Below are 53,650 nucleotides of genomic sequence, written 5' to 3' on the forward strand. Positions count from 1 at the left end.
TAGGTGGGAAACAGCTAGCAGCTAGCATGGGGGGGGTGGCCTTCGGGGTGAAGAATGGAAGGGATACGTACCTGGAAGGACAGGGCATGCTGTGCAGCGATGAACAGCAGATGCAAAAAGGGAATGGGAGGGGAGGAGCGGTGTACATGTAGGGAGGTGGGCGGATGCTGGCTTGTTGGGCGTGGTGGCGGTTACTGTATAGGTTAGCCATATATACAGCGTTGGATGCAGTGAGCAGCCAACGCTGACTTTTTTCCTGCCTTGGCTTGCTGTATTTCGAATAAATCGCATTTCCTTTGTGGGTCGTCTCTCGTTCTTGCTGTGAGTATCGTTACCTCGACTTCTACAGGACGGGATTGTGACAAAAAGATTGGATATAATTTGATTAATTAATTAATCTGACTTACTTAATTAAAACCTTACTTTACAGCATTTGCCAAACAAGTAATGCTTGAAAACAATAAATCAGGTTGTTGTTTTTTTTGCTTTTTCTGCATGCTCATAGTTGAAGGCAGGGCTTTTTTTCTCATAGAACGCCCAGAACGGAGTTCCGGCACCTTTTTTGGATGGAACCTTGTAGGGTAGGCAAGGCGGGTTGTATGACATGTGTGAGTTCCGGCACCTTTTTCTTTTACAAAAAAGGCACTGGTTGAAGGTATAAAAAAGAGGGAGAATGGGGGGGGGGCGGAGGGAAACCAAAGATAAATGCCTTAGCTGAGTGCTTTTTAATGAGCCTTGCACATGTAAAAGCAGAACTGGACTTTTCCTAAGTATTGTTTGGAAAAAAAGGAAAACAAAAGTCACCAGAAGTTGTTGTTGATGGTTGTGTTGTTGTTGTTGTTGTCTAATCATTTCCCAAGGGCTAAAGCCTCATGAGAAAGAGGACCAAACCAACCCTGCCCTAACAAATGTACAGATAAATGAGGCACTAACAGACACAGAGACTAGTTGGCCAATTTATATTGCTAAACCGTGTCTACTCTTGCTGTTGTTCAGTCTCTAAGAATAACTGACTCTTTGGGCCAGAGCATGTCATAGCATGCCAGGCCCCCTGTTCTCCAGTGTCTCCCGAAGTTTGTCCAAATTCATGTTCATTGAGTTGATGACACTATCTAGTTTGTCCAAATTCATGTTCATTGAGTTGATGACACTATCTAACCATCTCCTCCTCTGCCGTCCCCTTCTCCTTTGGCCTTCCGGCTTTCAGGCTCTTTTCCAAGGAGTCCTCTCTGCTCATTTGCTGGCCAAAGTATTTGAGCTTCAGCTTCTGAACCTGTCCTTCCAAAGAGCAGTGAGGGCTGCGCTGTTTCTGATTTGATCTCCTTGCAGTGCAAGGGACTTTCGAGACTTTCACCTTTTAATAAATCAGCTAACAAGGCTCTGTGGGAACCTAGCTTGTGTGATGGTGACCAGCTGCTCTGGGACAAGGCAGGTCACTTTTTCTAAGAGTCAGTGGCTTTGACCCAGTTTTTCTATCCCAGAAACATGCTGGGACAGCATGGAAAAAGTCTTCCCTTTGCTAACTCTCACCATTTATCAGACTCCAAATAACTCGTTGTTGCAATGACCGTCTCCAATAAATATCTCTTCAAAGCCAGCCTAAGGGACATAAATCCCTTTGTTCATCTCCACGAGAATTTTGAACAGTCAGTGAATGAATGGTCATTAACTGAGAACTACCTTAATAGATTTGTTTATCTACCTAGACTTGATTCTTTTATCCATTTTGTTTATATATTACATTCTCTCAAAGTATAAAACAATACAACTAAAGGCAAGGGATACAACACAATTAAAGAATGGACTCATTTGGAATTCAGCACGAAACGAATCATAAACTACTCATTCATGTAGATAAATGACACCCTTCTTTAGCCTTTTAAAATATCAAAGTTCTCCAGTAATTTTCGGAAGGTGAATGTTTCATTTGGAAACTTGGAAGGAAAACCAAATGTATCTTTCAAAGAGCTAATGGATTATTCACAGGAAGCTCAGTGCAATTAGGAATTAGGATTCTTCAGCATCAAGTGGAAGGTATTTTCAAACCTCCATAAGATTCTAAGTACTTTTCTCTAATTTCTGGATGAAAGAAAAATTGTGCCTCCTGTATGTGCGTCATGTGTGTGTAATCTATGTGTTCCACTTTGAGAGCGGGCAACTAAATGTCATTTTTGATGGGTGCCATTGTGCCCACAGTAAAAAAATGACAATAAAGTTTATTATCTTATCTTATCTTATCTTATCTTATCTTATCTTATCTTATCTTATCTTATCTTATCTTATCTTATCTTATCTTATCTTATCTTATCTTATCTTATCTTATCTTATCTTATCTGGTGGTGAATGCTCCAACACTGGAGGTTTTTAAGAAGAGACTGGACAGCCATTTGCCTGAAATGGTATAGGGTTTCCTGCCTGAGCAGGGGGTTGGACTAGATGACCTCCAAGGTCCCTTCCAACTTTATATATATATATATATATATATATTATTATCTTATCTTATCTTATCTTATCTTATCTTATCTTATCTTATCTTATCTTATCTTGACAAGTTAACAGAAACACACAAACCCTTTTAGTTCTTTTTGCAGTAGGAAAAATGTTGGCAAATTCACTCTCTGAAGTTTAATATAAAAATGGATAAGAAGCCTTACCTGATCAAGGCCCTTCAGAGGGTCCCTGTTAATGAGGTGAAGCAGATTCCCAAGCAGGGGCAGTCTCCATGGCCCAGGGGGAAAGCCTGTGGGACGTTTCATTTTCCAAAACCAGAAGAACAGGAGTGAAAGAACAAGCAGCCAGCTGAAAACATCCATGCTGATCGCAGGAATATCTCACTCTGTGTTTCGCTCCTGCCAATGTCCCTGGCAAGTGAGCCAAAGATTAAATCTTGGAATTCAGCTTTAAAAAGTATGTGGTGTTCAGGCTTCCAGTTCCTGTTAAGCAGCGAAGCAGTTGAGGGATTCGGAATGCCGAGCCCTTCAGCTGAATTTCTTTCTGTTTGGGGACCCTAAATGGGCCAGGAGCCGCCCCAGAGAGGTGACAATGAAGGAAGGAAGTCTCAGGGACCTAGGAGAGATGGCAGCCTCCCCGAATGGTCCAGGAGAAGCCTTCCAGAAACCAACAGAAGAAAGGTTAGCCTAACTTAGAGTCTAGCCCAAGCTGCAAACAACGGAAGTCAAAAGCTCTAAGCTGATTGTAAACAGTGCATTTGAATCTGGGTAAGAATATTGATTTTCTCTATCCTACCTATTTTCCTGAAGAAGAGAAGTCCCAAAAATAAAAGCCCTCCGAGATAAAAAGAAGGGGTTCCCCCCACACACCTTTTGGCTATTGGAAGCGGCGAATTTTACCCTTTAGGGAGGGAAAAGACTAGAAAGATCTGAAAAATGAACCAACATCTACTGGTGGGTGAGAATTATTTGGGGACAAATTTCTGTCTCTGACCTTCAAAATTCTCAATAAACACAGCTGTGTAGATAAAGTGAGACTAACAAATCTGAGGCAATGAATACTTCACAAGAGGAAATATATGATAAGCGGCAACCATTTCAAAGGACAATGATTTTAAACTACAAAGAAATACAGAACAACTTCAAAAGTATGAATCAACTTATCTCCAATTTAATTTTACTCCAAGAAATCTCTCAGGAAAATATAGCAGAGACGACTGAACATAATTCTGAGGATATAAAAAGTACACGGTGTTCAGAAGTCAGAAGGGAAAGAGTGATCTTCCTGCTGAAAAGACCCATATTCAAAGCAGAGAAGTCTCACTCTGGGTGTTTCTGTGGTTGTGCCATGCCTCCATTGGAGCTTGAATCTGCTGAGGAAAATGAGCTGGAACGGGGAGCCTATGGAGATGGAGGGAGAGGTGTCTGTGGCTTCAGAGGAATGTGGGGAAGAGCAGGCCGAGGCAGGCCAGGGCCTTTCAGGATTGGGACAGGATGAACAGGAGAGACAGAGCTGGGCGATGAGCAAGGGCCACCCCCTCCTGATCCAATAAAAATAGGAACATTTTTGGTCCCCAAGTTTCAGGAACATATAAATCCAATTAAAATAAAGTTGTTCTTTTAAAACTTTAATTCCCCTGGGTAGTCAGTCGGCGCTATTCTCAGAGGGTGGGATAGAAATCCCTCTCTCCTCACAGGGGGAAAGATACCTCAGGCAGCTTTTACAGGAAAAGAAAGTACTTAGGGTAAAGAGAGTTTCACCCAGTTTCATCTGCATTGCTTTCAAAGTGCTTGGTGGTAAGTTTGACTTTGGCTGTCTGCAGCCTAGTGATGGGCCCTATTACTATGGCCGGTCTTTCCTCCGCCGGTTTGGAGGGCTGCCCCGGATCGAGCAGAAGGGCTGCCACCCTCCCACAATCAAGCGGTGGTCCCCTCCTTACTCGTCGCCCCTACAGGGTGACTTTCGATCCTTTCCAGGGTCCCCCAGCGGAGCAAAACCGAACGCGGAAGACGGAGCTCGCCTTCCAGCATCCATGGCATCAGCGATGGCAAACTGGAAGTCCATATTTATTCCTTCTGATTACATAAGCAACCCACCCAGCGAAGCTGACACACATAAGATAAAGATTTCAACCAGTAAGTCTGGCACACTGTAAATAAGAAGGGAGAAAGCCGAAGTAGCTAAAAATGTTCCCTTTTGGGTGTTTCCCTAAAGACATCGCACGTTCCCAGGTGGGTTAGGACACTGGGTGTTTTCCTTGCTATCCTTTCGTGACCGGCATTCATGACTCTGCAAGAGCCCAAAGACTTGGACATATTCACAATTGATACTTCCTATGCTGCCTCCTAATTCTGGGTCATCACCGGCATAATCCAACGAGGATGACACGTCTCCCCTGGAATGTCAGGAAGATGATGCTGTCCCAGGCCTATCTGGCATTGGACGAAGTGGTCAACCAGACAGGGAACTGCCTGCCTTCACAAATGCAGAGGGGATATTTCTAGCCAGGCGTAATCAATACCATTGTTTAACTCCAATGAACTGGAAGGCTTTAAACCTCACCACGCACATAAGGGAGTTTAAGTAAGCATTCCGACTTTAGAAAAGAGTCTTAATTTACAGAATGTGGGACTTTAAGTAGTAATTGTCCCTGGCAAATGAGCCAAAGATTAAATCTTTGAAGTCAAGATAAAAGGTACACAGTGTTCAGAAGTCAAATTTCACAACTTGCATTTTGGCAAGCAGAAAATTAACAACAGGAACTTGTTATCAAAATACAGCATTACCTAAAATGTCAGAAAATATTTCATTCATGAGTCTGGAGAAGATGGCCTTTCAGTTAGCCAATGAAAGGCAACATTATTTTAAAAGGGGGCTGGGGAAATAGGGATAGGCATAGGGATAAGGGATGGGGCATAGCAGAACAAAATAGAATAGAATGGAACAGAACCAAATAGAACAGAACAGAACAGAATATAATATCTTTATTGGCCGAGTGTGATTTGGAATTTGTCTCCGGTGCATAAGCAAGCTCTCAGTATAATATAATCAGGGTACATATAAACATACAAACAACAAGATAATATAATCATAAGATATCACTAGGAGAAGGTAATAGAAAAGATGAAGATAATAATAATACAGCCATACTGGAATTGGTAAATGTCCTAAATGCTGTGGCAATTAGGAGTTATTGCTCCAATATTGTTAGAATTATAATATTCTAATTTTAATATTATTCCTCCAGTGCTGCTGAATACTGAATGCTCCTATGCTACTGAACATGACATCAGATTTAGCCAGATTGCAAATTTTTCCTAGTATGGTTTTTTTGTGATGCAAAAAAAGATTCTCGGGTTATTCTATCATTATATTCTATATTTCATTTTTATTTCTTGTTGTTTAACTTACATATGTACACACTTGTGAATATTGCATACCCGTGTGGCTGTTTGAGTTCATGTGTCCATACACACAAATATGTTTTTTTAGGTTATATATTTTTCTTGGCCCTATGGCTCCAATACGTTTCTTTGATTTGAATTGAAAGCACTGCTATTCGTACATACATGCCAAAGCAGGAATGTCGAGAAAAATTCCTTCAAATAAGAATACACAGAAATATCAGAGAAGGAAAACCACCTGCCCCTATTTTGGCGACATGGAAATTCCAGGTTCTTTTGACCTAGGATTCCTCTCTTTGACTTAAAAAAAACCCAGGATACTTTGCATACAGCAAAAACATAAGAGATCAGTATTTGAGGTCCATAATTCTCTAAAGAAAGGTTGGGAACTCTGGGGCTTTTAATGGTGCAAGAATTGCCACTAAATATGTATGCATGTTTGTGTGTGTGTGTGTGTGTGTGTGTGAGAGAGAGAGAGAGAGAGAGAGACAGACAGACAGACAGACAGACAGACAGACAGACAGACAGACAGACAGACAGAGAGAAGTTCGCTTGCTGAAAACGGCATGAAGGCTTCTGGCTTCACAAACTCTCCCTCTTCATTCAGGAAGTTGGAGGGGTTGAACTCATTGGGGATCTTCCACTGAGATTCATCAAGATGGGCAGACTGGATATTGACAAAAACCATGGTGTCCTGCAGGACTGTTAGGTCCTTGGTGCTCTCTGAGCTTGGTAGTTTACTTGCAGAAATTTCACTACCCAACTAAGTAACATCACGTGTTAACCTAGCACCACCTAGCTCTGATGATGTCACCTAGTTTGGGTAATGAAACATCTGCAAGAAAACAACCAAGCTCAGAGAGCACCAAGGACCCCATAGTTCAATCTTGAGCTACAAATATTGTCCTTTACTGGTAGAACTATGATGCTTATAGACCAGGGCTTTTCAACTGGTCGTACGCATACCACTGGTGGTATGCGAGCACCTGGCTGGCGGTAGGCGGCATCACCTTCCTCCCCCACCCCCAGGAGGGAGGAGCACGAAAAGCAAGCTGAAACCGAGAGAGGGAGATTGCAGGAGAGTGAGATCGGTGTTTCTCAGCACACGCCGATTGACGCTCCTGGCAATCTCCCTCGCTTTGTTTCAGCTTGCTTTCTGCAACAAGCAAGCTCCTGTGCATCCCAATTGCTTGCCTTGCTCGAGGTAAACCAGGACCCCCTTATATAGGTGCTCTCTCAGCACGTCATTAATTAATTGCATAAAGACTGCGGGGGCCCCTTGCAGTCCGAATGGCAATACTTTGAATTGATAGCACCCCATTGGGCAGTTGAATGCAGTCTTCCATTCGTCTCCTTCCTTAATCCTAATACGGTAGTATGCTTCCCTCAGGTCTAGTTTGGTAAAAATCTTTCCTTTCGATAGGTGGGATAGCATATCCTTCATTAGGGGAAGGGGGTACAGATTACATTCACTAATTGTGTTCAAATTTCTATAGTCCACAACCAAGCGAAAAGACCCATCCTTCTTCTCCCTGAACAGAACCGGGGCGGCCACTTTGGGTTTGGCAGGCTCAATAAATCCTCTTTCTAAGTTTTTCTTTATGAATCTTTCCATTTCTGCCATTTCCCTTGGGCTCATGGCGTACATCCTGGGTTTTGGGAGTTTTGCCCCAGGTTTGAATTCTATGGTGCAGTCTGTGGGGCGGTGGGGGGGAAGCTCATCTGCTCTTTCCTCACTGAAAACCTCAGCCAGGTCCCTGTATTCTTCCGGTATCTCTGGTAATCCCTTCTCTTTCCCCACCGCTGCTGTCTCCTCCCTCTGGGTTGGGGGGGGTGCTTTTGGAGTCTAAGTTCTTCTGCCCCCCCTTTGGGAAATTGAGTTCTGCTGTCCTCCAGTTTATCCCAGGGTTCCATTTCTTCAGCCATTCCAGTCCTAGGATCATTGGGCATTCCATGCCTGGGGCCACTATAAACGTTATGTCCTCCTCATGGGGCCCCAGTGATAGGTGGATTGGTAAAGTGGCTAGGGTGGCTGGTCCTCCACCTGCTATTGTCCCTTCTAATTGACTAAAAGAGATTGGTTGTTTTAGCCTCCTCACTGGGATGCTCAATCTCTCCACCAGCGTTGGGCTGATAAGGCAGCGGATGCACCCAGAGTCTATCAGAGCTTTTATTTTGGCTGCTTCAGGCATAGGGGAAGCTAATATAGTCACTGTCTTAAGTATGGGTGGAAGGGGTCCACTTACCAATGGTTCTCCCTCTGAGCTGTCTTCCGAGTTGTCCACCGTCCCTGCGGTGCAGGCCGGAGTCCAATCCCAGTTCCTGGCAGGAATTGTGGACTCTACAGCCTCTGTCCCCTTCATGGAAGATTCTTTTGTGTTTCCTTGGGGCTTCCCCGGCTTCTTGGAGGATGATGCCTCTGGTTTTCGTGGGGGGGCTTTTGAACGACATTCTGCAGCACGGTGGCCTTCTCTCCTGCAGTTGAAGCAACCTGTTGATTTTTTGGCTGTGGCTGGTGGTTTTTCCCCCTCGCTTGTTTGCTCGGGTGGCAGGCGGCCCCATGGTTTTCCTCTGCGGTGTCTCTTCAGTAGGTCTATTTCCACTTCCTCCGCCAGGATGTACCAGTCATCGAGATGGGGTGGGTCTCCTCGAGGCAGGCAAGCATCATACAGGTCGTAGTTTAGACCGTCTTTGAAATGGCTGAGGAGGATGTCTTCTGGCCAGTTCAGCTTGCTGGCAATGGCTCGGAATTCTTGGGTATAATCAGCCACTGCTCGCCTGCCCTGCCTCACCGTTTTGATTCTTTCCCGGGCCTTACGGACAGCCAAAGGATCCTCGAACCGCCGCCTCAAAGATGACATGAATCGGTTGAAGTCGTTGAGTTCTGGGGCGTTGGAGTCTGCAGCCGTCCCGTCCAGGGCAGATTGCACAATTCGGATGCGTGCTTTGTCACTGGGGATGTCCCGTCCGTACTCTTCCATGTAGCTGAGGACTTGGGTTAGGAAAAATCCCAGTCGTGATGGCTCCCCCTTGAATTTGACTTCCAGGGGCGGGTGTCTTTGGCTGGAGCATTGTCTGCGCCGGGGCCGGTATCGCTCCTCATCCTGGTCCCCGTCTGTGGTTCTGGGGTGGGTGGGTACTGCTGAGGCAGCAATTCCTGTTCCATTGGACGGCCCCGGGGGTTCAGGTGTTGGATCCCTTCCGTTACCTTTCCAGTTACGTCCCCAGGCGCTGCCTCGGTTGCGATTTCCAGCTCTCTCCTCCCTCAGTGAGCTCAGGGTTGCTTTCATCAGATCAATGGCCTTTTCCAGGATCTGCTCCTCCTCACTGGCGTGCAGGGAACTCTCCATCTCTTGCCTCCATTCCGGTTGGTGGTTACTCTGCCTCAGGGTCGCTTCTCCCGAAGCCTTTTCCCACTCACTTTTCCTTCCAACGCCCATCGACCATCGGGGTTTTCGGTCGTACTGCTCCACCGCTTCTTCCCCGGGGGAATATGCTGCTTCAGCTTCCCATTGTCTCTGGGATTCCATTTGGGGGGAAGACTCCCCCTCCATGGGGCTTCCCTCCTCTCTTGCTTCGTCGCCAGACATTGTATTGGTTGCAAAGTCCCCCGGTAAGGTTTTCCCTTCCAGGTTGACTCTTAGAGCAGATTCCGTCTACTGTCTGGACCCACCTCAATCCACATCTTAGGAAATAAGAACTCTTGGATGCAAGTTTAGTCCAAAAGGAAAATGTTTACTAGGATGGAATCGATTGTGGCAATACAAGACGGAATCTAACAAGGTTACATTTCAATCCTATATAAAACATTCCCATTTCAGCCCCTCCCCTCATCCATATGGTCAGATGTCAGGCCCTTCCATGGGAAAGGGAACTCTCCTTGGTTTTATGGTTATTGCTTCCTTTTGTGTTCAAATGTTCCCTGTTGTTAAAGATGCCTAAAGTCTGACCTCTCCCCCCCCCTCGGAGAGATGGCAGAATCCCCAGAATAAGCACATTGTTCTACCTATACATTTATGAAATGTGATATAAATGGATTCTGACAGTCTCACTCCGTGTTCCTCTGCTGCTCAGGTGGGCATTTTGGGAGGACAAGGCAGCCTTCCGCCAGGAATCGCTCTTCTTTCCTTAGCTGACTCCCAGCCCTTGCCATTTTCTCCTTTGTGACCTGCCACCGCCGCATGCAGGTGTTCGAAATGCGTTTGAAACACTAACAAAAACGGATCGGTAAGAAAAGAGTTTATTTCTGCAGAAAATAGAAAAAGCAGTTTGCAAAGCGCGGTGGATCTCTTAAGAGATACTTCAACAACAGAGACTACACTCAAATGTTCAAATCCATAGCATTATATACATTCCTATCACGACGCGCCCCCCCCTCCCCTCCCTTTCAGCCCATTTGAAAGGCCTCAAAGGTTATATTCTTGTTTGGGGAGCCTAACCAGAGTACATCCAACCCCCCCCCCCTTTTTTTTAAATTTACATTGGTTTTGCTAAGTACTTCCTAAGAAATAACATCAGTCTCTATCAACGGATGCAACAGTAATAAAAGGTTACACAAATCAAAGAGCAATAAACAAAGTAAACATAGGAAGCAGTACATTTCCCCCCCATATCTCCTCCAGGAAACGTAGGATAGGAATGGGTTTAAAGAATTATTTTATTTTTAAATTTCTGTATTACTAACAAAGGGTTTTTTTTGGGGGGTGGGGGGAAAGATCAATCAATCAATCATCAATTCCAAGTCAGGTAAGGAAAGAAAGAAAGAAAGAAAGAAAGAAAGAAAGAAAGAAAGAAAGAAAGAAAGAAAGAAAGAAAGAAAGAAAGAAAGAAAGAAAGAAAGAAAGAAAGAAAGAAAGGAAGGAAGGAAGGAAGGAAGGAAGGAAGGAAGGAAGGAAGGAAGGAAGGAAGGAAGGAAGGAAGGAAGGAAGGAAGGCAATTCCTGGGGGCAGCCAGAGTTTCTTTCCTTACTTGCCCCACTTGTTCCGAGGCTGCTTTCAGCTGAGCCACGTTGCTCTTGCCAATGGCCTGGCTGCCCACTTCAGCACCCTCCCTCTCCGAGCTTCTGGCACTCCACCTGCCACTTTTGGTTGGCCTGCCAGCCTCCACCTCAGCGTCTAGCCCACCGCTGCCCAGCACGGCCACCCTGGGGCTGCAGGGGCTGGCCTGGCACAGGAAGGGCACGTGTCCCACCCTCCCACCACTGCGCAGGGTAAGGTTAGCTCCCCCGCCCTTTCAGCTGCATTCCGTTTCTCTGTTTGCTTCTCAGCCTTCGCTGAGGTTCATCAGACTTTCCAATGTCTCACGAGCTCTCAAGAAGTTAGAAAGCCTGATGGAACTTTGGGGTTTGTGTGTGTGTGTGTGTGTGTGTCCCACAAACACACAGCAAAGGCTGAGAAGCGAACGGAGAAACGGAATGCAGCTGAAAGGCAGGTTGTAAAAAAATGTTTAGGCAAGGCAGAACTATACGTGGTTTCCCCCCCCCCTCTGAAAAGTGGATGTCATAGTCAAACTATAGCAAAGCTGCCAATGTGGGCACCAGCGGCAGAGATTCAAAGATTTTGTATATTTTTAATATTCTTTAGCTTTGGGGGAAAAAATATTGTTTGTGACCCAAACAATACTTACACTGATCTATGACCGCAATAAAGATTAGATGGATCTCATGGGAGGTTTCGTAAGAAGATACGCTATCTACAGAGTCAGAGTCCAAAGTTTCATATTATTGGTTTTATTCTCTGGCTGTGATTTTTAAGCTGGTTTGGAGTTGGTTGTTTTATGCAGTGAAATCAGCTCAGGAATAGAGCAGTTGAAACAACCACAATTTCCATCCAACTTTGACTGGGCTACACAAAGAGTACAATTGTGTGGAATCCTTTCTTCAGGGTACTTAAATGCTTGGAATCCTTCATTTCGTGCATTTCTTTACAGATTGCTCTTAAACTGCCCGTCTAAAAATGACCTGGATTGAGATCCCATTTACACCCAAAGCACAGCAAGATGTTTAATTCCAAACTCACAAGAAACTTTCATAATGCTAATGCTCAAAGACAAAACTCCCAGCATTACAGTACAGATATGACCAGTGATCGCAAAAGTCAGCTTGGACAGAGTATAAGGATCTACCTTATCCATATATTTGTGGACTAAACAACTGGCAGATGAAAGTTATCTCAGTGCACAGAATGAGGGAGGGGCAGGGCTTTTTTTCTCATAGAACGCTCAGAACGGAATTTATTTATTTATTTATTTATTTATTTATTTATTTATTTATTTATTTATTTTATTGGATTTGTATACCGCCCTATTCCCGTAGGACTCAGGGCGGTTTACAGGGCAGTTAAAACCATGAATACAAAAAATTAAAAACAATTAAAACAATTAAATTAAATTCAAGCCCCAAGAGTAAATCTAAAACCCAGTTAAATTAACAACCCCACAGTCTGGACCAAACAGATCAAAGAGCCAAGTTTTCAGGTCCCCGGCGAAATGAGCGAAGGTCGGGGGCAGTCCTAAGTTCTGTGGGTAGTTCCGGCAACTTTTTTGGATGGAACCTTGTAGGGAGGGCAAGGCGGGTTGTATGACACGTGTGAGTTCCGGCACCTTTTTCTTTTACAAAAAAAGCACTGGGGAGGGGCATGGGAAGAGTTTCAGAAAAGACCCTCCCTATTCTTCTGGAGGGAAAAAAGGAAAAGAGAGGAGAAATATTTTCAGACTTGCAAGATTGTGAAGATAGCGATGGTCCTCCGAGGCATCCTTCTCGTCTGGTCTACCTCACAGGGACAGCATAAAGATTCTTGTATCGTATTTGCATGGCAACCTGTTAGTCCAGACTTAGAAACTGGAAGCATTTCAAAGGAACTTCAAACTGATGGGAAAAACAATGGTTAGAGCTTTCAGTTTCTCTAAAAAGAAGAATTAACTGGGCAGTGCAGGACAAGTAGGTGTTCATACTTAGAGCTTTGTTGTTGTTCTTCTTGTTGTTATTGTTGTTAGCTGCAAAGTCACGTCCGACCCATCGCAACCCCATGGACAACCTTCCTCCAGGCCTTCCTGTCTTCTGGAGTCCATTTTAGCTTAGAGCTTTACAGGGGCAAATTCTCGGAAACAATTGGGAAAAACAAACTATAGTCACATCTGCCTGAACTTAGATCAACTGACAGTGTCAGAGCCCCTCAAATGTATTTGCCTTTAATCCTCTCATTTCTCCCTTTCTTGCTTTGGCCTATGTACTTTCGGGGGGGGGGGTTGCCATACTGTCGGGGGAGACTGCTCGCATGGGGAATATTATTCGCTTAGCTCTGCTCTGTTATGAGATGCTCTTCTTCTGGGCGAGAGGAATGCAACCTGAAAACTTCTGCCTTATCTCCAGACACCAGAGCCCGGGACTGTTGGGCAATGACACCGAGAGAGACCTTGAGAAGGTCACTAAATCTGCAGGGTGGCACCTGTGGATTGGCTGCATTTCAACCAGACTGTTTGGAGGACTTTTGATTTGCCTTTTGATGTCTTGCCATCACTAACTCTCAATAAAAACATTCCATTTGAAAAGATCCTTGTTTCAAGAGTTCTGCTTTCTTGGGACATCCAGGTGAGGCAGGTCCTTAGAGAGAGAATGCCAATCCAACTTTTAGATAGGTGGGGGATGCTGCCTACGGGAAAAAAGGATTCTACTTATCTAGCAATTCTGTGCAGGAATATTTATTTATTTTTTATTTATTTTAATTCCATTTATATCCCGCCCTTCTCCGAAGACTCAGGGCGGCTTACAAGCTTAGCAGTAGCCTTCATTCTATGTATATGCCTGCTTATTAGGGCTTTCACACACACCCCAAGCGGCATTATTACAAAGTCAGCTTAATTGCCCCCAACAATCTGGGTCCTCATTTTACCTACCTGGGAAGGATGGAAGGCTGAGTCAACCTTGAGCCTGGTGGGATGCGAACCTGCACTAATTGCAGGCAGCTGGTGTTACTTAAGGAGGCATTAGCCCACTGCTCCACCAAGGCTCATTATCTCCAAGAATCTCAATATCTGGAGATTCTTGGAGAGCATCAGGTCTCCTCTGGTGCAAGGTAGAAGAGTTTGACTCTGGATTGAGAAGGAAGAGGAGGAGGTGAATGGCGACTTAAGCCTGAAAAAGCAGAAAGTTTGGGAACAAGACTTTGTTGTCCCTCAAAAGAGAGTTTGGAGAGACTTTCAAGAGTCTGTAAATACATCCTCCAAAATAAAGTAGCATCCCTAAAATCCCAGTGGGGTCTGCTTCTTGGCCTGGCCTTGCTTGTGTGGCTGACTGGCAAAGACCCAGGCAGATGGGCCCCCAGAAGCCACCTCCCCTGCATACCTCCCCCACCCTGCACAGGTCCAGATTCTCCTGCCAGGAAGAGCCATCTGATAAAGAAGCTATGAATTCTGCTCTTCTCCATGCTTCCTTTCAGTAACCTTGATGACAGAGAGAAGAGACTGGAAAATGAATTTCATCTCCATCATAAACGAGGCTGATCCTGTTGTGTATGCTGGGGACTGTCAATCACAGCAAGCCACTAGGACCAACAGGTGGCGCCAGTCAAGGCTCGGATTGGCTGGCCAGCATTCGGCGGGAATTCCAGATGTGGGGATTGGTTTTGGGAATGTACCTGGCTAGGTATTTAAGGGGGCTCCGGAGGCTCCATTGCCCCTTTGTTCCTGCCTACCCGCAATAAAGACTGTTGCTGTGAATCCTGTCTGTTACTTCCATGTGGTCCTGATAATATACAACAGATCCTCCACCGGGAAATGTGGCATAAGATAGCACTTTATTTATGTTGTTAAACACAGTTTTGTGGGGAATTTGAAGTAGAGATGGTCTACGGACGTTGGCGAGAATGATGTTGTCTTCACGCAGTTGCCTTTTGTGGATCCTCCCTTACGTCTATTCACTTGGCTGGCGACATTTCATCAAGACCTTAAAGCGGGATGGGGATTGTGTAACTGCAAAGTGGGCTGTGAAATCTGGCGCTTGAGATTTATCTGGCCACAATAACTGGAAGTGTCTGACAATGCTGGTGAAGAAGAGGAAGAGCTCCATCCGAGCCAGGATTTCTCCCAAGCACATTCTTGGACCTGTAATGAAAAAGTCAAGGAGAAAGAGAGAGGGCAGGCAACTTCAGACAGTGGAAAGCTGGCAGCCCGTTGCAATTCCTAGACTGGTCATTCTTTCTCCATCATAGAGAAGGAGAGCACAACAAATGTGTAAGAATTCAGGTAGTCCTCGACTTACAACAGTTCACTTGGTGACCGTCCAAAGTTACAACACTGAAGAAAGTGACTTAGGACCGTTTTTCACAGTTACGACCTTCCAGCATCCCCGTGATCGTGTGATCAAAATTTGGATGCTTGGCAACTGGTTCATGTTTATGACCATTGTATCCTGGGGTCACGGGATCCTATTTTGCGACCTTCTGACAAGCGAAGTCAATGGGGAAGCCGGATTCGCTTTAGAACCGGGTTCCTCACTTATCAACTGCAGTGATTCACTTTTAACGACTGAGGCAAGAAAGAGTAAAATGGGGCAAAATTCACTTAACAAATGTCTCACAATCAAAAAAGAAATGTTGGGCTCAGTTGTGGTCATAAGTCAAGGACTACCTGTATTTAAGTGATTCAATAAAGCTTAGGTTTAGTTTTGTTTGTGGGTTGCAATGATAAAAAAAAAAACTTCCCGGTGCGCAATAGTGAAAATATTCCATTGCTGAAATTCTTTCAGTCCAATCCCTTTTCTTGCAGGCCAGCTAGTCCTCGCTTAGCAACCACAATTGGGACCAGCAACTCAGTGGCTGACCAGGGTGGTTGCTAAATTGAAGTGGCAAGTAGGCTTGTGATCTGATTCCAGCTTTCCTTTTCCTTACAGACGTGTGTCTTCTTTTTCGTTACTGCAAAGTTACTTTTCCATCACTGTTGTAACAGTGAATCTTTACTAAATGAGGCAGTCACTAAATGAGGACTACCTGTAGATACTATTAGCGAAACGTCTCCTGGAGGATCTTACTTTGGAGAATCTATTTCAACTGAGGCAGCTGCTTAAAAGAGACAAGAATTGTCTGAAGGGGTCTCAGGAATTGACCATCTCTTCTGCTTCACCTTGCTGGACCGTCTCCAAAGAGACTTTCATACAGAAAACCTCCCACAAGACTTTCACACACGCAGGAGAGATGATCTCTGTGAATTCTGTGACCACAAGGAAACATTCTTCAGCTGTTCTGAAGTGATAGTTTTCAACATAGTCCCCTGTGGGGTTTTTTTTTCCTTTTCCTATGGACACTAAAGTATAATCAAAGCCCAGGAACTGACTTCCATAAGTCTCTAAAGAAAGGCTGGGCAGTTTGAGTTGCAAGAGTTATCAGTAAAAATGTGCATGACATAGAGAGAAAACAAGACAGAGTGTATGTGTGTGTGTGTGTGTGTGTGTGTGTGTGTGTGTGAGAGAGAGAGAGAGAGAGAGAGAGAGAGAGAGAGAGAGAGAGAGAGAGAGAGAGAGAGAGAGAGAGAGAGAGAGAGAGAGAGAGAGAGAGAGAGACAAAGAGAATGATGGCGATGGAGACAGAGAGAAGAATAATTGACCTGCTGAAAACGGCAAGAAGGCTTCCGGCTTGACAAACTCTCCCTCTTCATTCAGGAAGTTGGAGGGGTTGAACTCATTGGGGAACTTCCACTGAGATTCATCACGATGGGCAGACTGGATATTGACAAAAACCATGGTGTCCTGCACAAGTCAAAACAAATAGGTCATCTTGAAGGAAGCCCTCATTGTCAGACATGGCTCTGGATGATCTTCCAGGTAGACCCCATTGAGATGCGGTTGAAGGACAGCAGATGAGGGTGAGAAGGAGCAGGGGGAAGATCTGGACATTGCTGTACAGTAGTCAGAAAAAGAGGAGTGAGGGACCAAGGCAGGAGATATTGTCACCATCAGTTAATCCCCACCAATCCTAGCTAAGAATGGCTCAGATGTCAGAAGCTGGTCTTGTTGAAAAGTCTTCACGGAAAGACGTCCTTCCCATCCCACTCCTGCATATTATTAAGTGTCTCGTCTTCTTTTCACATCGAATATCAGGATGTCTCTCAATTTCTTACTCTCTCTCTACACACACGCGCACACACACACACACACACACACACACACACAAATAGAGAGAGAGAGAGAGATTACATAGGACCGTGGTGGCGAACCTATGGCACGCATGCCACAGGTGGCACGCAGAGCCCTCTCTGTGGCCATCACCCCAGTCCTAGGCCTTCAGCCGGGTTTTATAAAACCTTTTCGCTTTAGGCCTCCACCGCCGTGTGCAAAAAAAAAGGGTTCAATCAATCAATCAATTTCAACTTCTCGCGGGGAAAAAAAGACCTTGCAAAGTTGGAATTGACGGATTGAACTTTTTAGTCCCACCCAGTCTGCCGTTACCACCACAGCCACGCCCACTGAATGGACCACACCCACCTGGTACCCGATGATACATAAGTGGGTTTTGGGTTGCAGTTTGGGCACTCGGTCTCTAAAAGGTTCGCCATCACTGACATAGGACAACTACAGATTTACCTGTGGAATCACCAACACTACACAGTTCACACTCAAAGGTCTCCGCCTTTACCTTGGGAATTTTGTATCCAAAAAGGTGCACATCATTAATGGATTTACGAGCGACTCCAAGAGGAACTATACTTGATATGCGTTGGATTTCATGAATGACAGCATTTGTATAGGGCAACCGTACTCGATCTTCACATTTCAGTCTCGCTTTGTTTCCCAGAACGGTGTCTATTTCCTTCCAGCATTTCTCTGAGGAACAAGTAGCTCAGTTACCTTCTGGAAAACATTTCATTGACTTTAAGTAGACCATAGTTTGCTTCCCAGCCAAGGGTTGTACAGAGATTTCTGAATCTCCTCCTATGATACCAGTTCCCTCCTTCCCTGTTTTATATGATTGCTGAAAATACTACTATTTCTACTAAAGAGCGCCATTTCACAATTCTTTACCTTGGATCTCTGGAAAGGCCACCAGATAGAGCAATGCCCACTGCAGTGTTCCTGATGTCGTCTCTGTTCCAGCTATGATAAGATCAAACAATAAGACGCGTAGTTGCTCCTCTTCAAAACTTGAACCTTTTCTCTCTGGCTGTTGATAGTTAAAAGAAAGAATGGGTTTTTACCACATACAGTATGTATTCATTGGGAAGGAAGGAAGGAAGGAAGGAAGGAAGGAAGGAAGGAAGGAAGGAAGGAAGGAAGGAAGGAAGGAGGGAAGGAGGGAGGGAGGGAGGGAGGGAGGGAGGGAAGGAAGGAAGGAAGGAAGGAAGGAAGGAAGGAAGGAAGGAAGGAAAGAAGGGAGGGAGGGAGGGAGGGAGGGAAGGAAGGAAGGAAGGAAGGAAGGAAGGAAGGAAGGAAGGAAGGAAGGAAGGAAGGAAGGAGGGAGGGAGGGAGGGAGGGAAGGAAGGAAGGAAGGAAGGAAGGAAGGAAGGAAGGAAGGAAGGAAGGAAGGAAGGAAGCTTTGTCCTGAAGACTTTATTCTGAAAAGTATCACTAGAAAAGAAAAAGGAAGCAGGAAGAGAAGAAGCAAGCAAGCAAAGAGGCAGCAAATCTTCAAAGGCCCAAGTTTCATCAGGGCAAAAACAATTCAGGAATTTAATGAGGAAAAGGTGTTCTTCCCACAGATTCCTTGCTGGAGGGTTCTGGGAGTTGAAGCCCATTGTGTTAAAGTTGCCAAGGTTAAGAAACTCTGCTCTATGAGGACTCTAGACCAGGGGTAGGCAACCTCGGCTCTTTTATGACTCGTGGACTTCAACTCCCAGAATTCCTGAGCCAGCCACGCTGAGGGGAAAGGGAGAGGTTTCCAAGCTGAGCCATGCTGGCTCAGGAATTCTGGGAGTTGAAGTCCACAAGTCACGAAGGGGCCACAGTTGCCCCACGCTGGCTCAGGAATTCTGGGAGTTGAAGTCCACCAGTCACAAAGGGGCCATAGTTCCCCTACGCTGGCTCAGGAATTCTGGGAGTTGAAGTCCACAAGTCACGAAGGGGCCATAGTTCCCCCACGCTGGCTCAGGAATTCTGGGAGTTGAAGTCCACCAGTCACGAAGGGGCCATAGTTCCCCCACGCTGGCTCAGGAATTTCTGGGAGTTGAAGTCCACTAGTCATGAAGGGGCCAAAGTTCCCCCATGCTGGCTCAGGAATTCTGAGAGTTGAAGTCCACAAGTCATGAAGGGGCCATAGTTTCTCCATGCTGGCTCAGGAATTCTGGGAGTTGAAGTCCACAAGTCATGAAGGGGCCATAGTTCCTCCATGCTGGCTCAGGAATTCTGGGAGTTGAAGTCCATGAGTCATAAAAGAGCCGAGGTTGCCTACCCGTGGTCTAGACAGATCTTCATTTAATCAGTCTTGAAGAAATGTCCAAGCACGGAGTCGGATTTCGACTTACTGTTACGCCTTTCAGACCAGGACTCAAAAATCTCCTCCTAAATTGTCCAGTTTGCACTAGCATCTATATAGTGCATCTCAACATTAACTGAATTTGCATACTTATCTCACTTTTTACAATATTTTTAATTTTATTATACAAGTTCTTATTTATATGTAGGTCTTATTAAAGTCATAGTTTTTTCAGATAGATAGATAGATAGATAGATAGATAGATAGATAGATAGATAGATAGATAGATAGATAGATAGGTAGGTAGGTAGGTAGGTAGGTAGGTAGGTAGGTAGGTAGGTAGGTAGGTATACAGTTTCCTGCCTGATCAGGGGGTTGGACTAGATGACCTCCAAGGTCCTTTCCAACTTTTTTATTATTATTATTATTATTATTATTATTATTATTATTATTATTATTATTATACAGATAGATGTGATAGATGATAGATAAGAAAGAAAAAGAAAGAAAGAAAGAAAGAAAGAAAGAAAGAAAGAAAGAAAGAAAGAAAGAAAGAAAGAAAGAAAGAAAGAAAGAAAGAAAGAAAGAAAGAAAGAAAGATAATGCATGGAACAATCTTCAATTAGATATTTGTTCCATCTAGTTTTATAGTTGTAAATCTGATTTGATTTGGTTTTGGGGCCACCAACAGAAGAAAGCTATTGCAAGATAAATAGAAAAGTCAAAAACTGTCTGGTTAAACACAGCTGCTTTGAGTCTTGAAAAAGTGAGCAGGTTCACACTCTTGGCTTTGAGTTCCTTTCAGTGGGTTAATCTTGTATTTATAGCTGAATATTTTCTGAAATTTAGATTCCAAGAGTTTGATTTTAACAGAGAATGTTGAGTTAACTAGGTTTACAGCAAAGACCCATAGCAGAAACTAAAGAATTTTCTCATATTTCCTTCTCCCTGGACAAAATTCAGAACCTGCACAAATTTCCAAACAGTCACACTGAATTTTTTTAACCAAACAAAATATATGTGTTTGTGATATTTTAAATATCAGACTAAATCACAGCCATACACCAAAGAACTGTTGTACTTGTACAATATGTAATGCTAGAGAAAGAGACCCAAAATGAGAAAATATACAGTTAACTGTTACAGTTAGAACGGTAACTTTGTAACTAACTTTGTAGAACTGATACGGTTCTACAAAGGAATTATTGAGTCTGTCATTTGCACCTCTGTAACCGGTTTAGAACTGCAACTAAACAAGACAGACACAGACTTCAACGGATAGTTAGGACTGCAGAAAAAACAATTGCAACCAGCCTGCCTTCCATTGAGGACCTGTGTACTGCACAGGCCAGAAAGAGGACTGTGAAAATATCTACAGACCCCTCACATCCTGGACATAGACTGTTTCAACTTCTCCCCTCAAGACGATGCTACGGGGCATTGCACATCAGAACGACTAGACATAAGGAGAGTTTTTTTCCCCATGACGTCACTCTGCTAAACGACTAATTCCCACAACACTGTCAAAATACTAGTAAAGCTGTATTACTATGATACCCCTCATCTTTCCTATTACCTATTCTTATCTTCTTGTGACTATAACTTTGCTGCTTGTATCTTACAATTTATTATATTTTTGTCACTCTAGTACAGGCATGTCAAACTCACGACGTCACGTGATGTCGCGCGACGTATCGGAACTTTTTCCCATTGCCGAAAATGGGATGGGCGCGGTTTCTCCGTGACGCTTCAGCCTGCGGGCCGGCAGTTTGACACCCCTGCTCTAGTATGATTTGTGTTGTTTGCTTAGCTAGCAGTCTGTGACTATCACTAAGTGTTGCATCTTATGATTTATGATGAAGTGTTGTATTTCACGCTTTATGATGAATGTATTTTCATGTTGTGTATGATCATGATTATCACTATTACTTGTATGTACGCTGAGAGCTTATGCACCGGAAACAAATTCCTTGTGTGTCCAACCACACTTGGCCAATAAAGAATTCTCTCTCTATTTATATATAGAAATCAAAAACAAGACTAAGAAATCTACCTTCTGAATTTCTTCTAAATAGGCATCAATAAAATCCCGGGGCTCTCCTGGAGTGAAGGTTGCCTTGTGTTCCTCCATTTCATTCTCAAGCAAAGCAAGCATTTTACGGACATTTGTTAGTATTTTCTGATGGGGGAGGGGAAGCCTTCTCACTAAAGGCACAGCATTGAAAAGCTGCCAAGCAAACAGAAAAAAAGCCAAAATTGGTTAATTTGATCATGGTGGAGTCTTCTTTGTAGGAAACATTGAAAGAGAAAAGAAAATCCCTAAAGGGTTCGCATAAATATCTCTTACCATTTGAAAGGGAGTCAAATGTCCAAATAAATTGAAATTTAAATATAGATGCATTATACCCAATTCTGATATAGCGGTGAAGGTGTTGGCCTAGAAAACAAGAGACTGGGAATTCTAGTTCTACTTTAGGCCTGAAAGTCAGCTGGGCGACTTTGAGCCAGCCAGTCACTCGCAACTCACAACATCAGGAACCAATGGACCAACAATCAGTTGATCCGAAAAAACTGGATTCTGAACTTGTGGGGAAACCACTAGGAAGAAGAAGAATTGTACCCCATTAAATTTGGATAACTGCTGCTATTCAAGAGAGCCTTCACCCACTCTTCCTGGCACTCTGATGATATGGTTCCATAAAACAAAAGGCTTCCAACTGCAAGGAAAATCAATTTCACACTCAAGGACTTATGATGGTAACACCGCGAACACTGAACTTCAAATTCCCACCAGCTGTGCTTTAATTTTGAACATTTTTTTTCTGGATTCTCGTTTAGGATACCAAGGCCCAGGGTCCTGCGGGCAGTCTGATGTTTTGATGGATCAGGTCCAGCAGGTTTCTCAGAAAGCTGCTGCCATATTCAAAACGTTTCCCAAACATTATGGTGGAAAGTATGTTAGTGACCGCACTGTCGATGAACTCGTAAGGATCAAAAGGCACACCTGCAGAATACAGCAAAAGAAAAGGGATCACTATAGATCAGGTTAGGCGATTCATTTCTGCCACATGAGAACCTGCTACGGTTGTGAAAGGCTGAACCAATAGGGCTGTGAAAGTGTCTAGGCATATATGCACGCATAGACATAAATTTTAAAAAAAAATAGCAGTTGCCTTCAAAATAAAAAACAACCCACACGGGCTGGACAAGGACACCCAAAGAGCTGGATATGGCCTGGGGACTGTAAAATGCCCAACTCTGTTATACACCCATTCTACTGCATTTTTATTTCAGGGTAATTGAAATATACGATCCCTTAATCCGGTGTGTGAGTTGCAGAGATATCATCAGAAGAATACAAAGTAAGTCCCCTATGGAGACTAACGCCCACAATGAATTTGCGGTAGCTGAGTGACCAGGATGAAAAAGCATCTGCTATTTTCAATCTTCTTCTCATAAATGAACTCTTAAGCCCAACACACATTGCATTGATACTAAGGGTGGTCATCTTTGCACTTTAATGCTTCTGGAGAATCATCATACTACAGAAGGCAAGAAGAAGACATCACGGGGCTAAATATGAAGCATGGGGAACATAGAATGAAGAGAAATAAGACTGGACAACCATTTGTCTGAAATGATATGGGTCTCCTGCTCAATCAAGGGGTTGGACCAGAAGACCTCCAAGGTCCCTTCCAACTCCATTATTCTATGTTCCACGAAGGCAAATATACATGTCTCAGGATAATGTTGCAGGATCCAATTTGGGCTGGTCATTGGGAGCAGCAGTTTAGACTTCCGAGCTTTCAGACTTGTTCTGGAGCCCATCCTTAGAGAACTTCTCTCTCACCAGAATGTGCGAATGGGGAACACAGACCCAGTAAACGGTGGCTGCCAACCAAGAATGTTACAGGACTTCAACCTTAAAAACATTACAATTAAAAAAAACCCAAATCTTGGTCTTATTTTGGCCGACAGGGCTTTGAACTTTACGTAGGCAGAATTCCTACACTTCTCCTACTCTGCATTAGTGCACTGTTCACTGGTAAACTTTGAGACCAACTGTGTCCTGCGGAAAAGGAAGGGACATCAAAATGACAATTTTCAACTTTCCCATCCTTTCCCAGGAGAGCTTACTCTGGTTCTTGGTAAAAGCCTGAATCAAGTAAGCGGACTCCTCCAAGATCCTTTCCTGCATCAGATTTTTGCCCACGCCAAAGTTTCTGAAAAGCATCAGCGAAAATCTCCTTTGCTCCTTCCACACTTCCCCATAAGGCTGTGCGATTATGCCTGTAAAGTCAAAGAACATTAAAAATCAGGAAACAAGCATTCATTTCAAACTTCTTTCTGGTTAACCGATTCTGAAAGTATAGCTGATCTTCTCTCTTACTTGAAAGTTTGGTCCAGCATGCTAGCATTCAGAGGAAAAAGGATACAGGACATTAGATAATAAAACTAAAAGTGCTTGGAAATTATATCCTTACCTTTTTTCTTAGTGATCATATCTATAATGTAAAAGTCTGCTCTCCCAGCAAATTCTGTGCCTTTTATCACAAAGACCTCTTTTGCTGAACGAAATCCATGAGTTACGATTACAGGTTTGCTTCCCACATAGAGAGAGACGATAGGACCATATTTTTTTGCAAACTGAAATGAAATAACAGGATGAACAAAGAATTACTAGGAAATTACTGAGATGATGCAACATAGCATCACCAAGGGTGAAGTTGAACAATCATGCTCCATTCTTCAACTTCTAAGCATGTTGTATGCAGAACTTTAATTGGACTACTTAGGATTTCACCATACCTCCTGCTTTTTGGGGTGGTAACAATAACACTTAGACTTCTGTACTGCTTCACAGTGCTTCACAGCCCTCTCTAAGTGATTTACAGAGTCATCATATGGCCCCCAACACTCTGGGTCCTCATTTTACCAACTTCAAAAGGATGGAAGGGCTGAGTCAACGTTGAGCCGGTCAGGATCGAACTGCTGGCAGTGGGCAGAGTCAGCCTGCAATACTGCATTCTAACCACTGCACATCATGGATGGATGGATGGGCAATAGCAATAGCACTTATATACTGCTTAATAGTGCTTTACAGCCCTCTCTAAGAAGTTTACAGAGTCGGCCTATTTCTCCTAACAATATGGGTCCTATCATTTGACCGACCTCGGAAGGATGGAAGGCTTAGTCAACCTTGAGCCAGTCAGGATTGAACTGCTGGCAGTGGGCAGAGTCAGCCTGCAATGCTGCATTCTAACCACTGCACCACCAAGGAAGGAAGGAAGGAAGGAAGGAAGGAAGGAAGGAAGGAAGGAAGGAAGGAAGGAAGGAAGGAAGGAAGGAAGGAAGGAAGGAAGGAAGGAAGGAAGGAAGGAATAGCAATAGACATATAATTAGACATATACCACTTCGCAGTGCTTTACAGCCCTCTCTAAGTGGTTTACAGAGTCAGCCTATTGCCCCCAGCAATCTGGGTCCTCATTTGACCGACCTCGGAAAGACGGGTGGCTGAGTCAATCTTGAGCTGGTGAGAATCGAGCTGCCAAACTGCTGGCAGCCAGCAGTTAGCAGAAGCTGTCTGCAATACTGCACTTTAACCCCTGTGCCACCAGGGCTCTTAACATAGACCCAGGTGGCAAAAGAGTCATTTGAATGTGATATCAAAAGACCATGCTATTAGAACTGACAATATGAGCATGGTTTTCCAGCAACCTCATTTTAATACTCTTGTTTACAACATGATTCCACTTCAATGTTTAAATAAACTTTCAGTGTTTGCTATTGGGTATACTTCATACTAATCCATCAAACAGAAAGTGGAAATGTTGAAAGTTTAATTCCGCTGAAAGAACCGATGCCTGACAGACCATATTTTCCAAGAGGGCGGTGCCCTTGTCCTTATTTGTACTAACAACAAGCAAGAAACACACAGGAACAGCAGTGTTCCATTTGTGAGAATTCACACCCCTCCTTAGAGCAAAGATGAAGTGCAAACTCTCAGAACGATTCCCTTATTATTGAACCCTTTAATCAGAAGCCTCCTCATAAAACACGTTTGCTTAAAAACAATTTTCCCTAATTACATAATAGGAATTTAGCATCAAAGGGACAGGATGGAACTGCAAGATTTACAAGCAAGTGAAAACAGTGACTTCCAGCAGCTGAATGCCTTTTTCTCCTCCTTTCTCCAAAGGATCTGGGGAGCTTTAAGGTGATCTAGAAAGATTTCTGGTTGTATCCTAGGAAATTCCAGACATCTCTTGGGAAAGCGGCAGAGCTGACTCTTGGGATAACCCTCCTAACATTCATAAACTCTCCACGCAATGCAAATAAATTCTGAATTGTCTTTCGGAAGCAGCTCAGAGCCATCAAGGGGTTAGGATCGCTATGAATCAAATGTACATCTCTGCACAGTTGGAATTTCCACATCTGCATAACATTCCCAACATTTCTCCTAAACCGGCTGCAGAATACATTTTCAATCGCATGCAGAAACATCTAGCAGGCCCAGGATCATTCAGCCAGCCTCCTTAAAAAAAATGCAGCCAAACCTCTTTCTTTTCAGCAAATGAACTCCGTGGAGTTTAATGTAAGAGCAACTTAAGGAGCGCTTTACCTGCTCAAAGCCCTTCAGAGGGTCCCTCATATTGAACTGAAGCAGATTCCCAAGCAGGGGCAGCCTCCAAGGCCCAGGGGGAAAGCCCCTGGGACGTCTGCTCTTCCAGAACCAGAAGAATAGGAGGGAAAGAACAATCAGCCAGCTGAAAAGAGCCATGTTGGAAGCGGGAGATCTCCCTCTGTGTGTGACTCTGCAGCTGTATTTCTCTGCTGGCAAAAAGCCAATGCGGACGTTTATTCCCTCAACGCTGGAATAAGATTGGAGAATTGCACAGTAGAAGCTTGAGCAGGCACCATGCCGTTGTTGTTTTTAACGTTCCAAGCGGTTTAGTTCTGTGGTTGCAATATGATTTGGTATGTTTTGACTTTGATCGAGAGACCTCCCAGAGTTGGTTAGACGGTGGGCAGCTATCTAAACGTTTTAAAATAAATAAACAAAATATAAAAGCAGGATGAAAAGCCAGCTTTGTACAGAAGCCAGGTTTCACAGGCTGGAATTTAACAATTGAGAAACTTAACACCAACTGGTCACCTGCCACTAAAATCAACATTATTATTTTTTTTTGCTGAACTTCTCCTCCACCAACTGATAAGCTAACCTATTTAGCTCTCGCTGAAAGAGAAGTCTTCAGCCTGGTTCAGTCCAAGCCAGGAATAAACAAAATGGAGACTGCTTTAGAAAAAAGAAGGTTTCAGTTTATTGAAGAGCAGAGCCAGACAGAAAGATGGCTCTGGGAAAAACTGACCACATGTAGTAGGGAGTGCTGGGTTTTATACCTTCTTGAGCTTTTGTGTTTGAAGTTCTTCCTGTTTGAGGCTTTGTATTTCCTGTGGCATGAAGTTTGACCTGAGGTTCAGTGTGCCCTTTCAAGTATTCTGATGGTGGTGGGTTAATCCTGTTATGTCCCAAAAGTCATATCCTGCTTCTCTGTGGCTGATGGCTTACTTCCTGTGTTGGATTTCTTGGGTGAGGGGTTGCTTGTTGATTCAAGGGATCTTTGTCTTTCTAATCCCATCAGCTCTAAGATTCCTGGCTCCAATCTTTCTGACAGGATGATCACATCTGCATTTCTACAGGCAGATCTGGTTTCTGCTTGGGGCAGAGAGATTTGGGCTGGGGGGTGGGGGGTTCTGCTAAGATTTTCCATGATTCCTTTGGGGAAATATAATATTCAGCCTTTTTAATATTCCCCAAAATATTTCTTTCTTGGGGGGGGTGCTCTCCTCCCACACTCTATTTAAGACAGGAGGTTTTCCAACCTTGATGCAGCCAGCTGGCCGAACAGAGAGGGAAACATACAAATCTAAGAGAAACAATCACATATGGTAGATTGGGATTATAAAAAGATTATAAGTAGTCAAAGTACATGAAAATGAAATTGCAATTGTTAAAGCAACAGGAAGTGAAATGTGAGAAAACTAACAGAACAATGGGACAAATTCCACGGGATAGAGATGAATAGAAAACAAGCTAATTGCAGATTCCTCTCAACTCCTACAGTGAGAACAGAGAAGCAGTAATGGTGGGAATAGCAAGGCAGTAAACAGTCTAAGTCAGGGGTCTTCAAACGTGGCCCTTTTATGACTCGTGGACTTCAACTCCCAGAATTCCTCAGCCAAGCACCCCTGGTCTAAGTCCTAATGATTTATGACTTCTTTTAAGAGGAGATGCTTTGTAAGAGCTGTATAAAGGAGCTTTTATATAGTTGAATACTTGAAGGCCCTCACAGAGAAGAAGGGATTGACCTATTCTCCAAAGCACCTGAGGGAAAGGCAAGAAGCAATGGGTGGAAGATTGTTAAAGTGAGATCTGCAACCAAGAAGAAATTTCCTGACAGTGAAAATGATTAACCAGTAGGACAACTTACCTCTAGAAGTTGTGGGTGCTCCATTGCTGGAGGTTTTCAAGAAGAGACCTGACAGCCATTTGTCTGTAATGGTATAGACAGAGTCACTACCTGAACAATGGAGGACTAGAAGACCTCTAAGGTCCCTTCCAGCCTTCGGATTCTTTGTTCTAACTCCCCTTGATATGGACAGCCATCAATATCCTGGACAGAACAAATCTTTGCAAAGATCTCTAAATCTCAGTTCACTCAGTAGGCTAAGAAAGCCACCATTCCTTAACAACAACCTATCATCAAGGAAACAGGGCTAAGCTATAACAGAAGAACGGAGTAGTAAAAGAACAGCATGCATAATTTTACTCCAATTGGAACAATTCTGAAGACGCCTTTCTATTCACTCCTTGCTCTCTCCTTCTCCTCACCACTTTCCTCCTTTTGGTTTAGCTCTTGCTGGAAGAAAGTAATTATTGTTCTTTAAACCTTTTTTCTTTTAGTCTTTGCTGCTGTTGCTCATCTTTTCTGGGCTCTGCCCATCTGATCGGCTTGAAATTGTGGCGCTCCAATGAGATCTTCACACCTGCTGCCTTACGTTTCTGGAGATAAACACAAAATGCAATTGGAAGAAATAAAGAGGTCTATTTAAGCCCACAACACACAAAAGTTGGAGATGCTGTCACAAATCTTTGCAAATTAATATCTCCCCGTTTTTTTTTCTTCCCCAGAACAAACGGGGGTCCTATTCTGCCCCAACCCTCGTCACATAGTTTACTGCAAACCCTGGATTGGAAAAAACACAAGCCAAAACGAGACAGAATAGAAATGTTGCAAAGCAAAAAAAGAAAGAAAGAAAGAAAAGAAACCAGGTTCCTAATATTTAGTCCCCCTGTGAATTGATTTAACTGACACAATGAGAATGCTGGTTCTACAGCAAAATAAAGAGCCGAAAAATGCAAAGTCTTAAGCCCTGATCATACCTCTGATGTGGATTCAAATGATTATTATTATTATTATTGTTGTTGTTGTTGTTGTTGTTGTTGTTGTTGTTGTTTGTTGTTGTTGTTGTTATTATTTTCTAAGCCAAAGGCATTCACATTCCTTCCCTTCCACTTCCCCCACCCGCCCCTGGCTACAAAAACCAATCCTATGATTTGCAAAACCTGGTTATGCAATGCCAAATGTAAGCTAACCTTGAAATTTTTTTCTCTGCTCCACATTTAGCCTGCATTGCACACATAGAAATGCTTGGCAATTAGAAGTGTCAAGAGTTCAGAGTTTCAGATTAGTAGTTTCTGACTGGGTGTTACTTAAATGCTAATTTGGAGAATTGGTATTTTATGTTTGGAAAAGCTCCATTCTCTAGAGCAGAACCAGTCCAAGGAATAGGCACATATGCATCCATAGGAGAAAACACCAGGCATCTTGTGACACCGTTTCTTTAATTTTATTAAAAGGCAGAAGCTTTTGTGAACTACCCCGACAACTACAAAAGACGTATTGTGTGGTTAGACTGATACAGGATTTAACTTTGGATGAGGGGATTGGGGAGAAGGGAAGCTGGCTGTGTGGGTGCACGCTATACATAAAACAGATTACAGTTATTGGTGGGCTAAATGATAGATGTTTAAAACCCATTGTGGTTTTGAGATCGTTGGAGATTGGCTGAAATCATTTATTTGTGAGTACACTAATCCCTTGCTCAGTGACACGGTTACAGTCCCTTTTCTCAGGAAAGTTGTTCTAAGGCCCGCAATAATGACCCTGAGAATGGTTCTTTCAGATACAGAAAAAAAAGAGTATAATAATAGAAACCTTTATGGTAGAACTTTGATCTTCACTGTTGACATAAAGTAATGTTAGTTGCAGAAGCCTGTTTTCACCACCAGCAACTTGGCAAACAGGCTAATTCACACAGGCCAGCTTGCAAGATTTAATTCATGTTATCTTACAATAAAGGTGCAACCAAGAGTCCTGAGTGTGCTTCTTCTTTGGAGTACCACACAAGGCTGACATTAAACTTGCACGGTCCAAGGGCATATCTCTCCCCGCCTCATGTTTACAATCCAAGAAATTAAGGGTTAGGATTTCTTGTGAGCTTTTGTCCCCATTCTTTCCTGAGGCTCAGCTGCCTCTTAACTCACTGTTGCCTAGTCATGCCGGCCACATGACCACGGAGACGTCCTTGGACAAGCTCTGGCTCTTCAGCTTTGAAACGGAGATGAGCACCGTCCCCTAGAGTCGGAAATGACTAGCACGCATGTGCGGGGGAACCTTTACCCTTTACTAGTACTTCACATGATTTTGATTCTGTGCCTCTGTTTATACAACCCAGAATTGTATTAGCTTTTTTGGTTGTTGCTGCTGCACACTGCTGGCTCATAGTCAAGTGATCGTTCACTAGGACTCCAAGCTCCCTCTCACAGTTACTGTTTTTAAGCTGGGTCTCACCCAATCTGTATTCATGCCTTTGGTTTTTCCTGCCTAAGTGTAGGTCTTTGCTTTTCTCCATGTTGAAACTCATTTTGTTGGATAGGGCCCATTGTTCGAGTTTGTCAAGATTGTTTTGGATCCTGAGTTTGTCTTCTGGAGTGTTGGCTATTCCTGACAATTTGGTGCCATCTGCAAATTTGATGAGTTCCCCTTCAATTCCCTCATCTAAGTCATTTATGAAGATGTTGAAGAGTACTGAGCTTAAGACGGAACCTTGTGGTACCCCACTGCTTACTTCTCTCCATGTGGATGTAGTGCCATTGAGGAGTACTCGTCGAGTGCAGTTTGCCAGCCAGCTACAGATCCATCTGGTGGTGATGTTGTCTATTCCAGGGCTTTTCCTAGTTTGTCAATTAGTAGGTTGTGGTCTACTTTGTCAAATGCCTTACTGAAATCTAAGTATAATACGTCCACTACGTTTCTCTGGTCTACAAGTTTAGTGACTTTATTGAAGAATGAGATAAGATTGGTTTGCCATGCTCTGTTTTTAACAAACCCGTGCTGGCTACTAGTTACAACTTTGTTTGCTTCTAGTTGTTCGCAGAGCTGTTTTTTATTATCTTTTCTAGGATCTTCCAAGGCATTGGTGTTAAACTGATTGGTTTGTAGCTTCTTGGGTCTGTTTTCCCCCCCTTTCTTGAAGGATAAATACTTTCTGAATGCACAGTATGTTAAAAACACATTGTGCTTTTACGATCTTTAAAGACTGGCTGAAATCCTTTCCTTATGAGCACTCTAATCTCTTACTCAGTGACCAAGAAGGTCTGCTCAATAATGATCCTGAGAATGGTTCTTCCAGGTACAGAGAAATAGAGTATAGTAGAATAGAATAGAATATTCTTTATTGGCCAAGTATGTCTGGACACAGAAGGAATTTGCCTCTGGTGCAGAAGCTCTCAGTGTATATAGAAACAACAAAGTTATAACTATAAATCATAGTTACAATCATTATTCATAAGGTACAAACAAGAAGTGATAACTGCCCTCTTTAGCAACAGACATTTGAGGCTCAATTGTGGTTGTAAGTCAAGGACTATCTGTAGAGCTAGTAGTCTTGAGTGTGCTTTTTGTCTGGAGTCCCCCACAAGGCTGGCAGTAACCTTGTAAGTCTGAAAATACTTCCCCACCCCCAAGTTTACAATCCAAGAAAGTAGGGAAGGCATTTTTTCTGAGATCTTTGCCTTGTTCCCATTCTTTCTGGAGGCTCAGCTGCCTCTTAACTCACTGTGGCCCAGTCTACAGCCCCTCCTCCTGTCTCCCAACCCACATACTCTTACACCCAAGAACGATCTTATTTTTTTTCTAAATCAAGTTTATAATATTGAAGATAATTTTTTCAGATCATCTAGTATAAATCTTTTCTTCATCTAACGGCTTTCAAACCACATAGCCTATGGGTCTCGTCTGGATCTTCCAGTCCCTTCTTGGAGAACATAGCCTTGAGGTATGGAAAAACCTTCCCTCAAGCTAGTCGCTCTCCCGGCGACATTTCACTGATATCTTAAAGCGGGATGGGAATTGTGTGATACCAAAGTTAGGTGTAAGATCTGGTGCCTGGGATTTATCTGGCCAAGATAGCTGAAAATTTCTCAGGATGCTGGTGAGGAAGATGAAGAGTTCCATCTGAGCCAGGTTTTTTCCTAAGCAGACTCTCGGTCCTGAAAAGTCAAAGACAAAGAGAAAGGAAACTGCCCTTCATGTAATTTCAATGTGGGTAGCTAGATTGTTTGCCCAGATTTAAAAAGAAAAGAAGATCTTGCGGTAATAATTTGATACCTGAATATTTAGCGACTTCTGAGATGTTTTAAATTAAAAGTGTTTAAATTTCATTTCAGACCATCAATAGATATTACAAATGACAGCATGCTGTTCTATTGACTCACAGGACAGAATAGTGCGTGATATCATGAGAATGAAAACCTATAAACAAAATGTTTTAGGTTAATGTTGGGTGCCAGCATTCATTTCATGGCAATCCGTGATGGAGGCCATTTCACATATCAGGAGAGCCAATAACCATGATTAAAGACCTGCACATACTTTTATGATAACACAGCAATCCCGAAACATGGGCGTGTGGTTTTGTATGTATGTCATATGAGACTAACTAGTGTCCTTAGGATTAATGAAAGAGAGAGAGAGAGAGAAAGGGGGAGAAAGAAAGAGAGGAAGAGAGAGAGATAAAGAGAGAGAAAAAAAGGAGAGATAAAGAAAGGGAGAGATAGAAAGACAAGTAGACAGAGATAGAGAGAGAAGGAAGGGAAGGGAAGAAAAACAGAGGAAGGAAGGAAGGAAGGAAGGAAGGAAGGAAGGAAGGAAGGAAGGAAGGAAGGAAGGAAGGAAGGAAGGAAGGAAGGAAGGAAGGAAGGAAGGAAGGAAGGAAGGAAGGAGCAAAGCATACATTGTCTGGAGCTGGTTGCTTAATTGGCATATTTTCTGCTTTATCCTGTTCAAAGATACATTCACACAGAGAATCTACTACAAATATCTTTCACAAATAAGGGTGATGATATCCCAAAAGCAAATATGAGGGTACACTTTTCAGCCTGCTACATATTGGCTGCATCCACATGATGTCCCCACAAAACATGCATCATAGTTTCTCCATCCAGTGATACACTGAAGTAGAAGGTAAGGACAGGGGCTGAGTTCACCTGGTTGTCTAATTCTGTGTGTTCTGCAGGCCTTGCCAACCAAATTAAAACGAGAGAGAGAGAGAGATCCTATACCTGCTGAAAATGGCAAAAAGGCTTCCGGCTTCACAAACTCTCCCTCTTCATTCAGGAAGTTGGAAGGGTTGAACTCGTGTGGGAACTTCCACTGAGACTCATCACGATGAACAGAGTGGAGATTGATAAAAAGAGCTGTGTCCTGGAAAAGCCAAGAAAACGTAGATCACCCAGAAGAAAATGCTCAGTGACAGAAGGAATCTCAAATCGATTTGGCTTAGCCTTTTTGCAATCTAGTTCAAGAACAGACCATTGATGGTGAAAAGAAACATTCATAGAATCATAGAATCTTAGCGCTGGAAAGGACCTTGGAGATCTTCTAGACCGGGGTAGGCAACGTTGGGTCTTTTATGACTCGTGGACTTCAACTCCCAGAATTCCTGAGCCAGCCATGCTGAGGGGAAAGGGGGAGGTTTCCAAGCTGAGCCATGCTGGCTCAGGAATTCTGGGAGCTGAAGTCCATGAGTCATAAAAGACCCAAGGTTGCCTACTCCTGTTCTAGTCCAATACCCTGTCCAAAACCAAAGGGTCCTTTTCCATCCTATCCATCCTTTTCTTGAAAGCCTCCAGTGATGGAGCACCCACAACTCTGAGAAGCAAGCTGTTCCACTGATTAATAGTTTTCACTGCCAGGAAATTTCTCCTTATTTCAAGCTTGGATCTGCCTAGGATGATGTTCCATCTATTATTTCTTCTCCTGCTCTCAGATGCTTTGGAGAATAAAGAGAGCCCCTGTTCCCTGTGGCACTTTTCAAGATTTTGGTGACGGCTTTCACCCCTAGTCCTCCATTTCGGTAGACATACCGAGTTGTCTTGATGAAACCTTCCTATGTTTTAGCCTCCAGACTATTTATCATCTTGATTGTTCTTCTCTGCACTCTTAAGGATTCAGCACCTTTTCTGCATCATGATGACTAGAACTGGATGCAGTATTCCAAGTGTGGCCTCACTAGCGTAGTATAGAGTGGTACTGTAACTTCTTGGGACGCGGTGGCTCAGTGGGTTAGCATGCTGAGCTTGTCGATCAGAAGGTCGGCAGTTTGGCGGGTAGAATCCTGAGTGCTGCGTAACAGAGTGAGCGTTTGTTACTCGTCCCAGCTTCTGCCAACCTAGCAGTTCGAAAGCACGTAAAAATGCAAGTAGAAAAATAGGGACCACTACGGTGGGAAGGTAACAGCGTTCTGTGTGCCTTTGGCGTCTAGTCATGCCGGCCACATGACCACGGAGACGTCCTCAGACAAGCACTGGCTCTTCGGCTTTGAAATGGAGATGAGCACCAGCCCCTAGAGTTGGAAACGACTAGCACGCATGTGCAGGGGAACCTTTACTTCTTGATACCTATAACTTCTTGATACCTCTGTTGTTGCAGCCTAGGACTACATTGGTTGTTTGGCAGTAGCAACACACTGTGGGCTCATCTTTAAGTGGTGGTCCAGCAGGACAATTAGATCCCTCTCAAAGGCACAACCATTGAGCCAGGACCTGCCTATGCTGTACCTATGCATTCATTCAGTTTTTTTCTTGTCTTAAGTTCTTGTTTTTCTCACTACTGAACTTCATGTTGTTGCCTGGGGCCCAATGCTCAAATCTGCAAAGATCCTTCTAAATCTTGAGTTTCTTTTCCAAAGTGTTAGCAGTTCTCCTCAGCTTGATGTCATCCTGAAATGTGATGACTGCCCCTTGAATCCCCTCATCTAAGTCATTTATAAAGACATTAAACATTATTGGGTGAAGACAGAACTGTGAGGTATCCTGCTGTATGTAGATGTAGTTCCAATGTAGATGTAGTTCCAATGAGGACCACATACTGAGTGTGATTGGTCAGACAACTGCAAATCCATCTGCTGGTGTTTCTGTCTATCCCTCACTGTTCTGTCTTAGAGAGAATATCCAAGAGAAATGAATCACGGATAAAGTAAACCCCAACTGTGGATTATCCAAAAGAGAATCAAGGACCATGACAAGTTCTGAAATCATATTCTGCACTGGACAATATCATCATATCAAGGAGAGGGATGGGTGGAGGGTTTTCCCACCAGCATCTGATAAAGGATAAGAGGAGAAGCTATGCCAGGAATCTTACCATGGGTGATAAAAAGAGGATGGGGAAGAATAAGGGAAGAGAAAAAGGAGAATGGCTTATTTTTTTAAAAAAGAAGAGACTGGACAGTTACTTGTCTGAAATGGCATAGGTTCCCCTGCTTGAGCAGTGGGCTGGACTAGAAGACCTCCAAGGATCCTTCCTATTCTATTCTATTCTATTCTATTCTATTCTATTCTATTCCATTCCATTCCATTCCATTCCATTCCATTCCATATATTCTATTCTATTCTATTCTGTTCTGTTCTGTTCTGTTCTGTTCTGTTCTGTTCTGTTCCATTCCGTTCCGTTCCGTTCCGTTCCATTCCATTCCATATATTCTATTCTATTCTATTCTATTCTATTCTGTTCTGTTCTGTTCTGTTCTGTTCTGTTCTGTTCCATTCCATATATTCTATTCTATTCTATTCTATTCTATTCTATTCTATTCTATTCTATTCTATTCTATTCTATTCTATTCTATTCTATTCTATTCTATTCTATTCTATTCTATTCTATTCTATTCTAATTCTATTCTATTCTATTCATCTGGAGGGAGAACTCAAAGTCTTCTCCATGTAAGGAATGGGTACCAAAGGCTCCGTTCCCTACCCCAGCTCTCTACTTCCTCCCCTCCTTTGTTGCATGGACTCTCCTTGTTGTAGCAGAAAAGCGACTGGACAACATGCAATCAACACTTCTCTAAGTTGAGATACTTGAGACCTTCTCCGGTGTTGGAGAGCAGCACAACTGCTATTCTATTACAGTTGGCAAAAAGTTACCACGAACTTAAAGAGAGGTCGAAAACCCAGATCAATTGCTATATTAAACTGTGCCACTCTTTGGAACAAAAGAACTACTATGAGGTCTCCCAATGTCTGTCATACAGGCACATACACACACTTTACCCAGAGTCAGTTTCTTTTTTCAGATTTCAGGCTGAGCAATTATCGGTTCAGACAGAACCGTGTGAAGTTTCGATATTTTACCTTGGGAATTTTATATCCCCAGAGCTGCACATTTTGGAGGGGGGCATGAGCGAGCCCAAGAGGAAGAATATTTGAGTAGCGCTGGATTTCATGAATGACGGCATTCACGTAGGGCAGCCTTCCCCGATCTTCGTACTTCAGGCTTGTGTTCCTTGGCAGAAAAGAGTCTATTTCCTTCTGACATTTCTCTATGGTAAAAAATACATTAGTTACCAAGGAGGGTAAGGAGGGGGACCTAACCCTAGGCAAAAGGGGTTGAAGCATTTTTTTTTTCAAAGTCCAGAACAATGAGGAGACATCCAGAAGTGCATCTGTGAAACACATTCCTACTTTGCTGGAGTATAAGAAAGGAGGGGGCCATCAAGCACAAGGAGACTTGCATGATTCTATGGCCGATCTCAATCAAAAGAGTTTTAGCGTTCCTGTGGAATTTCTTTTTGTGGCCTGGTCACTCTAGTGGGACTAACAGAAGATACAAAGCTGATGTAATCTGCCTATTTGAAATGCTTCTCATTGCTTTGAGGGTTCAGCTGGCAGTTCCATTAGAGAAAAGGAGCTTAAGGCCTGCATAATAAATAGGCAGAAGTCTCTTCTGATGCCTCTAGTACAGCGATGGCGAATCTTTGAGAGACCGAGTGCCCAAACCGCAACCCAGAACCCACTTATTTATCGCAAAGTGCCAGGGGAGCATCAGCATTGTGGTCCCCTCGGGGGGTGGCAGGGAGGCCCCTCTGAGTGCCGTCTCTGGCACACAAAAAACAGGGGCGCAAAAATAAGCCACTATGCTGCAAGGCGTAAAAGCAGCCGCCAGTGTGCCGCAGGGTCCAGATACAAGGCGCTGCACCACGCAAGAATGGGGCAGGACTAGGGAGGCACTAGCCCCACCCCATTTGTTGCACGTGCATGCTCACAGCCCCATGCACACATGCATGGATGCAAAATGCTTCCCCCTCCCTTTCCTTCCGGTTTGCCAATCAACAATGGTTGGTGACCTCTGCTCTACCACCTCTACTCGAGCTGGCTAGTTGGCTACTTTGCCTCTTTTGTGCCGGGTGGGGCAGCCTGATGGACCTGCTGCTGGGGGCAGCGGCAGAGTGCCACCTCTGGCACATGTGCCACCACTGCTCTAGTAGCTAACTGGATATAACAGGAGGAGATCTGGAACCCTTAGATTCTGTCACTACAGCCAATCTCCACGAAAGGGGTTTTAGCCTTCCCGAAAAGTTGATTCCTAACTAATAGGGTTGACAATGACATTCCTGAAAACATCGCACTGATGTTCCAAGTATTTTGTATCCTTCTCTACTTGGTGCTCTCCATGAGTTATGGGACGTCAAGTCTCTCTGGGAATTCTAGGAGTTATAGTTCTAAAGATCCTGGAGGAAATCGGAATGGAGAAACCTGGATTCCCGTATATTAACTATAGCTCTTTCTGCAAGGCATTTTATGTTTTCCTAAAACTTTATTCGCACACTGAATGGCTTCTGTCAAACATACATAGCAAGCCAGGATTCCACATGAAAGAAACTCCAAATTTGGACACAGCCATAGAGCCGATGTCTCTTGGAAATTCGCTGTTAGAGGTGGCGCCATGGTTAGAAAGTAGTATTGCAGTTTAATTCTGTCAAATGTGATGAGTTTAATTTTCACCGGCTCAAGGTTGACTCAGCCTTCCACCCTTCCAAGGTCAGTAAAATAAGGACCCAGATTGTTAAGGGGCAACTGGCTGAGTCTGTATATACCGCTTAGAGAGGGCTGTAAAACACTGTGAAGCGGTATATAAGTCTAAGTGTTATTGCTAATAATACAATGGGGGGGGAATGAGGATTAATCATGCAGGTCAAATGCATCAGGATTGACTGTTTGGGTGGGGGAGGGAAGAGATTTGAAATGATAACTCTTTAAAACTGAAGAGAAAAGGGATTAACCTATTAAATCCAAGGATCTGATATTATTTAATAAGACCACTAGTGGTTTTGGATGGTGGTTTGGAAACGTGCCAGTTTAAATGGCTTAATCATCTTACTAGATTCCATAGCATAACTTGCTTAAATTATGTGAAAAAGTGAACGAGGATTTTAAAATGTGTGTGTGTGTGTGTGTAACTTAAGAGTTTCTTGCTCCGTCTTGAGGATAAGAATGCAAATTCTATTCTTTTCTGAAGAAGTACAAGATTTCCCCTGCTTTTTCCTACTCCACCTCTACCAACACTAGCAAAACACCAGTTGTGCAAATATGAAATAGCACTTGGGGAGATAGCAATAACAATTAGACTGCTCCATAGTGCCTTCCAGCACTCTCTGTGCAGTTTACAATGTTGGCATATTTTCCCCCAACAATCTAGGACCTCACTTTACTGACCTCGGAAGGACAAAGTCTAAATCAATCTTGAGCTCCATCAGGATCAAACTCCAGACTGTGGGCAGAGTTAGCCTGCAATAGTGTATTCTAACCACCAGAGCTCCTGGTGATGTGTGAAGGAGAGCATGAAGGCAACAATCCTGGGCATAGAAAGAGCTGAAGGTCTCCCTGTATTCATTGTTCCTTTTCCACAATGTTGGAGACACAGACACAGAGCACATAAGGGTTACATATTATCTACTATCTATCTACTTATGACTATAACTTAATTGCTTGTATCTTACTATTTATATTGTTTTATTTAGTTTCCTAGAATGATTTATGTTGATTGCTTATTTAGTATCCTATGAGTATCGCTAAGTATTGCATCTTATGATTTATGATGAATGTATTTTTACAATGACTATGATCATGATTTATCACTTATTGCTTTTATGTACACTGAGAGCTTATGCACCGGAGACAAATTCCTTGTGTGTTGAATCACACTTGGCCAATGAGGAATTCTATTCTATTTTATTCTATTCTATTCTGTCCTGTCCTGTCCTATTCCATTGCATTCCTTCCCATCCTATCCCATCCCATCCCCATCATTCTATTCTATTCTATTCTATTCTATTCTATTCTATTCTATTCTATTCTATTCTATTCTATTCTATTCTATTCTATTCTATTCTATTCTATTCCATTCTATTCCATTCCATTCCATTCCATTCCATTCCATTGCATTCTACAATCTGTCTATTCTATTCTGTTCTGTTCTGTTCTGTTCCATTCCATTCTCTATTCTGTTCTGTTCTGTTCTATTCCATTCCATTCCATTCCATTCCACCCCATCCTCTATTCTATTCTATTCTATTCTATTCTATTCTATTCTATTCTATTCTATTCTATTCTATTCTATTCTATTCTATTCTATTCTATTCTATTCTATTCCATTCCATTCCATTCCATTCCATTCCATTCCATTCCATTCCATTCCATTCTACAATCTGTCTATTCTATTCTGTTCTGTTCTGTTCCGTTCCATTCCATTCTCTGTTCTGTTCTGTTCTGTTCCACCCCATCCCATATTCTATTCTATTCTATTCTATTCTATTCTATTCTATTCTATTCTATTCTATTCTATTCTATTCTATTCCATTCTTTCATATTCTATTCTATTCTATTCCATTCTTTCATATTCTATTCTATTCTATTCTATTCTATTCTATTCTATTCTATTCTTTTCTATTCTTTTCTATTCTATTCCATTCTTTCATATTCTATTCTATTCTATTCCATTCTTTCATATTCTATTCTATTCTATTCTATTCTATTCTATTCCATTCCATTCCATTCCATTCCATTCCATTCCATTCTACAATCTGTCTATTCTATTCTGTTCTGTTCTGTTCCGTTCCATTCCATTCTCTGTTCTGTTCTGTTCTGTTCCACCCCATCCCATATTCTATTCTATTCTATTCTATTCTATTCTATTCTATTCTATTCTATTCTATTCTATTCTATTCTATTCTATTCCATTCTTTCATATTCTATTCTATTCTATTCCATTCTTTCATATTCTATTCTATTCTATTCTATTCTATTCTATTCTATTCTATTCTATTCTATTCTATTCTATTCTTTTCTATTCTTTTCTATTCTATTCCATTCTTTCATATTCTATTCTATTCTATTCCATTCTTTCATATTCTATTCTATTCTATTCTATTCTATTCTATTCTATTCTATTCTATTCTATTCTATTCCATCCCATCCCATCCCATCCTATCCCATCCCAAGCTCATAACAACCAAATGTCTACAGAGATTCTCAGTCATCCAGGTCATGGTTGTCCCAAAGGTGCTTTTTCAAGAGGAAATAATGTCCAGTTGCCTCTTGAAAAAGCACCTTTGGGACTCATAACCACTATCGTCTTTGCTATAAAGGACATCAGTCTATATCCAAATAGAAAGTTTTAAAAAGGCACATCACCACCTCAAGATCCATCCTGATTTGCAAGAGTAATGGGTGGTGTTGGGGATTTTACTAGGTCCATACCTTGGATGTCTGGAAAGGCTACCAGGTAGAGCAATGCCCACTGAAGCGTCCCAACCACTGTCTCTGCTCCGGCACTCAAGAGCTCCATCAGTATAGTTGTTAGCTGCTCTTCTTCAAAATTCGAGCTTTCCCCCTCTGCCTTTTATTAGTTAAAACAAAGGAAGGAAGGGAAAATGCATTTACAGGTAGACCTTGACTTACAACCAGTTTGGTCTTGTGGTGAAGGCTCCAGCCTTCAAAGTGGGAGATCGTGAGTTCAAGTCCTTCCTTAGCCTTGAAAGCCAGTTGGGTGACCTTGGGCCAGTCAAACTCTCTCAGCCCAGCCCACCTCACAAGGTTGTTGTTGTGGGAAAATAAGAAGAGGAAGGCGTGTTTGGATGTGTTTGCCGCCTTGAGTTATTTGTACAAATAATAAAGGCAGGAGAAATAAATATTAATAAATAATAAAAGTTGTTTACTGAAGGTTTGAGCTTATGACAGTGCTGGAAAAAAGTTACGAAGGACAGTCCTCGCACTGATGACCAACACAACATCCCCGTGATCACACGAACAAAATTCAAGTATTTGGTAACCTGCATGTATTTAGAACAAAAAATAACAGAGTTGGAAGGGACCTCAGGGGTCTTCTAGTCCAACCCCTTGCCCAGGAAGGAGATTCTGTATCATTTCAGACAGATGGTTGTCCAGTCTCCTTTTGAAAGCCTTCAGTGATGGCATCACCCCCAATTTATGACAGTTGTTTGACCTGTTCTGTCCCAGCCTACATGAGTCCTTGTTCTGCTCACAAGGAGAAACCCCTCTTCCAAGAAACAGGCAGGAACCGCAAGAAAAAACAACCCCTTTTATTCTCACAGACCTGAATCAATGTACAAGGCAAACAAACAGTTCACAGAAACTGGATCCTCAACATGAACGGTTGCCTTTGGCAACCAGCACCTCTCACACCTTCCCTTTTATAATTCAGCCCAGGCGTGGCTTCCTAATGCCTTCTCCTTTGACTTTGGAGCCGCCCCATTGCATTCCTCTGTCCTACTTGCTTCTCTTGCCGGCGCTTTCATGCATCCTGGATTTCTCCCAACTGTCCTTCATCACTGTCCAACTCAGGCTCCCAGCACAGCTGTGTCTCAGCCTGAGCATGAGCAGAGGGGCCAGGCTCCTCATCCGACTGCAAGTCTTGGAGCTCCTCAGAGCCTTCCTCTGATCCTAATGCCACTCCAGGCCCCTCCTCTTCCTCATCTGATTCCTCAGACTCAGCTGGTGGATCCACTGGCTGGCGAGGAATCACAACATGACCAGCCAAACAACTGGGTATGATTTTAAAAGTCATTGTCAACCACCAGAAATCTGGGTGGAAATTTTGTACTCTGTAATGTGATAGCCACATATGCAAGATGAGAAAAACTATACAGGTAATCCTCGACTGCCCAAAATTTCTGTTTGGTAAGCAAGACCTTTGTTAAGTGAGTTTTGTCCCATTTTACAACCTTTTTTGCCACAGCGGTTGAGTGAATCACTGCACTAAATTAGTAAAATGGTTGTTAAGCGAATCTGGGTTCCCCTGCTTGACATTTGATCGCAAAAACGAAGCACATGACCCTGGGACACTGCAACTGTCATAAGTATGAACCAGTTCCCAAGCGTCTGAATTTTGATCATGTGACCCTGGGGATGCTGCAATGGTCATAAGTGTGAAAAATGGTCAATAAGTCACTTTTTTCCAGTGCCACTGTAACTTTAAATGACCACTAAATGAACTGTTGTAAGTCAGGGACAAGCTGTATAAAAGTGCAAAAAATCTTTACCTCCTTTGCTTCTTCTAGGTATGCATCAATGAAATCTCTGGGTTCACCTGGAGTCAACGTTGCCTTGTGTTCCTCCACCTCTTTTTCAAGCAAAGCAAAGACTTTATGGCCATTTGTTAATATTCTCTGATGGGGCAGGGGAAGCCTTCTCACTAAGGGCACGGCGTTGTAAAGCTGCCAACAAAGAGAAAAGAAATCAACATTAATTAAAATGATTATCGGGTAATGCAAACTGTAAAATCACCTTTGACTATCTATGTTCATGTATGTATGTTGTTCAAGTTTTAATAAGACACAAATCTCTAAATAAGTTAACATTTAGATATTACATTATCTGAATAAGTGAATAAAACTTATAATAAGTTAAATAAGTCAAGAAGTGTCATGCTCTAATTATGTTTGGTTCATGTTGGCTCAACCAGGTCACTCATAAAATTAAGCTAACTGGGAGGAAAATCAGAGAAATTCCAAAATGTGGAAGACATTTCATCTACCGGTGTTATAATATCCTGTAGATTCGTGTTTCTCAACCTCAGAAACTTTTAAGATGGGTGGATATTTAATTGCAATAAGCTGAAATCCCCACTAGCATTCTGAGAATTTGTGACCGTTTCCCTGCACTCCTATTGTGGATACCATGGCCCATGGTCCCATCATCATTTTGGCAGCTTGATGGAACAAGTCCAGCACAATCCTCAAGGAGCTGTTGTTGTTTTCCAAACGTTTCCCAAACACAATGGAAGAAATGATGCTGGGGGCTGCAGTGTTCAGAAATGGATAAGGATCAAAGGGCACACCTGCAAAAGAAAAAAAAATTACGAGCAGTCCTCGTCTTACAACTGTTCAAAATTACAACAGATGTCCCCAAAGATTCTTAGACCAAAGTCCCAATGAGACCTTTTGCAGCGCCATTGTAACGTTGAACATTTGGTGAATAGTCACTAAATGAACTATTGCAAATTGAGGACTAATTGTAACCCCACTCTGTTACCTAGCAGGGGAATGCTGTATCTGCAAGCTATAAATATTCTCTTCCATTGGATTTTTCTTTAGGTTTTATGCAGTCAGAATCCTAAGCTCCACCCACTCTGCTTCAATACACACGCACTTAATGGTCAACCTTGAGGTCAACTCAGTTGGCTAGGATGACAATTCCCCAACCATCCCATCCCGTCCCAGGAGAGCTTACTTATGTTTTCAGCAAACACTTGAATCAAATAAGATGCTTCCTCCAGGATCTTGGCTTCCACTGATTTTTTGCCCACTCCAAAGTTTCTGAGAAGCATCAGTGAACCCCTTCGTCGTTTTTTCCACACTTGGCCATAGGATGCAGAGGTTATGCCTGTAAAAGTGAAAGACTGGAAATTAAGCATTGGGCTACAAGGATTCCCCTGTATTATGTTTTCCTAATGGTAAAATCTGCTAGTTAGTTAATTAATTATTCTAACTATTTAGACAGCCACCCATCTCATAATTGCCAATGTAACGTGAAGAAGAAGAACATGAAGGAGGAGGAGAAGAGGGGGGAGGAAGAAGAGGAAAAAAGGTGGAGGAGAAGGAGCAGGAGGAGGGGAGGAAGAGGAGGAGGAGGAGAAGGAGGTGGTTTCAGCATTCTGGGATCAGGTGATCCCCATTTGCAACCTTCCAAGCTGTCTCCCCACATGCAAAGTTAATGGGGGAAGCCGGATTCTCTTAGCGATCATGTGTGATTCACTTAATGTCTGCAGTGATTCACTTAACAGCCACGGCAAAAAAGTCTCCCTTTTTACCGTAACTCTTTATCTTTCTGCAAAGTTCTATCTAGCATGGCAGAGCTGTCAGTGTAAAGGTGATATGGATCGTCTGGAAAACACAATGGATAACACTGAATCTTGAAGGGGACAAATATATTAAGTGTCCAAAAAAAACCCCCAATGGCTTGGAAACCATATATTGGTACCTCTTTTCTCAAGGAGAGAATCATTTATAGGATTATCTGGTCTCCCAGCAAATTCTACGCCTTTCGTCATGAGGATCTCTTTTGCTGAAGGGAACCCGTGAATGAAGACCGCCAGCATTCCTCCAATGTAGAGACTGAAGACGGGACCATATTTTTGGGCTAGCTGAAATGAAACCACCAGGATTAAATCAGAGGCCTTCGGAAACTGGTTGGGAGCAATCACTGCAAGGATGCAACAAGGATGAGGTTCAAGATGACTTGAACCTCCATCATATGCCATCTCTTCCAAAAGTCTTCATCCTATCCTCTCTCCAACTGTTCATGCATGGGGACAACATAGAACATTGATGGGATCTCTTGAGTAGAATTATGCCATGAAGTGGTTTGTCTGTAAATTGGGACAATCCAGAATTGGATTTCTTTTCCAGTACATCTGAAGCCAAGTCAAGGTTTGGACACAGTTATCAAGTGGCCTCGTCTTGCCCTGTTCCTGCATTCCTGGTTGACTTCATTAATCTAATCTAGTTCTTAAATCAGATCAAATCAATATAAGCAGCAGAAAATAGCATTAGCGCTAGACAAACATTGCAACTTTACCAATATGTAGCCTTATAGGCTACAGAAGAACTAAAAAAGAAAAAATAGGACGTTAAGTGATGAAATTGCCATTTAAATATGCTTCTCCTGAAATTGTCCTTTAACTAAGAAGCCATACCTGATCCAGGTCCTTGAGAGGATCCTTCTTACTGAACTGAAGCAGATTCCCAATCAGGGGGAGGCTCCATGGTCCAGGGGGAAAACCTGCAGGACGTTGGTTCTTCCAGAAATAGAGGAACAGGAGGGAAAGAACAATCAGCCAGGTGAGAATAACCATGTTGATAGTCTCTCTCTCTGTGTGTCTTTCTGCTGCTGTGATTTTGGCAAAATGGGCCAAAGATTAAATCTTTAAGGTCACAATAAAAGATAAACTTTGAAGCCAGATTTCATAAACTGCATTTTAAGAAACAGGAAAGTTCGGGTTACATGCCGTTTAAATCATTAGCTTTCTCTTCTCCAAGAGGAATGACATACAAATGGCCTTTGATTTGTGCCCAATCGATCAGTGACCAAGTTCTGATGACACTGGGGGAAAAAATGGCTTACAATTGGTCCTTACACAACTATTGCAGCATCCACAGGGTCACCTGATTACAATCCTGGCACTTGGCAACAGATTGTCCCTGAATTATGATCATTCCCTAGTTTATTTCACATCTTGGGTTAGAAAGAATACAAGCCAAAGTGAGACATAATGGCAATGTTGTGAAACAAGGAAAAACAGGTTCTTAATGTTTAGCCCCTACCCCCCCACACCAGATTTCACAAGCTGCAATTTAACAAACAGGAAAGTTTGGGTTACATGCCGTTTAAATCAATTAGCTTCGTCTGCATGAACAGGAATGCCATACAGATAGCCTTTGATTTGTGCCCAATCGATCAATGACCAAGTTCTGATGACACTTGCGGGGAAAAGGCCTTACAGATGAACCTCATGCGGCATCCTTTCGGTCCCGTGATCCCGTTCCAAGCATTTCATAACAGATGGTCCTGTGGGATTCAGAGACCAGTCATCGCAGGGTGTCCCAAAATGTTCTGTCTGCCTACGCAGAGTTTATTGTCTTTTATACAGTTTTAACAAGTAGGAAATAACACACAGCAGAAGCATTGTTTATTGGTGTATTCCCATGTCAGTCTTAAAGAACATCCGAACATCCCAGCCAGGGCAGAGTCTCTCATATCTAGCTGCTTCCTGGCAGTCCTTGGCAATGCTAATTGGAATGAGCTCATAGACAGGCGGATAACAGGATACATGGCATGGGTCCGGATTACCTACGGGAGCACCTGCGGCTGGCGTCAACTTCCCTTCGTCCAGTGCGCTCCCACAGAGAGGGCCTCCTCAGGGTGCCACCGGTCAGAGAATGTCAACTGGTGACCCCCAGGGGGAGGGCCTTCTCTGTGGGCGCGCCAGACCTGTGGAACCGTTTACCGGTTGAGCTCCGGATGGCCCCCGACCTCCGCTCCTTCCGACGTGATCTAAAAACTTATTTATTCGAACAAGCCGGCCTGGTCTGATGGGTTTGGGGTTTTAATTATAGATTTTAACTAATTTATTGTATCGGGCACAATTGTTTAATTTGTTTTTAATTTTTGTATCTTGTATTTTTGGTATTTATTGCCCTGTACACCGCCCTGAGTCCTTCGGGAGAAGGGCGGTATATAAATCAAATAAATATAAATATAAATATAAATACTAAGGCAGGCAGTTTTCTGCACACGGTCCCTTCATATCCTTGACCTCCATCTCTACATGGTCCTCAATTTATGACCATTTATTCAGCAACCATTCCAAGGTACGAGGGGGAGACTTACAACCAATCCTCACATTTATGACAGTTACAGCGTCCCAGAGTCTTGTGATTGCTATTTGCGACCTTGGCAACTGGCTTCTGACAAGTCCAGTCAATGGGGAAGTCACAGATCACAGTCACGTGATGCCTCACTTAAAAACCAAACTATTTGGTTTGAACTCTAAAGCTTCCTCCTTCCGTTATGTATTCAGGATGGTCAGGGATTAATATTTATGTTACTTATATGTAAGGGTGTGGGTCTATACATATGTTGTTTGTAGTATGTTTAAATGTGTGTTACATATGTGTACACTTTGAGAGCAAGCAACTAAATTTCATTTTTAATGTGTGCCATTGTGCCCACAGGATCATCTATCATCAATCTACCTACCTACCTACCTATTCTCTATCTATCTATCTACCTACCTATCATCTAACTATCTATCCATCTATCATCTATCTACCTACCTACCTATTATCTATCTCTTCACCCACCTGTCATCTATCTGTCTATCTGTCTATCTATCTATCTATCTATCTATCTATCTATCTATCTATCTATCTATCTATCTATCTATCCATCTATTATCTATCTACCTACCTATTATCTATCCATCCATCCATCTATCATCTATCTACTTATCTACCTACCTATCATCTATCTATCTACCTATTATCTACCTACCTACCTACCTACCTAACGATGAATTTTCCAGCCTCAAATGAGGTTGTGGGTTGAGGATTGCCTCCTAAAGGAAACAGTATGCAGTAAACAATATTGTTAGCATTACCATAACAGCATAAATAATTCAACTCCAATTGTTACGTATTCCTCTTCTTCTTCTACTACTCCAATTATTATCTGTTCGTCTTTATTCCTCTCCATTCATTCTGTACTCTCTCTCTCTCTTCACCACATTCCTCCTTTTGTTTTTGCTCCTGCTGGAAGTAAGTAGTTCTTTCTTTCCCTTAGAATGTTGACTCTGCAAGGCCGTCGGCGCCCTACAGTTCTTGAAAGGCAGGATGGCAATCTAGCAAAATAACAGCAAAATAAAAATACCTGAAATACAGGAATCCCTAACCCTAATCTGAGGTGGCTTCATATGTTTCTTCTTATTATTTTCTTACTCAGTGCAGTTCACATTCCTTCTCCTCCCCTTCCTCCAGACCACCCCCCCCCAGCTACAAAGAACAACAGCAACAAAATCCCCTATGATTTACAGAACTTGGGTTACCCAACTCCAGTTGTAAGCTAAGTTTGCAACTTTTTTTTCTGCTCCACATTTGGCCTAAATTGCCTTCTTGTGATATTTCATAGAAGCACTTGATATCTAGAAGTGTGAAAATTCAAAATTTCAAATATTTTAGACCTGGTCTGTTGGGGTTTCATTAATTTGCTGTGTATGTTATCTACTGCTGTGTTGTGCAAACACTAGCATTTTGTATATATATATTGCTCAAAAAAATAAAGGGAACAGAAAATAAGACATCCTACTATTAAATACAGTACATTGTGTTGTTTAAGTGTTCCCTTTATTTTTTTGAGCAATACATACATACATACACACACACACACACACACAAACATATATATATATATATATATATATATATATATGTGTGTGTGTGTGTGTGTGTGTGTGTGTATATGTATATGTATATGTATATGTATATGTATATGTATATGTATATGTATATGTATATGTATATGTATATGTATATATACAGTGCTTTTTTTGTAAAAGAAAAAGGTGCCAGAACTCACACATGTCATACATACATACATACATATATATATATATGGGGCGTGGTGGCTCAGTGGGTTAGGATTCTGAGCTTGTCGATCAAAAGGTCGGCAGTTTGGCGGGTCGAATCCCGAGTGCCGCGTAACAGAGTGAGTGCCTGTTACGTGTCCCAGCTTCTGCCAACCTAGCAGTTTGAAAGCACGTAAAAATGCAAGTAGAAAAATAGGGACCACTACGGTGGGAAGGTAACAGCGTTTCGTGCGCCTTTGGCATCTAGTCATGCCGGCCACATGACCACGGAGACGTCCTTGGACAAGCGCTGGCTCTTCGGCTTTGAAACGGAGATGAGCACCGGCCCCTAGAGTCGGAAACGACTAGCACGCATGTGCGGGGGAACCTATATATTCACACACATATATGTAAAGGTAAAGGTTCCCCCGCACATATATATATTACTATAACTTGTGGGGTTTTTTAGGCAAAAGGATGCCCTTCTCATTCGCACTTGGTGGATAAATAAAATGCCTATGTAATCTGCATATAGCAAGGCTGGAGATGCACCCCAGAATATTTATACCTGGTCTGTTGGGGTTCCATTAATTTGCTATTTATGTAATCTACTGTTGTTTTGTGCAAACACTAGCGTTTTTAAAAAATATATAATTTACAATAACTTGATTTATTTTTTTAGGCAAAAGGAAGCCAATGCCCTTCTCGTTCGCTCTTGGCAGATAAATAAAATGCCTGTGTAATCTGCATATAGCAAGGCTGGATATACACCGTCTGCTAACATTGGAGAGCAATAATGGTCTGAACTGTTGAATTCCTGGACAAAATATATTGAACGTCTAGGACCTGCTGCCCCCTGCTGACTTATTCAAGAGCTGCAACTAATGCAAAAATAATAATAATAATAGGGAAATATCATAGAGCAGTGATGGCGAACCTTTTAGAGATCGAGTGCCCAAACTGCAACCCAAAAGCCACTTATGTACCGTTGGGTGCCGGGTGGGCGTGGCCCATTGTGTGGGTGTGGCAAATTGGGTGGGAATGGCCCATTTGATGGGCGTGGCTGTGGTGGCAACAGCAGACTGGGTGGAACTAAAAAGCTCAATCAGTTCCAACTTTGTGAATCTTTTTTTTTCCCGTGAGAAGTTGAAATTGATCAATTGATTGAACTTTTTTTTTTTGCACATGGTGGCGGAGGCCTAAAGCGAAAAAGTTTTATAAAACCCAGCTGAAGGCCTAGTACTGGGGCGATGGCGCGTGTGCCCACAGAGAGGGCTCTGCGTGTCACCAGTGGCACACGTGCCATAGGTTCGCCACCACGGTCATAGAGGCTACATTCAGTTGGGCTCTAGGACAGAGGCAATGCTTAATGAGTGAAAGAGATTGTTCCATCTACCGGAAATTTTGGAATTTGCTCACTCCAAAATGATGCAGTGGCGGGGTTCACACACTGCACTAGAAGTCTTGTAGTGTACTAGCATAATGTAGAGGAGTGCTAACAGTGAGGACAATTAACCAGTGGAACAGCTTGCCTTCAGAAATTGTGGGCGCTCCATCACTGGAGGTTTTTAAGAAGAGACTCTCTGAAATGGTATAGGTTCTCCTGCTCGAGCAGGGGCTGGACTAGATGACCTCCAAGGTCCCTTCCAGCTCTATTCTATTCTATTCTAATTATAGAGGTTCAGAAACCCTGATCTGACCACCTTTGATTTCTGAAAATTGGTATCAATTGCAATTTTTAAGGACCACGAGCTTAAACATTCAGTTCAAGGACTAACTGCTGTATGCATATAATAGGCTAACTTTGGTGAATTTCAACTTTTATTATTTCTTGGGTGGCTTACCAGGTGGGTGAGTCCAGTTCATTCAATTAGTTTATGATTCGGTGTAGTACAAGAATCAGGAAATGGGTTAACGCAGAATTCAAGATGAATGTGCAGTGTTGGTGAACAGATACCAGTGGGGTCTGAAATTGTTCACTAATATATTTAGTTTCCAGCTACTGTATATTCAATTTGAATTAAATGTCAGTGCAAATGAAATTCACTCAAATGTAGTCATTGTCCTAGGTTGCTTTGGGAGAGCAGCAAATATACCATTCAGAGTTAATGACATGGCACATTGTGTGAACCCCGCCAACTGCGGCTTATTTTTCCAACCATGATTAAACAAACCATGATTCAGCACAAGGAACAAACCCAGCCATTGTTACAACATTAACAGTTCTGAAGAAGAGGATTCTTACAATCCAACTAAATTTGTTTTCCGTCATCAGTCTTTTATTCTTGGCCTTCATCCCTGCAATGGAGCCTCTTGATAGCAAAGCAGGATCAGTCCGGAATGTCCTTCTTCTTGCTGACAGTGAAAAAGCTCCTACTGACAGTAAAAAGTCAAGACATTTTCCTGGTTGCCTCTGATCAGGATCACGGGAGACCTCAGATCTTGCGAGAGAGTCTCCAGCCAAGCCATGTACAGGCTACTGGGACATCCCTTCCGGCCAACCGGCATAGTTCTGGAAAAGTGACAAGGAACAGGAGAAAGAAAGCAAGTTTGTATTTGTCTACCACAAACCTAAAGGAAGGACAGATCCAGAAACTGAAACTTAAATTGCTTTGGCCACCAAATGAGAAGACAGGATTCCTTGGAAAAGTCTCCAACGTTGGGAAAGAATGGAAGGCAAGAGGAGAAGGGGAAGGAAGAGGAGGAGATGGTTAGATAGTGTCATCGACGCAATGAACGTAAATTCGGGTATTTAGAAGTCTTCCCTTGGTATTTTAGCAGCCATCTCTCTCTCTACTCACTCATCTTCAGCTTGTAATTAACTGCACTTCTCAGATTCTACTCACATGTATTGCTCTCAGACCTGATCTCCACACTGCATAGTTTTCTTCAAATTTCTTTTTCCCTAATGAAGGATTTTGCATATCTGTGCATTTGTTGCCACTGTGTTGGCTTTCTGTGGCCACTTCTCTAATCTCTTAGGATTCTTTTGAATGTTTATTCCACTTTCTTTGGAATTAATTACTCCAAGCAGTGTTGCTGTGACATCTGCAGATCTTAAAAATGGGACATCTGGGACAGGGCAAGAGAGATCCATAGTGCCAGAGACTAAAGAAGACAAAACTAAGCCAACACTGAGGGTCAATAAAGATCCTCAGTCATCCAGGTAGACTTGTCTGGAAGTTGAGTCATGGTGACTGGACTTACTTTTTGTGGGTTTGCGACGTTTCACTGCCCATCCAAGCAGCTTCTTCAGTCTGAACCAGTTGGTTAGAGGAATAGGCAAAGAGTCATTGGAATTTGCCAATTCCTAAAATTCTTAGGGGTATTTCTGCACCACAGAACACAGAACATGGAATAGAGTTGGAAGGGACCTTGGAGGTCTTCTAGTCCAGCCCCTGCTCAAGGCAGGAGACCCTATGCCATTTCAGATAAATGATTGTCCAGTCTCTTTTTGAAAGCCTCCAGTGATGGAGCACCCACAATTTCTGGAGGCAAGCTGTTCCATTGGTTGATTGTTCTCACTGTTAGGAAATTTCTCCTTAGTTCTAGGTTGCTTCTCTCCTTGGTTAGTTTCCATCCATTGTTTCTCATCTTGCCTTTTGGTGTTTTGGAAAATAGTTTGGCCCCCTCGTCTTTGTAGAAGCCCCTCAAATATTGGAACAGTGGTACTAGTGTCACCCCTACTCCTTCTTTTCATTAGACTAGACGTACCCAATTCCTGCAACCTTTCTTCGTATGTTTTAGACTCCAGTTCCCAACTCATCTTTGTTGCTCTTCCCTGCCCTCTTTCCAGAGTCTCAGGGTTTCTTCTCCAAAGTGCCTGGCAAGGTGTCAGCGAAGGTTCTCAGTCATCCAGGGTAGAATTGTCTGGAAATTGAGTCATGGTGACTGGAATGGTTAACTCAGGGGTAGGCAACCTTGGCTCTTTTATGACTCGTGGACTTCAACTCCCAGAATTCCTGAGCCAGCCACGCTGAGGGGAAAGGGAGAGGTTTCCAAGCTGAGCCATGCTGGCTCAGGAATTCTGGGAGTTGAAGTCCATGAGTCATGAAGGAGCCAGAGTTCCCCCTGCTGGCTCAGGAATTCTGGGAGTTGAAGTCCACGAGTCATAAAAGAGCCAAGGTTGCCTACCCCTGGGTTAACTTGTTCAGACTAAAGAAGCTGCTTGGATGGGCAGCGAAATATCTCAACTTAACAAAGAAAAAAAACAGTTGCATGACTCACCTTCCAAACTAAGCCAACACACTCTTCCAACAGCTTTTTCTACAATGATACTACCCCTAGCAACTCCTAAAGAGTAAGGTTTACATTCTGATTGTTTACGACTTCTCTTACTTACATGAAAATAAGGGCGGCATCCCGAGAGTAATCCAGCAAAATTTCATTCATTCTCACTTGTCGAAGTGACTGAAATAGAAAAGTAGAAAAAGCTCAGCACAGGTAGATATAAAGGGTCAGGGGCAAGCAATGAGAACAGCTCTGACCATGGGCCAGGTAAATTTCTTTATTGTTGACCACCAGTTTACAAGAATCTAGCCAGATTGTCTTCCTTCTGTTGGAAAACAGCAGAAATAGACTTAAGGGTTTCACCTCAAAGTTTCCTCCTTTGAATGGACTCTAAGCTGGAATGTCTTTCAAGTCACCTTTTTGGAACATTCTTTCCTTCAGCTGGTGGTTCCACCAGATAAAGAAATATAAAGAAACCCAAAGGAGGGGTTTGGAAACCCAGACAACAATCCACTCCCCACTATAGGTAAAGGTAAAGGTTCCCCCACACATGCGTGCTAGTCGTTTCCGACTCTAGGGGCCGGTGCTCATCTCCGTTTCAAAGACGAAGAGCCAGCGCTTGTCTGAGGACGTCTCCATGGTCATGTGGCCGGCATGACTAGATGCCAAAGGCACACGGAGCGCTGTTACCTTCCCACCGTAGTGGTCCCTATTTTTCTACTTGCATTTTTACGTGCTTTCGAACTGCTAGGTTGGCAGAAGCTGGGACGAGTAACAGGCGCTCACTCTGTTACGTGGCACTCAGGATTCGACCCATCAAACTGCCGACCTTCTGATCAACAAGCTCAGCGTCCTAACCCACTGAGCCACCGCGTCCCTGGAAAAAGTAAACTTCTAATGAGATAGGAGGTTCTCTATAAAATCTAAGAACCTGACAAGATCAGACCAAAAATCAAATCTAGCATTCTGTGCACAGAGCAACCAATGAGGTACCTCCATAAAAATCACAAGAAGACTGAAACACAGCGGTTCCGTCTTGAATTCCAACAATGCAAGCAAGAAGCTAGGCCAGATTGACCAGGATCACAAGGACAAAGGCTTGTAGTATGCCTGGGCAGAGGTTGAG

At 42.9% G+C, this 53,650-nt stretch overlaps 3 protein-coding genes across 8 annotated transcripts in view; all 3 read right to left on the reverse strand.

Annotated features, from left to right (window-relative positions):
• The window catches only part of LOC308672572 (cytochrome P450 2J2-like), a 22,212-nt gene extending 17,508 nt beyond the window's left edge, over positions 1 to 4,704 (reverse strand). Inside the window, exons 1-2 of one of the 3 annotated variants that reach the window (XM_081335597.1) lie at positions 3,775 to 3,798; positions 2,655 to 3,679 (exon numbers count right to left, since the gene is read on the reverse strand). In XM_081335597.1, the coding sequence (XP_081191723.1) occupies positions 2,655 to 2,813 (159 nt within the window). In that variant the 5' untranslated portion in view covers positions 2,814 to 3,679; positions 3,775 to 3,798. Of the gene's footprint in view, positions 1 to 71; positions 344 to 2,654; positions 3,680 to 3,774; positions 3,799 to 4,547 lie in introns of those variants that run through there. The other 2 variants (XM_081335598.1, XM_081335599.1) reach the window with 2 other exon arrangements.
• A 9,934-nt stretch (positions 4,705 to 14,638) lies between these two features.
• Positions 14,639 to 45,029, reverse strand: LOC308672571 (cytochrome P450 2J5-like). 4 transcript variants are annotated; one of them, XM_081335594.1, is made up of 9 exons: positions 44,869 to 45,029; positions 44,154 to 44,316; positions 43,404 to 43,556; positions 42,851 to 43,011; positions 42,215 to 42,388; positions 40,413 to 40,551; positions 36,009 to 36,196; positions 32,940 to 33,081; positions 14,639 to 14,954 (listed from the first exon to the last, which is right to left on the reverse strand). In XM_081335594.1, exons 1-9 carry the CDS (start codon positions 45,025 to 45,027, stop codon positions 14,764 to 14,766), a joined length of 1,470 nt encoding a protein of 489 aa, XP_081191720.1. In that variant the 5' UTR covers positions 45,028 to 45,029; the 3' UTR covers positions 14,639 to 14,763. The 4 variants fall into 4 exon arrangements, with proteins under 4 accessions (XP_081191720.1, XP_081191721.1, XP_081191719.1 ...); XM_081335595.1 differs by lacking the exons at positions 32,940 to 33,081; positions 36,009 to 36,196; positions 40,413 to 40,551; ... (3 more) ...; positions 44,154 to 44,316; positions 44,869 to 45,029 and adding exons at positions 16,505 to 16,593; positions 17,480 to 17,667; positions 17,866 to 18,004; ... (3 more) ...; positions 23,737 to 23,899; positions 25,875 to 26,170 and having other exon boundaries at positions 14,639 to 14,905; XM_081335593.1 differs by lacking the exons at positions 32,940 to 33,081; positions 36,009 to 36,196; positions 40,413 to 40,551; ... (3 more) ...; positions 44,154 to 44,316; positions 44,869 to 45,029 and adding exons at positions 16,452 to 16,593; positions 17,480 to 17,667; positions 17,866 to 18,004; ... (3 more) ...; positions 23,737 to 23,899; positions 25,875 to 26,167.
• Positions 45,030 to 50,501: 5,472 nt separating this feature from the next.
• The window catches only part of LOC308672528 (solute carrier family 12 member 3-like), a gene marked incomplete at its 5' end in the record, with an annotated part of 33,853 nt that continues 30,704 nt past the window's right edge, over positions 50,502 to 53,650 (reverse strand). The window contains 2 exon segments of the mRNA XM_081335519.1: positions 50,502 to 50,806; positions 52,637 to 52,704. Coding sequence (XP_081191645.1) covers positions 50,668 to 50,806; positions 52,637 to 52,704 — 207 coding nt within the window. The 3' untranslated portion in view covers positions 50,502 to 50,667.

Source organism: Vipera berus (assembly GCF_964194415.1).
Source record: "Vipera berus genome assembly, chromosome: 10".
Taxonomy (NCBI): domain Eukaryota; kingdom Metazoa; phylum Chordata; class Lepidosauria; order Squamata; family Viperidae; genus Vipera; species Vipera berus.

What these genes read in the sequence shown, in the direction of transcription:
- LOC308672571 (XM_081335594.1), bottom strand. Translation starts at nt 45,027, where the DNA reads ATGGTTATTCTCACCTGGCTGATTGTTCTTTCCCTCCTGTTCCTCTAT. An exon ending in TTCTCTCCTTGAGAAAAGAG is followed by an intron (nt 43,557 to 44,153) that starts GTACCAATATAT and finishes TCACTTTTACAG; the next exon opens with GCATAACCTCTGCATCCTAT. An exon ending in ACCTAGAAGAAGCAAAGGAG is followed by an intron (nt 40,552 to 42,214) that starts GTAAAGATTTTT and finishes AACTAATAAAAG; the next exon opens with GCAGAGGGGGAAAGCTCGAA.